Below are 65479 nucleotides of genomic sequence, written 5' to 3'. Positions count from 1 at the left end.
GGGTTATTGACTGTTATGGTTCGTTAAAAAAGCCAATTTGATGGAAATTGATGCGTTTTAGGGTTCTGGATAGAGTGATTGTATTGGGCTCTTAGGGTTGGTGAGATAAGTATCACGCAAAGGAGTCATAAAACGGAAATCACTCTTTTCCATGGATTCCATTAGTAATATATGTTTAATATTTATAATCCTATAGAACTAATTATATTTATTAGATTTATAGTTAACAAATGACATATAAATAGAAAGAAAAAAAAAGTGTATATATTGAAGACAGTGAAGAGTTCATTTGCATAATTCTTTTTTGAAAATGGTTGAAATCCCTACATTTTATTTCAAGATAGCAAACGTTAAAACCTAACGTCACAAAAGAAATTTAGAAATTTCAAAACACCAAAAAATACCGGATTACCAAGCGCGGAGGGAGTGGTGGGCTGCACTGGGCTAGATTTTTGTAAAAAAAATTAATATACTTAAGCATAAATAAAATAATACAATACAAAGTTCAATATATTGTTGATATCCGTTGACTGTTGTGCACTTGTGCTTCATCTTTTGGGCTAGTTTGTATTGGGCCCTTCTTCCTCTTATGAGACATTGGACCTGTATCTTAAGTTAGGATGGGCTTGTCTATTATTTTGCTCACACTTAAGCCCATTCTATTTCCTAATTCTTTATTAGTAAACACTACCGTTGAGTACGAGTAGCAAATTCAATTTTGTATATACATGTAATGGCTCCAATGCCAACATAACTTCTTAATGAAGACTTCATCTCCTTCTTCTTCCCTTTCTCAGTCTCCCATTCTCTACTTCATTTGAAAGCTTGAATCTTCGGCTGATATTAGATATACAACCTTAAGCCCCTGACTCTGCATAACCTTCGGTTTTATATCAGTTTATTTGTATGCGTGGTATGTGTCCCATTCGTTGCTAATATGCTTTCTAGATTAAAATAAGAAGTATAATGTTGTAAATAACCCTAAACAAAATTTACGGGGCGTTGCCCCAGGACCCTCGCCAAATTTTCTAGCCCGGATCAAAAGGTATATGTGTTTAGTATCAGTTCCCCCAACATCAAATCCTGGCTCCGCCCCTTCGGATTACACTATGAAATTACAAACACCGAACAACAAATTACACCGGGATATACCCAAGTAGACTAAACAAACAAACACAAAAAAAAAAAAACAACTTGAGCAAGGCAGATCTATCAATTTGAGCGATCCTCCAAAAAGATTTGAAAGTAGGTTTATATCTAGATCTAGATCCCGATACATCGAAATCATGCATATATTTGTTTGAACTTGTTGCTTGAAACAAAAAACTAACTAATGACATATGCCCATATAATTGAAACAAAAAACTAAGAAAAGCATTAAATAGGTGATTGGGGGAGAGTATATGCCCAAGTCATTTGTAACTATTTTTATAAGTAAAATCAATATTTGATATGGTTATAGTCCCACAAAACTAGTTACATTTACTAAATTTATCGTTAACAAATGACATATAAATAGCAAAAATAAATAAATCAAGGATGATACTCCCAAATCCCAGCATTGCCCTTCATTCTGAATCCTCTCTACGTTTTTGATTGGTGGTGTTAATTAAAATTTAATTTGGTGTTAGTCAATCCCTATAGTTCAAACTCAAAGAAAAAATAAGCAGTATCTTGGTATCATGAAAATGATACTTTTCTACCACAATCACAAATAAGACATTTCAAATATTTTTTTAAGAAAGTTTTTATTGCAGTCAATAATAATCTGTAATTTTTTAAAAAAAAAGTTTTTCCAAACTAAATCAGTTTACAAACATGCCTGACCACATCACAATCATAAAACCTTAAACTTTCTACAGTAAATTTATGAGAAATGTTTGGAAAATTAATTAAATTATCATATGAGAAACTGTGAAGATCATATCCCACATCGGATTGGCATAACAAAATCAGATGGTATATAAGTAAAGTCCAAGCACATGTCACACAAGTGATGCATTTTCTAGACTTAAGAACCAATAACAACAGACTATAAAGAACAAATCCGTGCGAACTCTTAGTTTGAGGTTGGATTTCCAACTTAAACATAGGCATACTAATATTGTTTTGTTCGTAATTTGAAAGGTCAATTGAAAACAAAGTCTTGCAACGACTTGGACCAAAACCAAATACTAATATTGATCCGTTCGTAATTTGTAGGTGAATTGAAAACAAAGTCTTGCAACGACTTGGACTAAAACCAATTATCCTTCACCCTTATTCTCATTCCACTTATTTTCCTCAGAAACTCTAAGACTTTGCATGTTGCAGGAGCGCGCGTCTTAAAACTGTACCTCTTATAATTATAGTATTCTTCTGAAACTATATATATACATATATATAATAAAAGGCATTGACTACGACATTTTTGGTGTTTTTCATATTTTCAATTTTTTCATAATTTTTAAAATATATATATTTTTGCATGAAAACTATGTCAAGTTTCACAAATATATATATATTTGTTACATTTTCGTTGAAAATTTCCAAACATTGTGTGGCCTCCCTAGCCTCTGCTAATATTTCAATACAAATTAAAATAAATTTAATCCGACATAACCTTTTTGGCTAAATAATATATTATTAATTAAATTCAGTAAAACTAATCTTTTAGTCAATGCCTTGTATATTGTTCTACTTTTTCATGGGACAGTGGGTTTGAAAAAGTAGTGAGAATAAAAATTAAAATAGTATTGAGCGAAGTAAACTGTAAAAAAACATTTACCAAAAGCACTGTCCAATTATAGGAAGAAGATAATCAAAGGCATTGACAAAAGGATCAGTTTAAAAAAGACTGCAGTCTATGGATAATATTGGATACACACACATAAATTCAACACCAAACGCCGTATAAACACAAAAAAAATCAACATCAAGCGCGCTCACATGCGTCACTTATATATGTATATGTATATGTATATGTATATGTGTATATATATTTAGTGTAAGAAAAAATAGCACATAAAAAACATCTATCTATAAAATTAAGGGAGAATTACCCAAAGGTTCCCCATGAAAATTTTGTATTCCATTAATGCTCCGTTTGTTTCGAAGAAAATCAACTTCTCATAGAAAAAGAAAAATTTATCATGAAAAACAACTAATTTCTAGTGTTTGAATAAAAAAGTTGCTAATATTTTTTGGTCTTTGTTTGGTGAAAAACATAAATTTAAAAGAAACAAGCAAATCTCTACAACGCCATGGATACAGAGTTACATACCCTAAAGGTATGTATTAGAACTCTAGAATCAATGGGCAAAAAATATTATATCATGTATATTAATTATAAACACTTAAGATTGCAGTCATGTCGAGCGATGGATAGAGAGCTAAGAAGGATGATTGTAAAATGATATACCCTCTTCAAAATGGGATGTTGTTTTCCTTAGGTTAGAGTGATTTTTTCTTGATGATTGTTAGTTGTTTTTCCCTGATCTTATTAATTTCCATCAAACAAACGCTGAAAAATATAAGAATCATTTTCCAAGATTCTATTTTCCGTTAAACAAACGGAGCATAAGTCGACTTCCATTTTGAACATTTCAATAATTCTATGCAAGTAATTTGGACAAAAATGTCCTTGTATGTGACATAACCCTAAGTCTTGTTCACATCTCCTACCTCACACATCTCTATGCTCTCTTTTTTCTCTACAAGATAAACGTCGTCTCTCTCTTCCTCTCTGATGTCCTCTCTCGCTTCAATCTCTATTTTAGTTCGAATCACGTCTCTCTCTTCATTGTTCTATTTTTTTTTTAATCATTTTTTGGTTCATTTTTTCAGATATGTACTTTTGGATATATTCCAGAAGATATGATTGTGTTATTGATCTATTATAGATATTGTGGACGAAAAATCACTTTTCTTGTGTGATTTTATGCTGGAAACAATAAAATATATGTCACTGAAATTGGCAACAAACAGTGAAATTTTTATTAAAGCTCAAATTTCATTAATTTCCAAAACAGTAAAATTTGTATCTATTCACAATTTTCAAAGATTTGTAATTTGTCTTACATATAGATGTGTCTGTGAATTTCAATATTTTTCTTTTTACCGAACATGTGAAATTTCACAATTTTATACAGAACAATGAAATTTTACGGTCCTAAATTATTATTAAAGGAAAAGACATGATGAATGTTTTCTTTCACTATCCTGAATTATTATTGATGTTATTTTGATGATTTGGGGTCAGATGTTAACTTCAAATACATATTTTAACTTCAGCAATAAATTGCTTGATGTGCATCCCCATCAGAAAATTTGAAGGCATTTTCTTTGTTGAGAGATTTTTTTATGACTATTTGGGATTTCTTTTAAATATCACTGAGAAATATGTTTTACATTGGAATCGAACTTTGGACACAGATATGTCTAATTTAGCCGATTGTCAACCGAGTCACCTCTTGTTGGTGACTATTTAGGATTGTTATGAAGACTTTTTCGCCATAAAAGACTTAAGAGAGCAAGATATTATTTTATCTGTAGATAATTGCTCCATGTCCATCTTTATAGAGAGAAATAAATACAGAGAGAGGGGAAGGATAACTTTGAAGTTTAGAGTTCTTAGTAGAATAAACATTATGGTCAAAGGATTAGTGCTTTTAGTAAGTGATGTGTTTTTTTCATCTTTAATCATCATGAATTATTTAGAGTTCTATTATTGATAACTAATTTGAACCGCAATTTTCTTTTATTTTTTATTGGCATTTTAATTTAATTTCTCAATTTTTTTTTTACTAATTTTTCTTATTAAGGTTTTAGTATAAAAAATGATACGGATCCCAAATTTTTTGTGTCAATCAATGAATGGATTTGTGTAGGTCCTTGCATTCAACTTCACTCGGCGACATATCATATTTGATACACTTGGATATTAATTTTTACGATCTCTACCTGTATTGATGTTGAAGTGTTGATAAAACTGTAAAGATTGTTTTTTTCTCAATGTATCACAAAATTTCTTTGTAGAATACAAAATTTTTTGACTCCGTCTCACTCCTTGTAGTATATAAAGCAGCTTACAAATCCCATGTTATACACATCTCCTCTCCTAACTAGCTATCCAAATGGAGTTTCTTCTTTCACTCCCAACAAACACCATAGCCCCCAAAATCGTTGCAGTTATATTACTCTTCATAGGTTTAAGGATATTCACAAATGTCCTAAAACCAAAGAAATCCAAGACATCCCCACCACTAGCTGGCGGCGCGTGGCCTTTGTTGGGCCACCTCCACCTCCTCCGTGGCCCACAGCCACCACATATAATATTAGGCAAGATGGCCGACAAATATGGTCCAATCTTCAAAATCAAGCTAGGCGTGCATCCAACTCTTATTATAAGTAACTCCGAGATTGCCAAAGAGTGTTTGACCACACAGGACAAAGTCTTGGCTGGTCGTCCAGCGACTGTGGCCATGGAAATCATGGGCTACAAAAGGGCCTTGTTCGGTTTCAGCCCATACGGCCCATATTGGCGTCTAACCCGGAAACTAACAACTTCTGAGCTTCTCTCGACCCAACGGCTCGAGGCACTTAAACACATAAGAGAATCCGAGGTGATGATTGCCATGAAAGACTTGTACCAATCATGGGCCGACAGAAAAACAGAGTCTGATAAGGTTCTGGTGGACATGATTAGAGTGTTCGGGGACATATCCTCAAACGTGATGTTTAGGATTGTGGTTGGAAAAGTGTATTCGCGTAAGGGTCAGAGGGATCTGAAATGGAAGCAAGTCTTGATCGATTTTTTTAAGTTGATGGGTCACTTTGGTGTGGGTGATGCGTTGCCGTTTTTGAGGTGGTTGGATTTGGGAGGTGTTGAGAAGTCCATGAAAAAGATAAGCAAAGAATTGGACAATTATGTTGAAGAATGGATGGAAGAGCACAAGAGGAAGAGACTGAGTCGTGGTGATGGGATTGCAGATGAAGACTTCATGGACGTGATGCTTTCAGTTCTTGATGATCAAATGGAGGAGAGCACTGGCTATACTGCTCATATAACGAACAAGGCCACGTGCTTGGTAAATCATATCAATAACTGATCTTAGCTTAATTGTTTTTTAGCTACAGAGCTGCACGGATTTGTTCTTCATAGACAGTCGTTATTGGTACCTAGACCCATGAAAACGCATTTTCAAGATGAGAATAGCTAAGTTTTGCCTATAAACTACTTGGTTGGGTTTTATCTGTCCGATGTGGGATTTTTAATCTTGACACCACACCCCAAACCACCTAGGATCTCATAAGGTCTTATGCAGACTCCTTCCACTAGACCAAACCATGATTGCTAAACAAAAAACACAAAATCCATCTTTTTGCATGAGAACTACAAAATGATTGAAACGATCACGTAAGGCTATTTATTCTAATGCTTCAATTTTGCAGTCTATTATATTGGCAGGATCCGACACAACAAGGACTACTCTAACTTGGGCTCTATCACTGCTACTCAACAACCCTGACGTCCTAAAAAGAACTCAACAAGAGTTAGAACTCCATGTCGGCAAAGAAAGACTAGTGAACATATCAGACATGAAATCCTTGGTCTACTTCCAAGCAGTTATGAAGGAGACATTGCGATTATACCCTGCCGGACCACTCTCAATACCACACGAATCCATGGAGGATTGCGTCGTAGCCGGTTACCATGTCCCAGCAGGGACTCGAATTCTCTTCAATCTCTGGAAGATTCAACAGGATCCAAACACTTGGAAGAATCCTTCGGAGTTCAAGCCAGAAAGGTTTCTGACAACACACAAGGACGTTGATGTTAGGGGACGTCAATTTGAGTTATTACCATTTGGGAGTGGTAGAAGAATGTGTCCTGGAATGCCTCTTGCTCTTCAAGTCATGGAACTTGCGCTTGCTAATATGCTTCATGGGTTCGATTTTTCAACTCCGAATGGTGAACCAATCGATATGACTGAGGATAATGGTTTGGTCACATTTCGTGCAACGCCACTTGAAGCTCTCATTAGTCCACGCCTCCCCGGTCATCTCTATATGGAGTGTATTTGAACATGCGATATAATTAAGGTGTCATTGTGTCTATCTAAATAATATGTTAATGCATTTGGGAAGGACGATGAGATCCTTTGTTTAAATTGTCCCGGTTTAGCTCCTGATGTGTCGTTGTACGTGTCTACTTTGCTAGTTTGCATGATATAATTCAGAAATAAAATAAATAATATATGTATTTGTATCTAGTGTATCTATTTGTTAGTGCTCGCTTTCACAACCAAAGATTTATATTGGTAATTTACGAATAGTCCTGCAAAACTCAAAGTGGAAGTCTGTAACACCTGGCTCAAGTGGGCGGGGTCACAAGATTTTAGTTAGAGATCAATTAATTCATCAACATTTGAACTTAAGATTGTCATCTATGGACTAGGCGTGTGATTGCATCAAGTGCTTGATTTGGTTTCCAAAATAAGATTTTTGATTTGAAGAGATCTTGGAGATTAAAGAAGGAAGTTCACTTGCCTTATATGCAACCAAGATTGAAGGAAATAAAAGTCTTTTAGTCATTTGAATTTCGAATGGAGAAGAGAAGAAGACTTTATCATTTCAAGTTTATTATCTTACCATATGAAGAGAGAGCTAATTTCCAAGAGTGAAGAAGGATATCAAGAGGAGTTTCGAACAAAAGCGGATTTTCTCATTGATCATGCAAGCTCTCCATATCAATCAAGGAAGACTTTTTACAAGGGAAAATTAAGGTGTTTTCAATGATAAAAAAAAAAAAAGAATATGATTTTCTACCCTTGATGATGCCTCAAACACCAACTTTGAATTTCAAATTTGAATAGAACTACGCAATCGTAGTCCGAAAACAATATGTATCCCAGTAATAAAGTGGCCCAGCACTTTCCCAGTCTAGGTGTCAGGATGAGTCAGCATGCCAACATGACATGATTTTTTAAAAGAATTTTCTGTCTCCTTTTTATGACTAACTTGCCCTTTATCTCTCTATATACCTATTCCCTATTGATCTGATTTTAGGGCAGAATCAGATCCACACCTTCTCCAAATCAAAGAGCCTCTTCGCAGTCAACTACAACGTTGTTTTCTTCGACGGCGTCCAAATGCGATACTCCGTCTCCACTCGGGACCTTCTACACCTTTTTTGCTCCAGGTACACAACTCCTACTTTTTCTTATTTTTCAATCCCTAACACATTGTTTGGAGGATGAGGAAATCTAAATACTTTTTTCTTCTTAAAATTAATTTGGTGAAATTGAAGGTGATATTAGGAAGCTCTGTGAAGTATTTGTATGACAGAAAGTGTGTAAGGAGAGAAACTATGAGAAGGAATCCAATACAAAGTAGATGGAGGCAATGAAGATGTCTTCCGAATACAGAGTGGGTTGGGTCACGACTTTTTTTTTCCTTTTTAATTTTTTTATAGATAATCAGATATACATAAAATCCAAATCATTGTTACATTGTTTTTTTAGTACTGCATGTCGTATTACATTGTTTTTCTATGTTCAAGATAATTATTACATTATCTTTTAGAAAACAATGTAATTACAATATGACACAATGTATTATGTAATAAAATTGGTTAATTTTAGTTGTTTGTCAATATATTATATGTTAAACTATTAAATTTTAATATTAAAAAAAACAATATGATTTCTCGTCTTTCATTTCATTACATTGTTTTTAAAAACAATGTAATTTCAATAAGAATATAGAAACAATTATTTATGATTCTTTGGAATGTCAATTTAGTCTAAAATTTTCATTTTAAGACTAATTTCAATGTTTTAATAATTTTCATTATTTTTGAATAACATTATATTTCCAATTTTTTAGTATTACATTGTTTTTAATTTTTGAAATTTTTACATTTTTTTTTAGTCTTGCAAATTGTTATTACATTCTTGTCAAAAATAATGTAATTAAGAACAGCTCGATAAAACATATCGACAATAGATCTCATTTTAAAGAGGCTTACATGCTGATTCTGAATTTATAATTTTTTTTGAAATCAAACATGTATGTTGTGAGGTAAATAGTTTTGAATTTTCGTTTAAAAAAAGAAAAAAGAAAAATCAATGATGTCAGTGATGATGTCAGTATCTTTGTAGGAAAAGAAATTATACCAATAAAGAAGGGTATTTTTGTCCCAAAGAAATAAACTTACCATGTCACATGGTGATGCATCATTGCCACATAGACTGGGATACTTTTGAGACATTTTTTGCTGAATATGTAGTGCTACCGAGTTTAGTATTTTCTTATACTTCAAATCAGATTGTGGCATTTATTATTTGTCCGAGTACTCATTTTGCTAGAATCTAAATTTGTTTACTTATTATTGTCTGTTTTAGTTTCAAATCTTTGCAAGCTTGATATAATTGATCTTTGTGTATTTGTTTTAAACACTCGGTTCAAAACCTGCTTGAATATGATTAGGTAGTTTATTTATTTAGAGACGGAATATTCTTTGTATTTTGTTATGTGAGACAATTTTGTTAAAGATGATTCTTAATAGAAAGTTGGGGACACAATTCACCTGCCTTCTGTGTGACCTAGGTCCTTCAAGCAAAACACAAAACGAAAACACAGCCATGATACAAGGATTTTCAGGGGATCTACATTCTCCTCAACCCATGGAGATAACTCCTTCAAAATGATTGATTAGAAAAGCACATGTCCCTTTTTACATCTGCGAAGAAGACTTGTGACTTTAAACTTGGAAAACGTGGCTTTGAATATTACTTGTATTCAGAGAAGTAAAAGTCGTCATATAAGAAACGCATGTCAAAGTAAAATTGTTAACGGATGGGACGACCCTCCGTTCGATTGCCATATGACTAAGCATAATTGTTTAAGATCATGAGTTCCTAATTTTTACGAATCACTTTTAAGTTATAAAATATTTTTAAAATGAGATCCTAAAATGAGGTTTTAAAATGAATTCTTAACATGTCAGGTGACACTGCGTAGAGAAAGCTACATACTGCAGCTCCCTAGAAGGTGTGCTAGAAATAAATGCCCTGTTTGGTGAATTTTTTTTAAACATAGTGGGACCCACCTGCTTTTAATAATAATTATTTCTTATAAGTATACATAATTAATAATTGTACTTCTAAATTAATTATTATCTTTATTCATTCATAATAATTAATACAAATAAGTTTTTTTATACAACTTAACCGTTAACAACAGTAAAAGTTTCACTAAATACCTCACAGCTTTAAGTTCAAATTTTTTTCTCACTGCTTAACAGTTAGCGTTGAAAATCAATAAAATCGCTCTACCGAACACACACAAAGAGCTGAGAGAAGATAACTCGCAGCTCCCAGTGTATATTTCAACCACGCTCAGTTAATGTTCAAGGATATCAGGAGATTGGAATCAATACATTTGATCTTATGACAACACCCCAGGAAAGATAATATCAACAGTTAAGGAAATACTTTATCTCATCACCTGTCGACCCTTAAATAAAGGTTAAGGTCGACCCAAGATAGGAAACACATTTTCTTTGGACACTTAAAATACCCATGGAATGATCAATTATATTTTTACCCCCTATCATTCTCTCTTATGAATCTCTTTCTTCTTCTTCACACCAATGAGGAGTTACTAATGACTGACATATACCTGTGTTTTTTAACGAACGATTGACAGAAGGGGTAACTTGATCCATTTTGTAAGTGGAAGGGCTTTATTGATCCAAAAAAAAGATTAGGGGCTTTTTTTATCCAAAGAGCAAAGTACAATGATTAATTCCATACTTATCTCTATTATTGTTTAAAAACATTAATAATGTTACTGTTTCAAAAGAGTAACATGAATGTGTCATTGCATCCAAGTATACTACTACTAATATTTATTAGTTAGGATATTGTGTGATAAATGTAAACTACGATAAACAAATATTGCAAGGTTCATCATATATAAGCATTTAATCATCATAAATATTGCATGATTAAAAAAGTAAGTATCTACTCTAATAGATAGGCATGGTGCTTCATTTATCACCGCAGCACATGAGAAAGTCAAGAGTGGAATTGTCAATGAAGTGAGAGTGAGAGTGAGAGTGAGAGATGGATCAATATCTCCACCTAACAAAGGAAATTTGTGAGTTTTTTGCTCAAAAACTGTGGATTTGGACAAGGTGTTCGGCCAGTCAAGGGTTGTATCCGGATACCTCAGCTAGAAATCAAGTCAGGAATAGTTTGGGCAGATTTTATGACTAGGTGTTGGACAGCTCAGGAGCCGTTCAGACGGGGTGTTGGGGTTGCACTATTTTAGTATAAATAAGGAACTTGTTTGTAGGTTTTCAACCCTAATTCAAATTGTATGTTTCTATGGGTTTTGAGAGGCGACTAGGAGTGAAAGAGAGGGCAAGGTTGGGAGAAACTTTGTGATTTATCTCTTAGGTTTATTTGGGTTCAGGGTGAGAGAAAATTGAGTGTATGGTTGTAACAATTTTCTACATAGTGAATTTTTTCTTGGTTGTCTTTTGACAATGGTCGTGGTTTATCCTCCAGGGTTGGAGGTTTTCCACGTAAATCTCGTGTTGATTGTGTTGCTTTTCTCAATTTCAATTTCTCTATTGTCATTTTGATTAATCTGTCAAAGAGGAGAGTGAATCCAATTTCCCAATAAAAGCAAACCATAAAACTAACAGAAGTGATAGAAATCCCAGTAAAAAGCATCTCAATTATCCCAGTAGTGGATGTGTCACTCTCTGGTTCAATCACAAGGTTTTGTGGGCCTAGGGCTAGGCATCCGGCCTGCCGGCCCGACCCTACTTTTTTGGGCCCAGGCCCGGTTTAGTTCTTCGAGCCTTGGGCAGGGCTCGGGCCGGGCCAAGCTAAGAATATGAGGCCCAGGCCCAGGCCAGGCCCGGGCCCATAAAGCTCGGGCTTCAGGCTAAGGCCTCGGGTCGGGCTCTCACAGCCCGTCACTATTCATCCTATTTGAAAATTATAAAATTAAATTGTTCATCATAGGATTCGAACTCGGGACTTTTAGATAGGAGAGTAATGAACTGACCAACAAGCCAAAGCTACTTTCATTTCATACTTGTCAACTAATTAAATTATTATCTTTACATACCACCTGTTATATTTTTAACACAATTAAATAATTTTAGTTTTACTTAATGAGTATTGATTTTAAATTTTATATTATACACATCTATAGTTTTAAATAGTTTAATTTTATACTTATTTTATAAAATCTTAGTGTCTTAAGATTTTATCAACATTTATGAGTAGATGGTCATATTATGGCTTTAGGGTTAGTGCTTAGGTTTAGGGTTTAGGATTTAAGATATTTAGGGTTTAGGGCATCTAGGGTTTAGGGTCTTTAGGGTTAAGGGTTTAGGGCCTTTAGGGTTTTGGGGTTTAGGGTTTTGAGGTTTAGAGTTTAGGGCCTTTAGGGTTTTGGAGATTAAGGGCCTTTAGTATTTATTATAATTTTTCAACTCATACTCATCAATAATATTGTCCGCTTTGAGTTGTTTAGTTCCCGAAAGATACATCAGACCCGCATGACTTTGTTTTCCCAAGAGGTCACCCACGGCTAGTATGTTATGCTCATCTTAGAAGAATTACTTAATACCTAAAATCTCTAAGGAAAAGGGAAGTTGTATGAGAGGATAGTGTAGAGTACCAGTTTAACACGTAATTCCTTGTATTTTCGGATACATAGGTAGTTGGTATAAAAGGGTATATACCCTAGCCGAATGTACTACTTGAATTCCTATATTGAAAACAATCGCAGACTCTATGGACATAGACATCTTGTCGAACCACGTAATTCCTTGTGTTATTCTTCTTTCTCTTTACTGTTTTGATTGTTCTGTGTGTTGCTCTATTATCTGATTGTTTGTGAAGACATATTTTTCAACAATCAAAAGCCAATTAGTCAATTTTTTTTCATCTCGTAGGAATTTTTGTGGTATCATATCCGCTTCCACGTCTAGGATGGTTGGATTTGCAAGGACATGAAAAGGCACTGAAGAAAACAGCCAAAGAATTAGATTCCATACTTGATGTTTGGTTGGAGTAGCATCGACAATGTAGACTTTATGGTGGGTTACAAGACCAGGACTTTAATAGCCTGCATCCCCTTGGGCCTAGTAAATATTGTATATTTTGGACTTGACCAGGGCTTTAATTGCCCGCATCCCCTTCGGCCTAGTAAATATTGTATATTTTGGATCTGATAGACTCTTTGGCCTAGAAAACACCTTCACTTTTTTTTGTTGATAAAAATAGCTTCTAATTATTTCATAGTCTATTTGAATGACTGCCTTCCTGCGTACATATTATCAATGAAGACATATGATCTTTCTTAAATAATCACACCAACGAAATTGTTTGTGCCATTCTTGTCAAGTAATATCACTTAGTACTAATAACGTCTATTCTCACGGAGCAGGGCCAAACAGTAAGTGAGATGTCCTGTCCAACAATGTTACAAAATTCAAATGTGTGCTGTAAGACATTTCTTGTAAGAGTTTGCTCCTCCCAAAGTGGACAATATTCACTGGCGTTGAGAAATGGATATTCGCTAGGTTCAAGGAGGGGTCACTTAAGATATTTTTGTATATATACTTGCTTTCTCCAACATAAGGAAGGAGAATTATTGGAAAATTGGGGAGGGACCACTTAAGATATTTTTGTATACTTGCTTTCTCCAATATGGGGAAGGAGAACTGTTGGAAAATTGGTGAAAATTGAAGTTGGTGACAGATCAAATTGCCCTTTCTCGAGGGCCTCATGGATTTTTTTAGGTTTTTTTTAGGGTTTCAGTCAACTGAAACTCTTTGTATAGTATAAATAGATTATATGTTGCAAATCCTAAAAAAGTACATAAGTTAGATATATTTTTCTTCTTTGCAGCAACCCTTTGACATCTTTAGGGTTTTATTGATCCGTTTTGGCTGGGAAGAGTGTGAGAGAGTTGTTTGTTGTTTTAAGTGAGATTTTGGATAGTTCTTTACATAGAGAGCTTTTCTCATTGGGATTCTTTGTAACCTTCATTCATATTAGTGAAATTTTCATTTTCTTGGCATGAGGAGTAGGCAGTTTGCCGAACCTTATTAAACTTGTGTCATCTATGTGATTGTCATTATTCTCTATTTTTTTTCCACATTATTTGATATGTCGAATTGATCCGATATTAATCACAACAAGAACTGTGCAGAATTCAGACGTGTGGGCAAATTAGCAAGAAAAAACAGAATATGTAAGGTGAGACCAAGGAGAAGATGGCAACAAAGCAGATGTCAACCTTCAAACGTGTCTTGCAACAAACTCGAAAGATAATGGGATTGTCATGGCTTCAAAAAGTAAGAGAATACATAAATAACGTAGGAGAAATTAGTTTTAAGTAACGTATGACAATTTTATTGCACAAGTACATTAATACAGAAACTATCTCACCATCCAACAGAGTAACAATGAGTCTCCTTCTGCCATACCTGAATGCTACAATAGTTGCTTCTTTGCCATATTTCTCTGTACTTTCTACGTCCTAAGGCGGTCCAAGTTGCCTAAACAAAACGTAGCACCTATAGCTGGGTGTGGATGGCCTATAATCGGTCACCTGCCCCTGTTAGCAGGATCTCAGCTTCCACATGTAGCCTTAGGAGCCTTGGCCGATAGGTACGGTCCTGTTTTAACCATCCAAGTTGGGTTGTTCCCAGCCTTGGTGATCAGTAGTTGGGAAGTGGCGAAGGAAATATTCACTACCAACGATGTAGCTGTATCGTCCCGTCCCCAGGTTCTAGCTGTAAAACTCTTATCCTATTACCATGCGGGTTTTGCGTTTGCCCCTTACGGTGCATTCTGGCGTGAAATCCGTAAAATAATATCAGTAGAGCTTCTTTCCAACTAGACTTCAGCTGCTAAAACATGTTCGAGCCTCTGAAGTGGAGAATTCGGTGAAGGAGTTACCAAGCAGTGGACAAAGAAGAAGAGTACTGACTCTGGTCATGGTTTAGTTGAAATGAAGCAGTGGTTTGGGAACATAAATTTGAATGTGATTCTTCAGATGGTTGCGTGAAAAAGGTTCTTTGGTGCCAGTGCTGATGAAAAAGAGGCAAGGCGATGTCAAAAGGCATTTAGGGAGTTTTTCAACTTGTCAGGGCTGTTTGTCTTAAGGATGCGGTTCCATTTCTTGGATGGCTAGATTTTGGTGGATTTGAGAAGGCCATGAAGAGAAATGGAAAAGAATTGGACAGTATAATTGGTGAATGGTTAGAGGAGCATCTGAAGAAGAGAAAATCTGTTGAGACTGCTGATACTGAGAAAGATTTCATGGATCTATTACTGTCAGCGCTGGAAGGCATCGACCTTGCAGGTTTTGATGCTGATACAGTTAACAAAGCCACATCCGCGGTACATGCTGCCTCTGCACTTTCTTTTGTGGATACTTGTTTACAGGCACAAAACAAAAATTTGTTGGTTCAGATGATTAAGTTACCTGTTTGAAACTTTTAGCGCATGTGCACGATTTGGCGTACTAGGCTTCGGCCAACGACTTAGTCGGCCTATGTGGTTTGCAGATGCAAACCCATGGGGTTTACCATTAGGGGTGGTGTCCGGTGGACTGTGCTTTCACTGGGTTCCCTTGTCACCAAAAATAAAAGTTTAAATGCATGTTTTTAGTTTTCATCTTAATGCAATAAGTTCATTTTGCAGGTTCTAATTTCAGGAGGAACTGAGACTAAACCGTGAGCATAACGTGGGCTCTCGCAGTGCTGCTGAACAATCCTCCTGTATTGAGAAGGGCACAAGAAGAATTGGATGCTCATGTTGGCAAGGAAAGATTGGTAAACGAATCAGACATCGATAAGCTTGTGTACCTTCAGGCCATAGTGAAAGAGGCACTCCGGTTATATCCAGCCGCACCGCTCTCAGGACCTCGGGAGTTCACTGAGTACTGCACAATAAATGGTTACCATGTTCCGGCAGGCACTCACCTAATTGTGAACCTTTGGAAGATCCAAAGAGACCCTGATCAAACCTTGCTTGTCTCCCAATGTCTATGAATAAGGATTGTAAAACGAATTTCCTCACACGAGTTGTCGCTAATAAGGCCTAGTTTGAGTTCAATTGATATGCGGCACCGGCTATCTAGCTAGTATTACTGTGTAATTATGCTTTGCTTGTTTTCCTCTTTGGCTTCTGTGGAATCATGCCTCTGAGTGATATATATTTGTTTTGTTAACTGATGCAGTTTAAGCTTGCTTTGAACACGATTTCATTCTTACAAAGTCGAAGAATCGTAGTGACGCGGGCGGAAACTACGATTAAGGCTAAATCAATGAAAAACCTAGATCACAAACACTTGAACTGAAAATCAGAAAAACGCGAAATTATGAAAATGTCCAAAAACCCTAAAACCATTGGAGACCCTCAACAGTAGAACTTAACGAAAAAAAATGGTGGGGGTAGTAGCATAACGACTAGTCTTGACAATCACGTCAAAATGAGTCTCCCAATTAAGTTTTACACAATTCTGACAACATGACTTTTGGATCCTACTAATCAATTTGTTTGTTATTAACTCTTCCCAGTGACGTACCACTAGTCCTACATCACGTAGTTTTCTCTTCAAATCCAACTGAGAAAACCACCTTCTTTCTCTCTGTCTATTTGTTTGTTTATGTGCCAAATTAAGTCTGCAAATGTAGGCAGAAATATTTTTTCTCTGGAAGGGCGAAAACACAAAATTTTCAGTTCCTGTGCTTGATTTTGACTTTAGATCTGCATCAGCATCAAGCCACTAGAAAACCTTGAAAGAATCCAAGAGAGGTAGCTTATATTGATGTTTACCTAAGGTGGCAAGGTCTCCATCAAGGCATTGTTGGAAACATGCAACTTGCGGGAGCGTATAAGGACCTCATAGATATAAACGATAGCTAGACAAGTTTCAAAAATTTCTTATCAAATACTAATCACCATAGCACAAACCATATATCAATTAATTGCAAGAAGATTATATATCTTGAGATCTCTCTGATTTGATCTCTAATAATCAGGAACGAAGGATGGAGTCAGCGAGTTTGATACTAAGCTCAAATTAAACCTGCGGATCTTCCACCGTATGCACCAATTCCCAAACTTGGATTGAGAGGGTGGTCTCTTTTCTCCAAGAACCTGAAGAACACAAACCAAAACTACTGGAAACGATTATAGAGTAGAGAGGTCAACCGGTGTCTCAAAAACTTGTCTTAACAAAACACACACTATGTGTGTATTTATAGGGTTCGGCCACACCTAGGGTTTTCTCCCTAGGTGGGCCGGCCCCTAAGCCTCTCCCTCTCCTAATTCCAGTCCATTTTGGTTTTCATGTATCTTCTAGTATTGGGTTTCTGGGGTACAGTGGGGACTAACTAGAAAAAATAAAACATGGGCTTCCGATGTATTTAATTATCAGCCCCCAAACCCATAGACATAATTATAATTCATAAATTATAATATATTCCACTAAAATATTATAATTGCACTCCCCGTTTTATCTCAAATTAAATCTGAGCCTTTCGTTATACTTGTTCATAAATTCCTCACGTTAAGTTACAGATTCCCATCAATTAAATATGCCACTGACATATAATATTTAATTGACATCTTTAAATATTTCATTAATCTTATCGCTTAACTTATTTGAATGTGTCGGATTAATTAAAATCCACCTGCAGGGTTTTGATACAATCTCAAATCCTATAAGCATTATCAAGGGGGTATCATCAATCCATAATTGGACGTGAATTTTATTAACAGATTATTTTCCATCGTACAATTAATGCGGTGACCCAACTCACTTGGTGTTTGTTGACCTGTACAAAAAGACCTCACCCTTTAGTAAATCAAAGTCTCGTACATTAAATGCACATGTACCAATAATCTTTAATAAATTAAGAATATGAACAATTCTATAACATTTGTGTGAGTGTACAATTTTTCATATAGTCAGACTGAGAAAATTGACTCACACGTAGTCCTGATCAGTACACTTGGAGTGTACTGGTATAGTAAGTTCAAGCTTTGCCGCTCTCCGTAACCAAGATAGGTATACTGAAATACTATACCACAGCCAAGCTGACGGTTTGTCCAATTCCGTCTTAGTTGTGATCGCTTACTTATATTCGATAGGAACTTATGAATTGATCTTCCGTGTGCAAACTTAGACTCTACACACCAATTCATATACATATAGAATAAAAGACACTGATGTCAATATGTCTTTTCTCATTTTAAATGCTAAATATATTTTATTCAAATAAATAAATCGAGTTTGAATATTATATAAAATAATGGCCTTTAGCATACTATTCCTATCAGGCACTAGCTTATCTTTATTATCTTGATTTAGGAAAATATTATTGGACGATCCAATTTCCCTATAAGGACTTTTAGGGGCCAAATACATCTACTCTGGGTATGCTACTTGAAAGAGTCCAAGAGAAGTTGCTTATCTTTACAACTTATGTGAAATTTTCTAATGTCAATGGTAGATTTTCGGCAATTGCGGAGCTCCAAATCCAATGACTTTTGACAGCTTTTTTTTTTTTTTTTTTAAGAAAAGGGCTCAGCCCGGAATTTTACTAATCAATGAAGAGAAAAAAGCCTCTCTTCGATGGTTTACAAGAAATAAGGGGGGCATGAACCAGATCTCGACAACAAGAAGAAAAACACACAATAAAAACACAACCTACCACACAACAACAATGAAGGTTTAGGTTTAACGTTTTATTGGCTTAGCCACATCAACAAACTACCTAGGCACATCAACAAAACACATTCACCAATATATTTTGTTAGCCCCAATAAAATTACACCATTACAATTGCTCTAAATATAACTCGTCCAAGAATGCTTGATTGGGACAACTAATTGAAATGTTCATAAAAAATTCAAAATTTGACTGAATTGGAAAAGATTTGTGGTGTATGCTTGATTGGGACAACTAATTGAAATGTTTATAAAAAAATTCAAAGTTTGACTGAATTGGAATAGATTTGTGGTGTATGCTTAAAAAAAAGTTGTGGTTGATATTAACAGTTTGGACATGACGGTTGTCTATAAAGACTATCTGGTAACAAGTTTCATATGCAGAGTAGTTGTATTTAGCCCTCAAAAGTCCTTGACTCCTTGTAGTGAAATTGGATAGTCCAATGATATTTCCTAAATCAACATCATAAAGATAATATCATACCCATAATAGATATAGATGTATGTAGCCCTTTTTCTTATTAAAATTTTAGTATAAAAAATGACAAGAATCTCAGATATATGTCAATCAATGAGTGGATTTGTGTAGGTCTTTACATTTAAGTTGAAAATAAAATAAATCAGTCATTGGGTGACACATCATACTTGATAGACTTGGATATTAATTTTTGCGATCTCTACCACTATTGATGTTTTAGTGTTGATAAAGCTACAATGATATAATAATTGTTTTTTTCTAAATGTCTCACAAAATTTTTTGGAGAATGCAAGTTTTATTGACTCTGTCTCCCTCCTTGTAGTATATAAAGCAGCTTACAAATGCCATGTTATACACATCTCATCTCCTAACTAGCTCTCGAAATGGAGTTTCTTCTCTCACTCCCAACAAACACCATAGCCCCCAAAATCTTCGCAGTTCTATTACTCTTCATAGGTTTAAGGATATTCACAAATGTCCTAAAACCAAAGAAATCCAAGACATCCCCACCACTAGCTGGCGGCGCGTGGCCTTTGTTGGGCCACCTCCACCTCCTCCGCGGCCCACAGCAACCATATATAATATTAGGCAAGATGGCCGACAAATATGGTCCAATCTTCAAAATCAAGCTAGGCGTGCATCGAACTCTTATTGTAAGTAACTCCGAGATTGCCAAAGAGTGCTTGACCACACAGGACAAAGTCTTGGCTGGTCGTCCAACGACTGTGGCCATGGAAATCATGGGCTACAAACGGGCCTTGTTCGGTTTCTGCCCATACGGCCCATATTGGCGTCTAACCCGGAAACTAACAACTTCTGAGCTTCTCTCGACCCAACGGCTCGAGGCACTTAAACACATAAAAGAATCCGAGGTGATGACTGCCATGAAAGACGTGTACCAATCATGGGCCGACAGAAAAACAGAGTCTGATAAGGTTCTGGTGGACATGAGTAGAGTGTTCGGGGACATATCCTCAAACGTGATGTTTAGGATTGTTGTTGGAAAAGTGTATTCGCGTAAGGGTCAGAGGGATCTGAAATGGAAGCAAGTGTTGATCGATTTTTTTAAGTTGATGGGTCACTTTGGTGTGGGTGATGCGTTGCCGTTTTTGAGGTGGTTGGATTTGGGAGGTGTTGAGAAGTCCATGAAAAGGATAAGCAAAGAATTGGACAATTATGTTGAAGAATGGATGGAAGAGCACAAGAGGAAGAGACTGAGTCGTGGTGACGGGATTGTAGATGAAGACTTCATGGACGTGATGCTTTCAGTTCTTGATGATCAAATGGAGGAAAGCACTGGCTATACTGCTCATATAACGAACAAGGCCACGTGCTTGGTAAATCATATCAATACCTGATCTTAGCTTAATTGGTTTTTTAGTCAAAATATAAATACATGCATTCTGCGAAACCCACTTGGCCTCATCATGGCACAAGGTTAAATTCTTAGCCCAAACACATTAAAAATACTCTCCGCTCTGGGTTATAGAGATGCACGGATTTGTTCTTCATAAACCGTCGTTATTGATATTCAGACCCATGAAAATGCATCTTCAAAGTGAGAATAGCTAAGTTTTGCCTATAAACTACTTGGTTGGGTTTTACCTGTCCGATGTGGGATTTTTAATCTTGACACCACACCCCAAACCACCTAGGATCTCATAAGGTCTTATGCAGGCTCCTTCCACTAGACCAAACCATGATTGCTAAACAAAAAACACAAAATCCATCTTTTTGCATGAGAACTACAAAATGATTGAAACGATCACGTAAGGCTATTTATTCTAATGCTTCAATTTTGCAGTCTATTATATTGGCAGGATCCGACACAACAAGGACTACTCTAACTTGGGCTCTATCACTGCTACTCAACAACCCTGACGTCCTGAAAAGAACTCAACAAGAGTTACAACTCCATGTCGGCAAAGAAAGACTAGTGAACATATCAGACATGAAATCCTTGGTCTACTTTCAAGCAGTTTTGAAGGAAACCTTGCGATTATACCCTCCTGGACCACTCTCAATACCACACGAATCCATGGAGGATTGCGTCGTAGCCGGTTATCATGTCCCAGCAGGGACTCGAATTCTCTTCAATCTCTGGAAGATTCAACAGGATCCAGACATTTGGAAGAATCCTTCGGAGTTCAAGCCAGAGAGGTTTTTGACAACACACAAGGACGTTGATGTTAAGGGACGGCACTTTGAGTTATTACCATTTGGGAGTGGTAGAAGAATGTGTCCTGGAATACCTTTTGCATTTCAAGTCATGGAGCTTGCGCTTGCTAATATGCTTCATGGTTTCGATTTTTCAACTCCGAATGGTGAACCAATCGATATGACTGAGGAAAATGGATTGGTCACACTTCGTGCAACGCCACTTGAAGCCCTCATTAGTCCACGCCTCCCCGGTCATCTCTATATGGAGTGTATTTGAACATGCGATATAATTAAGGTGTCATTGTGTCTATCTAAATAATTTGTTAATGCATTTGGGAAGGACGATGAGATCTTTTGTTTAAATTGTCTCGGTTTAGCTCCTAATGTGTCGTTGTACGTGTCTACTTTGCTAGTTTGCATGATATAATTCAGAAATAAAATAAATAATATATGTATTTGTATCTAGTGTAGAAGGATATCAAGAGGAGTTTCGGACAAGAGCCGATTTTCTCATTTTGATCATGCAAGCTTTCCATATCAATCAAGGAATACTTTTTACAAGGGAAAATTAAGGAGTTTTCAATGATAAAAAAAATAATAATATGATTTTCTGCCCTTGATGATGCCTCAAACACCAACTTTGAATTTCAAGTTTGTATAGAACCACGCAATCTTAGTTGGTCGTCTTTCTACATTCAAGGGAATAATTTGTTTCCTATTTTATCAAAGGAGATTGCCTACTTCAAAGTGGATTAAAAGCCTAAACAGGATGTTTAGGGAGTGGATATAGCAGAGTGCTCCGAACCACTGTAAAACCGTTTGTGTGCTTACCTTTTCTGCACGTTTTTTAATTTGCTTTCATACTTGCATTAATACTTCATCAAATTTCATACAAAATCAGGTTTCATTGTGTTCAAAAGATCAAAATCAATTTTCTGTTTTTTAATCAAGATCAAAATCTATTCTCGGTCATAATATATATATATATATATATATATATATATATATATTTATATCTTATATAACCTGCACTGCAAGTTGAGTATTTTCTTATACTTCAAATCAGATTGTGGCATTTATTATTTGTCCGACTATTCATTTTGCTAGAATCTAAATTTGTTTACTTATTATTATTGTCTGTTTGAGTTTCAAATCTTTGCAAGCTTAATATAATTGATCTTTGTGTAGTTGTTTTAAACACTCAGTTCAAAACCTGCTTGAATATGATTAGGTAGCTTATTTAGAGACGGAATATTGTTTGTATTTTGTTGTGTGTGACAATTTTGTTAAAGAGGATTCCTAATAGAAAGTTGGGGACACAATTCACCCGCCTCTTGTATGACAAAGGTCTTTCAAGCAAAACAAAAAACTACAAAACGCAGCCATGATACAAAGATTTTCAGGGGATCTACATTCTCCTCAACCCATGCAGATAACTCCTTCAAAATGACTTATTAGAAAAGCACCTATCCCTTTTCAATTACATCAGCGAAGAAGACTTATTCCTTTAGACTTGGAAAACGTGGCCTTGTTTATTCAACCCATGGAGATAACTCCTTCAACATGATTGATAAGAAACGCACCCGTCCCTTTTACATCAGCGAAGAAGACTTAGACTTGTTACTTTAAACTTGGAAAACGTGGCTTTGAATGTTACTTGTATTCAGATAAGTAAAAGTCGTCATATAAGAAACGCATGTCAAAGTAAAATTGCTAACGGATGGGACGACCCTCCGTTCGTTCGATTGCCATATGATTAAGTATGGGTTAAGTAAACTTTTGGTCATTGAAAGATAGTCAAAATTTCATTTTGGTCATCCAAAGATCAAACGTTCCAAATTGATCACTGAAAGATTTTTTTTGCTATCCTTTGGTCACTCGGGCAGGTTTTAACTCTTTTCGGGCAGTCAAAGAGCCATGTGGCATCTAAAATTCAAAAAATTAATTTCTTATAAAAAAAATGTGATTATGTGTAATTCTTTTAAAAAAATTAAATTTAATAAATAATTCAAAATTCCACCTCATCTTCTCCTCCATGTAAAAAAACCCTAAATTCACCACATCACTCGCCACCTACCTCTGCAGGCTGCAGCCATCGCCTCTGCAATCAGAGTTTATCTTTCTTCCCATTAGTCCTAACTCCTAAGCAACAATCAGAGCTCACCATCACCTTCTTTTATTCATTCTCCTCCTGCCCCTCTCCCTCCTCAATCTCCCACCAACGCCACCGCTCCCTCTCCGTAACCACCACCACGGTGCCATGTCCGATCTTGCAGCCAAACACCCCCCAAATCTCCAAGGACACCACCAAGATCTCCAACGAAGCTCCAGATTTAACAATACCCAGATTTGGATTTCTTGATATAACAAGAGTAGATAAAGGTGTTGGCATCTCCTCTTGCATAGTCGGGTCAGTTTTGATCTGTAGATGTGGTGAACCTATCCACCAAAGCTGCAAAACGAAAATCCCTATTTCGCATTAACTGCATTGTCCAAGCTTGCAATGGATCAAAGACAAAGACCCAATTTCATGGACAAATTATTATATTTGTTAAAAAATATATTTATGAACAAAAAAATGAGGTATTATTATTATTTTAAAAAAATATATTTCCATTTGGATAATATATATTTATTTTTCATTTTCATTTCCACCTTGGCAAGCCACATAAGCAAAAAGAGTTGGATTTAATGGTCAATGTGACACCTTAGCAAGTGTGATTGCCCAGAACCCCCATTATCTGCCCGAGTGGCTAAATTGTAGCAAAAAAAATTTTTGGGTGACCGACTTGAAACGTTTTATATTTGGATAACCAAAATGAAATCTTGAGTATCTTTCGGTGATCAAAAGTTTACTTGACCCGACTAAGTATAATTCTTCCAGGTCATGAGTTCCTAATATTTAAGAATCACTTTTATGGTAACAAAACATTTTTAAAATGAGGTTCTAAAATGAGGTTTTAAAATGAGTTCTTTTAAGTTTTAACATGTTAGGTGACATTGGGTGGAGAAAGCTACATACTGCAACTCCCTAGAAGCTGTGCTAGAAATAAATGCCCCGTTTGGTGAATTTTTTTTAAACATAGTGGGACCCACATGTTTTAATAATAATAATTTCTTATAAGTATACACATAATTAATATTTATACTTCTAAATTAATAATAAATTAATTATTATGTTTATTCATTCATAATAATTAATACACATAGCTTTTAAGTTTAACTTTTTCTCACACAGCTTAACAGTTAGGGTTGAAAATCAATACAACCGCTTTACCAAACACACATAATGAGCTGGGAGAAGATAACTCTCAGCTCCCAGTGTATATTTCAACCAAGCTCAGTTAATGTCCAAGAATGCTAGGAGATTGGAATCAATACATTTGATCTTATCACAACATCCAGGAGGCAGGAATGACAACATCCAGGAATGATAATATCAACAGTTAAGAAAAGACTTTATCTCATTACCTGTCGACCCTTATATAAAGTTTAAGGTCGACTCAAGGTAGGCGACACATTTTCTTTGGACACTTAAATACCCATGGAATGATCAATTATATTTTTTCTCCCTATCATTCTTTCTCTTAAGAATCTCTTTCTTCTTCTTCACACCAATGACGAGTTACTAATGACTGACAATTGATTTGCAAGCTGGCTATTGATGGGAAGAAAGGGATTCAGGACCTAGATAGGGTTTGTCATCCCATACACTTCTAACTTGGGTGTCGGTGTTGGTGGGTTAGGTGGGCCGTATGCCGGGTACTGCAGGATTGGGTCGGATCAAACACATAAAGAAAAATACAATGTCATCGTGTGTGCACAGGTATAATGTAAACTACCATAAACAAATATTACAAGGTTCATCATATATAAGCATTTAATCATCATAAATATTGCATGATTAAAAAAATAAGTATATACTCTAATAGAAAGGCATGGTGCTTCATTTATCACCGCAGCACATAAGAAAGTCAAGAGTGGAATTTTCGATGAAGTGAGAGTGAGAAAGATGGATCAATATCTCCACCTAACAAAGGAAAACTGTGAGTTTTTTGATCAAAACTGTGGATTTGGACAAGGTGTTAGGCCAGTCAAGGGTGGTGTCCGGATACCTCAGCTAGAAATCAAGTCAAGAATAGTTTGGGCAGAGTTTTATGACTAGGGAGCCGTCCAGACGGGGTGTTGGGGTTACACCATTTTAGTATAAATAAAGGACTTGTTTGTAGGTTTTCAACCCTAATTCAAATTGTTTGTTTCTATGGGTTTAGAGAGGCGACTAGGAGTGAGAGAGAGCAAGGTTGGGAAAAACTTTGTGATTTATCTCTTAGGTTTAATTGGGTTCAATGTGAGAGAAAATTGAGTGTATGGTTGTAACAATTTTCTACATAGTGAATTTTCTCTTGGTTCTCTTTTGACAACGGTCGTGATTTTTCCTCCAGGCTTAGAGGTTTTCCACGTAAATCTTGTGTTTATTATGTTGCTTTTCTCAGTTTCAATTTTTGTATTGTCGTTTTGATTAATCTGGAGTGAATCTAATTTCTCAACAAAAGCAAACCATAAAACTAATAGAAGTGATAGAGATCCCAGTAAAAAGCATCTCAGTCATCCTCGTAGTGGATGTATCACTTTCTGGTTCAATCACAAGGTTTTGTGGGCCCCTACACTTACATCAATCAAAGAACAAGATCCACTATTGGGGTAACTGAGATGTTTTTTACTGGGATCCCTAACATTTTTGTAAAACTAAACAACAGGTCATTATTTTCATCAACATCTCATGATGCTTTCATTTATTCAATATTTTAACAAGGAAAAAATGAATTTTAGGCTTGAATAAACCAGTTGAGCGACATTGTTTATCCCAAACTAGTCAATTTCACTGGTATGCAATCCCTAAAATTGTGGGATAAGATTCTAATCGGTGCATTCTAGTAATCTTGAGCTTGCGAGACATCATGTTGTTTACACATCGAGATTCCACAACTAGCTAATCCTTTTGTATCATATTTACGCATGCATCAATCGCACACATGCATCTTCTCTCCTAACTAGCACGATCTCCAAATGGAGTTTCTTCTTTCAATCCCAACAAACGCCATAGCCCCAAAAATATTTGCAGTTATATTACTCTACGTATGTTTCAGGATATTCACAGATGTCTTAATTAAACCCAAGACATCCCCACCGCAAGCCGGAGGCGCGTGGCCTTTCATAGGCCACCTCCACCTCCTCCGCGGCCCACAGGGACAACACATAACATTAGGCAAGATGGCCGACAAATATGGCCCAATCTTCAAAATCAAGCTGGGTGTGCATCCAACTCTTGTCGTAAGTAACTCCGAGATTGCCAAAGAGTGTTTGACCACACATGACAAAGTCTTAGCTGGCCGTCCTGCGACTGTGGCCATGGAAATCATGGGCTACAAACGGGCCTTCTTCGGTTTCAGCCCATACGGCCCATATTGGCATCAAACCCGGAAACTAACAACTTCTGAGCTTCTCTCGAGCCAACGGCTCGAGGCACTTAAGCACATAAGAGAATCCGAGGTGATGACTGCCATGAAAGACGTGTACCGATCATGGGCCGACAGAAAAACAGAGTGGAATAAGGTTCTGGTGGACATGATTAGAGTGTTTGGAGACATATCCTCAAATGTGATATTTAGGATTGTGGTTGGAAAAGTGTATTCGCGTAAGGGTCAGAGGGATCTGAAATGGAAGCAAATCTTGATGGATTTTTATAAGTTTATCGGTCACTTTGGCGTGGGTGATGCGCTGCCGTTTTTGAGGTGGTTGGATTTAGGAGGTGTTGAGAAGTCCATGAAAAAGATAAGCAAAGAATTGGACAATTATGTTGAAGAATGGATGGAAGAGCACAAGAGGAAGAGACTGAGTCATGGTGATGGGAATGTAGATGAAGACTTCATGGACGTGATGCTTTCAGTTCTTGATGATCAAATGGAGGAGCTTACTGGCTATACTGCTCATACAACAAACAAGGCCACGTGCTTGGTAAATCATATCATTAACTCATCTTAATTATGAAAATTATAAAAATGATAAATATCCTAATAGTTGGTATACCAATTGATATCTTGGCCCATTTATCTCATTGCACGCACAATATCCAAGTTAATTTGTGGGCTTCACATATCCCATAAGATGCACATAAAATCCTATGCGTATGACTCAACAACTGAATAACAGATATAGGAGCAGCTCATAACTTGTGATATTATCTTTTCTTAATTTTTTGTAGTCATAAATATAAATACATGCATGCTGAGAAGCCCACTTGGCCTTGATTGCACATGGGCAATCTTCATCATTAGATTATCAGAGTTCCCTTATGCCTAGGCGTGTTGTCCTATCACTAAACCAACCCATGGCCATGACTCCTAAACAAAATCCATCTTTACGCATGAAAACTACAAATTGATTGAAATGATCACGTCAGGCTATTTATTCTGTTGCTTCAATTTAATTTGTAGACTATTATTTTGGCGGGATCCGACACAACAAGGACTACCCTAACTTGGGCTCTATCACTGCTACTCAACAACCCTGACGTCCTGAAAAGGATTCAACAAGAGTTAGAACTCCACGTCGGCAAAGAAAGACTAGTGAAGGAATCAGACATGAAATCCTTGGTCTACTTTCAGTCAGTTATGAAGGAAACACTACGATTATACCCTACAGGACCACTCTCAATACCACACCAGTCCATGGAGGATTGCATCATAGCCGGTTACCATGTCCCAGCAGGGACTCGGATTCTCTTCAATCTCTAGAAGATTCAACAGGATCCACACATTTGGGAGAATCCTTCAGAGTTCAAGCCTGAAAGGTTTCTGACAACACACAAGGAGGTTGATGTGAGGGGACGTCACTATGAGTTATTACCATTTGGGAGTGGTAGAAGAATGTGTCCTGGAATTTCTTTTGCTCTTCAAGTCATGGAGCTTGCCCTTGCTAATATGCTTCATGGGTTCGACTTTTCCACTCCAAATGGTGAACCAGTCGATATGACTGAGGATAATGGAATGGTCACGTTCCGTGCAACGCCACTTGAAGCCCTCATCTGTCCACGCCTTCCAGGTCATCTCTAGCTATATGGAGTAAATTTGACGAAGCAATATAATTAAATAAAGTTGTTTGATGTAGGACAACTTGAATAGATTTCTTTGGTATTGACGTTGAACGGTCCACGGAAGAGTTACTTGAGAAGTTGGAACATATTCGAAGGAATCCAAATCGAAATCGGAATTGAAGTTGCTGTTTTTGGAAATTAAAGTTTCAGTTTCCAACTTTAACCGTCCATAACTTTTGATTCCTTACTACAGTATGTTTCCGATAACTGATTTTGAATACCTAAAGTTGAGATTTAGAAGGAGATCAAAAAGTGTCTTTTTGTAGTCCAACGGGTTAATTAAGTTTCCCGCACGTTTTATGTTTCCAATTTTCCAATTCTAGTTTAATTAGGAGTTCAATTAGGATTTGATTGTTTTATCAGTCTATAAATAGTCTCATAAACGTTTGTAATTGATACATTCAATTTTATTAATAAAATTCCTTGAGGTTTTCTTAATTGTTCTTGGTGGATTCCAAGCTTCCTTGGTGGATTGCAAGTTATGTTGGCTTAGTAGTGAACTAGCCAATCGATCCGTACTTCCGTCCCGCGTCAAGTGGTATCGGAGGGAGGATTTCGCCTCTCAAGATGTCCAACAACAAAGGAGGAAGAAGCCCTATAGTCGCTGGACGAGGGGTGAATGATTTTCGGGAGGTGACGAATGAGATTAAAGCAATGTTGATTCAACTCAAAGTCTACCAAAATCAAGCAATCAACGGGTATGGCGTTCGTGATGTTGCACGAAACCAATCTGTTGATCCATATGTTTTGAAGCAAAAAAGGTACAATGATATTTCCTACTTGAAAAGACTCAAAATGAAAGATTACTCGAATTGGTTGTTTGAATTGGAAAAATATTTTTATTATATGGAAATCTTGGAAGAGAAGAAAGTCAAACTTGCATCACATAAACTTAGTGGATATGCAGCAAGTTGGTGGGATGACATACAATTTAAGAGAAAGCGACAACGCAAGGATAAAATTCGGTCTTGGCCTAGAATGAAAAAGATGCTTACGATTGAATTTTTTCCTTATGATTGGCAAGATATTTTATGGGAACTAAATCGACGAATAGATTTATATGTTCAAAGTTCTTGCTTTGATTCTTATAATGAGTTGCCAATATTTTGAGCAAAGTTTGCTGAAGGTGGGATTTTGTGTGAAGAAAATTCAGAAAATTCTCAACTAGCCAAAGGAATGGAAATTGATCAAATCTCACAAGAGGCTGAGGAGCATACATGTTCTAGTGATTTTACGGAGAAAGAGTTTGAGAATTGTTCAAAGAATGTATTGCAGGTTGAGGTTATGGAGAGTAAAGAAGAATTCACAAGTCAAGTTCTGATCGAAGAAGAAGTTAGAGAAGACCTTATGCACCATAATGACAAAATTGTTGTGATTGAAGATACAGATTCAATTGAAGATCATATTATTCACCAGTCTCAAAATTCTATAAATTTGGCAACAAAGTGTGAGATGCAACTTGTTGATTTTATTGGGGTTGAGGATTCTAATTCCAATATTAACTCCTCAATATTGAAGATTATGAAAGTGTTCGAGGGAAAAATTGGGACTTTGCAATCCATTAAGCTCTATCTTGCAAGTATGTAACGTGTCATCTACTTTATTCGAAATATCTATTTCTTTGGGGTGGAAGACTACAGTTTCAATCCATAGGCTCGAAGACTTTGGAGGATTGGTTCTGCATGAGTTTCTCTTTTGAGAAGATTATTTTCGTCCAAATCATAACTCGAGGACGAGTTATTTTTCAAGTGGAGGAGACTGATGTAGGACAAGTTTAATATATTTCTTTGGTATTGACGTAGAACGGCCCACGGAAGAGTTCCTTGAGAAGTTGGAACATGTTCGAAGGAATCCAAATCGAAATCGGAATTGAAATTGATGTTTTTGGAAATTAAAGTTTCAGTTTCCAACTTTGACTATCTATAACTTTTGATTCCCTCGTGTGTTTCCTTTTATAGTATGTTTCCGAGGACTGATTTTGAATACCTAAAGTTGAGATTCGGAAGGAGATAAAAAAGGTGTCTTTTTGTAGTCTAACAGCGTTAATTAAATTTCCTGCACTTTTTATGTTTCTAATTTTCCAATTCTAGTTTAATTAGAAGTTCAATTAGGGTTTGATTGTTTTATCAGTCTATAAATAGTCTCATAAACGTTTGTAATTGATACATTCAGTTTTATTAATAAAATTCCTTGAGGTTTTCTCAATTGTTTTTGGTGGATTCCAAGTTATGTTGGCTTAGTAGTGAACTAGCCAATCAATCCGTACTTCCATCCCGTGTCACTGTTAATGCATTTGTGAAGGACGATGAGATCCTTTGTTTAATTGATTGTCACTGTTTAATGAAGGAATTGGTATTCAATATTTCCATTACATTGTCAACATACAAAGGTTCACTAATATATGTATAGGGCTAATGTTTGAATATTACAACGGTAACATACAGATCAATCAGAGACTTGACATACACAGAGACTCGCCGTTAAAGTGAAATAAGAGAGAGAGCTTCAAGTGATGGGCTGGACTTCATCAGATGGGCTGGTCTTTACAAGATGGGTTAGATATATGGGCTGAAGAGGGCTTTTCATTCTTGTTCTGTATATTTAGCTCCTAACGTGTTGTACGTGTCTACTTTGCATAATATAATTCAAAAATAAGATAAATAATACATGTACTTGTATCTAGTGTATGTGTTGTTAGTGCTTGTTTTCACAATCAAAGATTTATATTGTTTAGTCACGAGCAGTCTTGCAAAATTCAAGGGTTTAAGTCTCTTATCTCACATCGTCTATGGTTAAGTCAAGTTTCTCGTTTTATATCGCTTAGGGGAATATGTGAACTATATTAAATAGATCAAACTTTCTAACTAGTAACAAGCATTTTTACTAGGCTCAAACTAGTATGGGCTGGTGATGGGCCCGGGTAAACAAAGTTGCTTGTGCCAATATGTATTGACTGAAAGCGGACAAAATGTTACTAATACGAAGGGGCCGACTGTTACAAGCTCCCTATAATTTCAATTTGGAAGTCACTGCGATCCAAACACGTTCTTACCAAAAAAAATAGTTACCTTATGTACACTTGCAATATTGTTACATGGAAGGAGTAGGGTTGACAAACCTGAAAGCCCGCCCGCCCACTTGAAGTACATTTTACTCCGCGCCTCCCCGGAGTCTCCATGCGCCTCTATCATTAATCATGTGTTAGTTTAGTTTAATTTTGATTTTCTCCCCATCAATTCAGTATGCTTTTGTTAAGGTATGCAATTTCGAAATCAGAAGCGATAGGAATCTCAGTAAATGAGATCTTAGTCATTTCAATAATGAATATATCATTCTTTGATTTAATCATCAAGTTTTGTGAATCTCTATTGGAATGATTGAGATCCCTAACATTTTTGTTTCGTAATTGCCAAAGAGTATCTAACGAACAGCCCACGCTATCCCCGCCACTATTTGAGGCTAATTGACTTTCGTGCCACATTTTCAACTAGATGCAAAGCAAGACACATGCACGGTTATATAATTTTACGTAAAATAATAATGTTTTTTGGGCACTAAAGAAGCATTGAAAGATGTGCATTAGAAAATTTATCTGCCATGTTGTTTGCAGATCGAAATAAATAGAAAATTAAGCCCATAGAGATTCCCAAAATCACTTTGAAATTGCTTCTCTCTTCTTCTTCTTTTTTTGTATTATTATACATTTATATTTACGCATTCATCGATGGCATACACATGCATCTTCTCTCCTAACTAGCTCGATCGCCAAATGGAGTTTCTTCTTTCAATCCCAGCAAACACCATAGCCACACAAATCTTTGCACTTCTATTACTCTACCTATGTTTCAGGAAATTCACAGATGTCCTAAAACCAAAGCAATCCAAGACATCCCCACCACAAGTCGGCGGCGCGTGGCCTTTGATAGGCCACCTCCACCGCCTCCGCGGCCCACCTGCACCACACATAACACTAGGCAAGATGGCCGACAAATACGGTCCAATCTTCAAAATCAAGCTAGGCGTGCATCCAACTCTTGTCATAAGTAACTCCGAGATTGCCAAAGAGTGTTTGACCACACATGACAAAGTCTTGGCTGGCCGTCCAGCGACTGTGGCCACGGAAATCATGAGCTACAACCATGCCATGTTTGCTTTCAGCTCATACGGCCCATATTGGAGTCATACGCGCAAGCTAGTCACTGTTGAGCTTCTTTCCAATAAACGGCTCGAAACGTTTAAGCACATAAGAGAATCAGAGGTTAAGAATTCCGTGAAAGAGATGTACCAATCTTGGGTTCATAACAAAACCGGCGATTCGAATCAAGTTTTGGTGGACATGACCAGAATTTTTGGAGATATAATCGCAAACGTGATATACAGGATTGTGGTAGGTAAAGTGTATGCGAGTAAGGGTGAGGGACATGTGAGATGGAAACAAGTAGTGTCGGAGTATGTAAACTTGTTGAGCCACTTTGGTGTGGGTGATGCGTTGCCGTTTTTGAGGTGGTTGGATCTGGGAGGTAAGGAGAAAGCCATGAAAAAGACAGCCAAAGAATTGGACAATTATGTTGAAGAATGGTTGCAAGAGCATAAGAAGAAGAGATCCAGTGCTGGCGATCATGGAATTGTAGAGGAAGATTTCATGGACGTGATGCTCTCAATTTTTTATGATGATGATCAAGAGGAGAGTTTTGCTGATCATAGTGCTCACACAATTAACAAGGCCTTGTGCTTGGTATGTTCATCTTCATTGATCTAGATTTAATTTTTTCAGTCAAGAATTGTAATTATTAAATGATGTAGGACTAAGGGGCCTTTTAATATTTTAGGGCCTCAAAAGAGGCTTTTTAATATTTTGGGGACATTTTTGTATTTTTGTATTTTTCATTACATTAGGGTTGTAGCTAGCCCTATAACTCATTTTATTTCGTCTTTGAAGAAATATATCAAAACTTGACAATTTTTTCTCTATTCCAATTTTTTTTCTTTCAGTCTCTTATATTGGCGGCCTCTGACACCACTAAGACCACTCTGACTTGGGTTCTATCACTACTACTCAACCACCGTGACATCCTAAACAAGGTCCAACAAGAGTTGATAGCTCACATTGGTCCAGAAACACCAGTGAATGAATCAGATATCAAATCTTTTGTCTACCTTGAAGCAGTTATAAAGGAGACATTACGATTATATCCTCCAGGTCCGCTCGGGTTACCACACGAGTCAATGGAGGACTGCACCATAGCCGGTTATCATGTCGCAGCAGGGACTCGGGTTCTTTTCAATCAGTGGAAGATTCATCATGATCCGCAGGTGTGGGAGAATCCTTCCGAGTTCAAGCCAGAAAGATTTCTAAGAACACACAAGGAAGTTGATGTTAGAGGATGTCACTTTGAGTTGTTACCATTTGGGAGTGGTAGAAGAATGTGTCCTGGAATATCTTTTGCCCTTCAAGTCATGGAGCTTGCACTTGCTAATATGCTTCATGGGTTCGATTTTGCAACTCTTAATGGTGAACCAGTCGATATGACTGAGGATAATGGATTTGTCACTCTCCGAGCAACGCCACTTGAAGCCCTCATCAGTCCACGCCTCCCAGGTCATGTCTATATGGGCTGAATTGAAACAGCAATTATAGCTAGCACTTGGTGAATTATATATGTCTATTTTGCTTGCTGGTTTGCATGTCACATAAACAATGATAATACTTTTCTTCTTCGGAACTTTCTTAACCTAACATACACTTAACACGATAAAGTCAAAAGGGCAAACGAATAGTCAGTTCTGAGATTAATGTGGTCACAGAGAAGAGAATTGCTCAATAATTAAGTATTAGTATGAGAGTCCAAAGCAGACATCCCTTGGAACATATAGAAACAACAACTTGCAAACATGGACCTTAGTTCACCCACCAAAATGAATATAGGCCCATTGGGTCTGTAGGATTTTAAATCCTAATAAATGTATGAATGACAAATGTGTGATCTATGTGCTATATTATTCTCGATCTGATTGCAGCAAAGTAACCATGATGCAGGTTACTCAAAACAATATTTATGTTGTATTTGTACAATGTGCGGCAAGGTAACCATGACGCAGGTTATCTGACATCCTAAAAAGGACTTAACAAGAGTTAGAACTCCACGTCGGGAAAGAAAAACTAGTGATTGAATCAGACATAAAATCCTTGATCTTTCTTTCAATCAGTTATAAAGGAAACATTACGGTTATACCCTCCCAGCAGGGACTCTGATTATCTTCAACCTCTGGAATTTGTAAAGTGACACGTGGAAATAGGGGTGTTTTATTGTTGAACAATTTATTATTATTAGCATGAGAGGCCAAAGACACCCCTTCGAACATATAGAAAGTAGAAACAACAACTTGCAAAATTCAATTCATTACCAAAGCTGCCAGGATTGATATATATTTATTTAACGCTGTAAAGAAATAACAAAATTTGTCTTCAAATGATGTCCAGCTATAACCAATGGATTAAGGGTCTCTGTAGTCTGTAATGCCAGGGTATTACCACAGGCACACAAACACACACACTCACACACATACAAACAAACACGCCCATATATATATACATGAATTCTCACATAAAATTCTAAAATAAGTGTGTGAAATCAGGGTCATTTTTAATTGGTGTGGATGAGCGCTTTTTATATGTATATATTAGACCGTTTTTCATAATACAGGATTTTAACAACCATTGAATTAATCCAACAGCTAATATTAAAAATGCTTAAGGAAAAATTAAATCCAAACATTTATATTTGATATGAAGAAAATAAAAGTAAAAAAAAGAATAAAATCTTTGAATTTGTTTCAATAAAATAAAACAAGGGCACTCTTACATATGACAATTGATTCTTGTATTTTATATTTTAAATGTAATTTGAACTTTACTTCTCTTTAGAGATAGAATCAGAGAAGTAATGTAATTTGAACTTTACTTTTCTTAGAGGTAGATAACATACTTTTAATTTATTTCTTGCTTTTAATTCATTTAAACTCATGCTTTGTCTCTAATTTTCTTTAAATTCATATCTTTCTTTCAAGTGTTTTTAGTGCTTCTTTACCTGCTTTCTTTAGGAGTTGAATAACATAATTTGTTCTTCATTTTTCCTTGGAGTAGTTAAATTAAACACCAAATTAATCTAATAAATATTTTTTTTATTAAAATTAATTTTAGGTATAAATTATTAAATATTTTTATTTCAAAATTAAAATGATTATTTTAAATATTAGTAATCATATAAATTATTTTTTCATTAAAAAACGTTAAGTAGAATAGTAATATACATTAAATAAATAAAAATATTAGGCAAATGATTGTTAAGTAAAATAATAAAATAATAAAAAATATTAAAACAAACTTATGGGACAAAGTCAAAACGTGTGTCCCATCATATTATACACTTTATCAGCTTTAAGTTGGACTCACGTGAAACTTTTTTTTTAAAAAATGAAACGGGAAACGTCATCCCAAAAGCTCCTATCTAGAGTTTTTGGGATGTCAGTGGATCTGCTAGCTTCGTGTCAATGGATCCGCTAGCATGAGCATCTTGTTTGCTGTAGTGGAAGTTGGAAGCGGATCGGGTTTCGCTAGATCAAACAGGCACCATATCGGATGCCGTCTACCCATAAATGTTCCTTTGATCATCTCGAACATAAAACAGTCACTATAGTGATCACTGTAGCGGCAGGCCAGTTTCATGGTCAAAGAAGGAAAAAGTACGTAGGGTCCACAAGAAGTAAAGATTGTTCAATTTGGCGTCTCTTTTGTGGACTATACACGACATATGTGTCGTATACATATATAACGGGGGTGGCGTGTTGTTTTCAAAAAGGTAAGATTCAACACAAAAGTCTTTTTCTTACTTTTCTTTATAAGGGGAACCGTGAGTGATGTTGGGTAGCCGAGAGTGAGGTTAAGAACAAATATTCTAAAAGAGAGAACAAGGTGGATAAAACTTTATGGGAAATCTTTTGGATGTAATTGGATTCTTGGGTGAGAGAAAATTGAGTGTGGTTATATAAATTTTCTCTTAGTTGTCTTTCAATAACGCTGTAGTTTTTCTTTTGATCTTGGAGATTTTTCACGTATATTATTGTGTTGATTGTTATACTTTTTATTTCAATTTGTTCGTGTGATATCTCTATCAAAAATGATCATGGGTCTAATTTCCCAACATGTATAAATGGGGAAAGCACCTGAGATTGGATTAGAGTAATTTGGAGAAGTAAAAATGAGATGGTAGTGTGGTTGAATGATATATGGTATTCGGAAATTTCCTAGATTGTTTGGGTTATCTAATCCTCCTTTTCCTAATCTTTCACTTTCTAGTCAAAAAATTGAAAAATCAAAGTGCCACTTTTTTTAAAAACCCCTCCAATCCTCTCTTTCCTAATCATTTCAGTTTCTAGTCAAATAAATGGAAAAAAAAAACTCCACTGTATCGAAAAAACTAATTCTAATGTCAATATCAGTCGCTAAAGTTCTAAACAACAATTATCAATCCACATTGAATAATAAAAAAAATACACACTTTTTAAAAAACTTGTGTTTAAAATGATTTCAAATATATGTGCAAATAATGACTCTCAAGCAAATAAATCTTTGATTGAACGACAATAATTTTATATGTAAATGATCACTCATTCTCATCCATTAGAGCTCTCATCCATTAGAGCGTGGATTCTAATTCTACCCCTCCTAAACCTTTATTTTAAAAAAAGAAAATGTCTCTCAAACTCTTGTCATGATGGTTGTATGGCCCATATGGTCTAAAATGTCGCAGCTGACACCGGTCACCACTATAAAACAAATTTCTGAGACCCCATGTAATCCCCACCACTATGAATAAAAAAATTTAGGCTAATTGACGTTCTGATAAGATAATGATATTTGTGTTGAAAAATATCCTCCTTGTCTCCAATACAAAGTTAGCAGACACGATGTAAGAAACGCAAATGATTTTTCTAAATAAAATAAAAAGGCAGAGGAGGTTCAAGGGCGTTTCTGGGGTGGGGTGATATGAGACGTCACTCCGGCCCCTAAATCTCTAAAGTCTCATATTTAAGTATTATATTAGTCTCAAATTCATTTAAAACACATTTAGAAAAAATTAACCCAATAACTACCTTCTCATTTCAATTTACAATTATATTTTCGATCCATCATGTCCTAATAGAGGTTAGTTAAATAAGTTATATTGTCTTTTGTAAATATTAGAAGAGTCATATTTAAATAATATATATTTAATTTTTTTAACAGTACCCTCTTTTAGCCCAAGAATCCCTGAAATATCATACATGTGACGCATACCCACGACTTCCTAGCACTTTTATGTCACTTTTTCAACTAGATGTTATAGCAAGACACGTGCGGCCATATAACCTGCTCCACTATCACTTGTTAAGAAATAACAATGGACTTCCTATCCCAAATTGAATGGCGTACCTGAGTTTATGGAGACCTTGAACAAACTCGAGTAAAGGAGCCCTTTTTTTTAAAAAGAAAAACTAAATATGATGTAGAACAAGATTTAGTATTTTGTTTAGTAATTAGGAGTTAGTATAATTATTGTCGTTTTCATATTAGAAGTGTGTTTCTAATAGAATTATTAATAGTTTTAGTAGTGAATATTCCTTTATATAGTGAAGTTGCTAGAAAATGACGAAAAAACCAGTATAAATCCAGATGAAAAGGGGGGTAGTTCAGACATTTAACTGAGATTACATGCATTTGTCTCCATTTCACTCTCTTTAAATTCTTTTATGGCAGCGGACAGTGAATTCATGGACTTACGTGTCATTCTCAGATTCTTCAACACAGCAAAGCGAAACATCATTACCTTTTTATTCCAGTTTTTACATCAGTCAACTATATTTCGTCAATCTATACCTAATATTCAAAAATTTGCGGCCGTAGGCGACGGCTGCCCTTGCCACATATTATAACAAGCAAGAGACGTACAGCCATAAACAACAATGGATTTCTTAGTATAAACTTGACTATACTATCCCCTTTTCCCAAACCCAAATACAAGTCCAACACATCATAAATATAGTTTTTAAGCACGTCTTATTAAGTCAAGAAAATTATTAACTTATAACATTGTCTATTAGATATAAATTTAGTGATGTGAGACTTTTCTCGACAATCTCTCTTCATTTGTGGGTCATGGTCAAACCCATCAAGTAAACCCAAAGATCACACATGTATAATTCACATTTAAGCTACACAACCTCGTCCTGAACAATGATCTCGATACCTAACTTAAACTTGATTATTATTATTATAAGATATTGTTTGCTTTCATGAACCCAAGTCCAAGCCAAACTCATCACAGGACTTCAAGAGCTTTTCAAGTTTCAGAGTTTTAAAACATGTCTTACTAAGTCAAGAAAACTATTGGCTTATATATAACTTGTCCACTAAATTTTTATTTTAAGGGCAAATGCAATGGGAATTAATTTGCTGGGCCAACATTTTTGTTGACCCGGTCCCACCTCTATTACACAAAAAGTCAAGTCAGACACGAATTCTAATACAGCCACATCAGCAAAACACAAATTTCTATAAACTTTTTCTTCCCACACACTTTCTCTTTCCACCCAACCCAATAACATTTCATTCCTCCATATTATCCACAACAAAACTACATCAAAACATCAAATATCAATACATCCACATCAGCAAAACACTTATCACAATACAGCCACATAAACAAAATACATTTTACAATACAGCCACATCAGTAAAAGACAATATCTTTGTTGGCCCAATACCACTTCACCATTGCATTTGCCCTTAACGATATGAGACTTGTATCAACACTACGGAGATCAAAATGAGTCAAAGAAATCGGGCGCGTACAGATTCCTAAAAATATAACCTTTAAAATTTCTTTTTTTGTCAACTAGCTAGTCCTTTTATATTATATATATACGCAATCATCGATCGCATACAGGCATCTTGTCTCCTAACTAGCTTTCTAATGGAGTTTCTTCTTTCACTCCCAACAAACACCATAGCCCCAAAAATCTTTGCAGTTTTATTACTCTTCATATGTTTACGGATACTCACAAATGTCCTCAAACCCAAGAAATCCAAGACATCCCCACCACAAGCCAGCGGCGCCTGGCCTTTGATTGGCCACCTCCTCCACCTCCGCGGCCCACAGGCACCACACATAACATTAGGCAAGATGGCTGATAAATACGGTCCAATCTTCAAAATAAAGCTAGGCGTGCATCCAACTCTTGTCATAAGTGACTCCGAGGTGGCCAAAGAGTGTTTGACCACACACGACATAGCCTTGGCTGGCCGTCCAGCGACTGTGGCCATGGAAATCATGGGATACAATCATGCCATGTTCGCTTTCAGCCCATACGGCCCATATTGGCGTCACATGCGCAAGCTAGCCACCGTTGAGCTTCTATCCGCTCAACGGCTCGAAACGTTTAAGCACATAAGAGAATCTGAGCTTAAGCGTTCCATGAAAGAGATGTACCAATCATGGGTTCATAACAAAAGCGGTAGCGGCGATTCGAATCATGTTACCGTGGACATGACTAGAATTTTGGGAGACATAATCGCAAACGTAATATACAGGATGGTGGTAGGAAAAGTGTATGCGAGTAAGGGTGAGGAGGATGCGAGATGGAAACAAGTAGTGTGGGAGTATATTAAGTTGCTGAGCCACTTTGGTGTGGGTGATGCGTTGCCATTTTTGAGGTGGTTGGATTTGGGAGGTGTTGAGAAGTCCATGAAAAAGGCAGCCAAAGAATTGGACATTTATGTTGAAGAGTGGTTGGAAGAACATAAAAAGAAGAGATCCGAGCGTAAGAGTGATAATGGAATTGTAGAAGAAGACTTCATGGACGTTATGCTCTCCGTTTTTGATGATGATGATCAACTGGAGAATTTTGCTCATCATAGTGCTCATACAATTAACAAGGCCATGTGCTTGGTATGTTCATCTTCATCGATCTAGATTTCTTTTTTTTTTTGCAGTTAAAAAATTGCAATTTATTAAAAAGAAATCGGTATCTTGTACATATATATAAAATTTACTTATAATAGGAATCTCAACAACTCATATCCCAATTATCCCAACTGCTGAGTACGCCCAGGATTTCATATGAGACATATGAAACCCATGAATTTACTTGCATGTGCGTCAAACTCAATAGTTGCGATAACTGTGATACCAAATGTTACTCGTGAGATCTCTATCATTCTCGTAAACTTATTTGGATGTATTTCTAATTCTTCAATATTTCAGGCTATTATATTGGCGGCCTCTGACACCACTAAGACTACTTTGACTTGGGCTCTATCACTATTACTCAATCACCCTGACGTCATGAAGAAGGTCCAACAAGAGTTGGCTGCTCACATTGGTCCAGATAAACCAGTGAAGGAATCAGATGTCAAATCTTTGGTCTACCTTGAAGCAGTTGTTAAGGAAACATTACGATTATACCCTCCAGGTCCACTCGGGTTACCACACGAGTCTATGGAGGACTGCACCGTAGCCGGTTACCATGTTCCATCAGGGACTAGGATTCTCTACAACCTCTGGAAGATTCAACAGGATCCGCAGGTGTGGGAGAATCCTTCAGAGTTCAAGCCAGACAGGTTTCTGACAACACATAAGGACGTCGATGTTAGGGGACGTAACTTTGAGTATTTACCATTTGGGAGTGGTAGAAGAATGTGTCCTGGAATGTCTTTCGCTCTTCAAGTCATGGAGGTTTCACTTGCTAATATGCTTCATGGGTTCGATTTTGCCACTCCAAATGGTAAACCAGTGGATATGACTGAAGTTAATGGATTGGTCACTGACCGTGCAACGCCACTTGAAGCCCTCATCACTCCACGCCTCCCAGCTCATCTCTATATGGGCTGAATGAATTGGAATGTCAATAATAGTGCTTTGGTCAATTATATGTCTACTTTGCTTGCTGGTTTGTATGTTACATAAAGAATAATAATACATGCAGTTTCGTTTTTGTATCATATCTTCCACTAAAGACAAAAAAAAAAATCATTATGCCGCCAACGACTCGAAGCACTAATACAAGAACTGAGGTTATGACTACCATAAAAGACGTGTACCAATTATACGTCGACAGAAAAACATAGTCGAATAAGGTTTTGGTGGCATGTTTAGAGTCCTCAGATAGGGGGTGGTGACGTATGTGTTCGACCAGATGGATGGTCGAGCCGTCTGGATAGACATGAAGACTAGGTCGAGCTAAGCAACTGATGATGGGTTTGAAATTTTAGGATTCAGAGGGATGTGAGATGGAAACAATCGAACAAGTGTTGATCGAATTTTTTAAGTTGATGGGCGCGACTTTGGTGTTGGTGATGCATTGTCTTTTTTGAGGTGGATGGATTTGGGAGTAGTGGCTACATGAGTCTTCAAGGGCCTCAGCGAACTCTAACAAAATGGTCGTCTTAAAAGATTAAATATTTTATATTACTTAAAGATGATTCTTCTAACCCCGGGGACGCCTCTGCCCCATCTCGTCTCATCATTATGTCGCCCCTTCCATAACCTTTGATTTTAACATAGATAGTTGCCTTCGATTTTACCATAGATAATTGTGGTTCTTTCGAAAAAAAAATATTATTGGACTCATTAAGACCAAATACTATACATCTATGTTTTTTTAAAAAAAAATAAAATAAAATATTTTCGATCCCAATTGGTATTACAACGAGGCGTGGTGTAATAATTTTACAGCTGACCCCCGGACTCAATGAAATAGGGGGCGAGATCCCATCTCATCTTTTTTAGGGTGAGATTTGGAAAATTCCGGGGTAAAGATTCAAGCCAAACTCAGGAATCACGGATTGGTTACCATGAGGTTCTAGGTTATATTCCTATAGGAGAGGCGAAGGTAGAGAATTATTTGGGTTGTGAATTTGCACTTTGTATACTTTGTGGACATAAAAAATAAAAAATAAAAGAAGTTGAAGCCAAACTTGTCGCTATTACAGAGATTGAGAAGATCACAAAATGGCCCCGCAAATTAATCTAGTAATAATAAAAATAAAAATAGTCGGTCCGTCTAAGGAAGTAATCGACTGTCATTTCTTATTAGGTATACGACAATCTGATCTCATATGATTGGTAATCTATGGTCATTGTTATATATATATATATATACACGACAATCGCATCTCATATTATTGATCATATATATATGGTCATTGTTATATATATATATACACGACAATCGGATCTCATAAATATTATTGATCATATATATATGGTCATTAGTATATATAAAAACTTTGTGATAAGTTAGTTGGTTATCTCCCCGGAGCTAGGACATATGGTGACGTATGTGTTCGACAAGCCGTTAGGATAGACCTTAAGACTAGGTCAAGCTAAGCAACTGATAATGTGATAGAAATTTGAGACATTGTCAGATCATACAAAAATATCTCAGTAGTGTGTGACATTCATTAATTGGGTGTGATTTTCAATAGGTTCCTACTATGATGTCATCATACTGAATGAATGACTGTCACATACTGCTGAAATGTTTTTGGAATCCCTAACATTGTTGCATACCATATATGCTGACTCACTATGCCACATCAAGTTGGGAAGACTTGGGAAGCTTCAAGTTGGGATACCTAATAGAACTGTTGCCATAAAAGACGTGTGCCGACCAAAATGTTGGTTTTTTTATTAAAAAAAAAGGTATTAAACGATAAGAAATCTGGGCAGAGGGGTGCATCCGTCCAGAATTGGCGGGTAAGCAGTCCGGACGACTGACGTGAACTGCAGCAAATTGGCAGACAAAAGTGTAATTGCCTGGATGAGTTTTTGTGCTACAAAGAGTCCCTATTTTGATGAATTTCGTTTTTCAAGTTGGTCTCTAGTTAGAAACTTGATTGTTATCATATTTGTAATCAGAAACACCTTGGGGAGGGACTCGGAGGTATAACAAATTCTAAGTCTTTGTTTTTCCTATAAATAGGATACTTGTTTTCCAGGGTTGTAGTCTAATTCCTATTATTTGTTTTTTAAGTTTAGAGAGGCGGCTGAGAGCAAATGGGAAAAACTTTATGGTATATCTTGTGAGGGTTCAATTAGGTTCAAGGTTGTAGAGAAACAAAGGGTTGTGTGCGGTGATCATCGAGAGAGAATAAGAGGCTTTATTCTCGGGTTTACCTGAGTTTCTTGATAAGAGAAAATTGTCAGTATGTGGTTGTACAAAATTTCTACATTGTGAGAGTTTCTCTTGATTGTTTTTCTTCGGTTTTTGAGTTTTTCACGTATATTCTTGTATTGAGATTGTTGCACTTTTCTATTTTAACTTTCTCTACTCTCGTGTGATATTTATATTAAGGCGGATCTTTAGAAAATTTCCCAACAATTGATGGTTACTTGGAACAGATATGTCAGGTGTTAAAATTAACATGGTATTAACTTCCTTCACACCTAACTCAGTAATGGCAGAATCAAGAACCAGAAGAACTGTAACAGAGAGATCGAACAAAGAAAAACAACAGGAAGAAAAACAACAAAGTCTCATATATTTCATAACTGCCTTCCAAATGGGTTTACAAACACTAATATAGTGGTTAACCGACTAAAGATGCCAAATAAACGGTATGGAACAACCAATTGACTGAAACACTAAAGCATCCTACTTACCCAACCAATACAACTCAAATCCAAAACATATGTTATTTAATAATTATCATTCAATTTAATGGTGAAATACCCTAACATATCCAACGCACTCTCTCGAGTAGAATTAAAATTACTCAACACACAATAATCCATGATATCTTTACGTGAAATTAAAAGCGTGAGAGCACATTAAGTTCTATGGTATTTCCTAACAAAATTGCACAAATCACGTTAGCACATCTCTATCTTTTGTTCAATTAATGACATGTATCATAAGCAACAAACTACATGCATCATCTCTCGATCTCAACATGTATAACAATTCATTCGAATGGTGATTAGTAGGGGCAGAGCCAAGAAATGATGATGGGGTGGGCTAAAATTTAAAAATAGAATTTTCATCTGCGCGAAAAATTGTCCCCGATAAATTTTTTCAAGCTATTTTACAACAACACAACTCATTTAGATGATATTATCAAGGAGTATTCATATATATTAATGTTTAGTCTCATAAAGCAACCCAAAAGATTAACATAAATATTAAAATTGATGAAAACTAATTAAAAATATGTACAAGATGACATAATATACATATATATATATATATAATTAAAAATCATGTACAAGATGACATAGTGTATATATATATAACTAGAAACCATATTTCAAATGAAATCCAATTTTTTTAAACAAAGAATAAGTATTGTTATGTTTTTTTTAATATTAACAATAATGGAATCGATAACCTTACCATTACGTTAAGTATATTTTTTTGTGCCATAAAAAAATGCTAAGTATATTTTTTTAAAAAAATTTGGTGGCTACAGCCTAGTGTAGTTCCCCAATCTACGTCCTTAGTGATTAGGCATTCAAAAGTATTAAACACAATGATTATACGCTCAAAAAAGATTGATAAAAATTTCAATAACATAAATCAAGAATTTGAATCTTCATGGAGAGACTATATTGTAGCCTTAGCAAATGAAATTAGCTCATGTTAAATCTATTACAATCCAAAAGCTCAAATGAATTCATCGTGAATCAACAAGGAAACATGATACAAAATTTTTTTAAAAAAAAAAAACTAATTTTGGTTGGATTTCTTCAATCGATGACAAGCTACTTTACTAGCAAGTTTACAAAAAAATAATACCTATCGGCTATCGCCTATCGCCTTCAAATCTTTCTCAATAACATCAAACCTGCCCAACACGCTAAAGTCAAGAGGCCGAAAGAATAGTCAGTTTTGTGCTCAATGTGGGGTCATAACTGACGTAAGTCCGGATCCACATTATTTAACTAATTATTAAGATTTATTATTTTTTGTGTTATTAAGAGTCTGTTTGGTATCACTTTTGTTTCTTGTTTCTTGTTTTAGTTTTCAAAAAATAGAAAATAAAAACAAAAAATATTATTTTTTTGTATTTTCTGTTTTGTTTTTTATGAAAACCAAAAATAGGTTTTCAAAATTTATTTTTGAAAATAAGAAAAAAAGGTTTTTAAAAGTTTTGGAAACAGAACTAGTTACACTTATTATAGATTGCACTTTCTTTAAGATTTCAGATTTCAAATTACATAGAGATATTAAGACAATGATCAAATATATTTTGGGTTATTGTTTTATTTCTTATCTTTTTTTCTTTTTGTTGATGTTTTCAATGGTGAAACATGGCAAAGGCTGCAGTTATAAAAAATATAGTGGTGTGGATATATTCCATTATTATGAAAATAAAAGCATAAACACACTTCTTCTTTCTTTTTTTTTCAGTTTTATGCTTTCAGTTTTTGTTTTCAAGTTTTGTTTTCAGTTATAAGTGTTCGACCAAACAAGTTTCAATTTTATATTTTCATTTTATGTTTTATGTTTTATGTTTTTGTTTTTTATTTTTGTTTTTAAAATTTTTAGAAGTGATACCAAACACAACCTAAGAATTTTATCTTTTAGTTAATAGGAATTCTAGTCAGTATTTTTAATTTTATTATTAGTACTTTTTGATAATTTCATGTCGATTAGGATTTTATAGTTTCAGTATTTATACGTTGTAGATGTATTCAGCAAAAAAATCAAGAATGAACTAATATAAGTTTTGAGGTTTCTCACCATTCTCTTGGTGGATTTCAAGTTATTTTGACTTCATCATGAACTAATAAATGGATCTTTACTTCCCCATTGCAACAAGTCACGAAGAATTGACAAAGTGACTCACGGAACGATCTATATTTTATTAATTATGAAAAATGATAATGAGTGTCCTTAGATCATTAGATATATATGAATGAAAAATGTGCGGTGAAATATGAAAAGGACATGTATTTTAAGTTTTAAAAAAATAGGTGAAAGAGTGTTCATCACACATGACATAATATGATATGTTGTACATCAATTCTTGACAAGTGTCTTTAGAACACCTATTATCGATACCCTTTTATTATTGCTATTTAAGCAAGAGGCCAAAGTCACACCTTGGAAGTTGGAACATATAGAAACAATAACTTGCAAAAAATCATTATCATAGAGAGAAGCAACAAACACAACAAACCAAAGCTGCCACATGTGATAAGAATAGTTAGTACTTGATAAAGTCTGTATCCCAACAACTCATGTATTGTCTATATCATTGTTAACTGACAGCAAACTTGTATTTGTATAAAAGGCACAACATACTGTACGAAAGAAATATAGCAATACACATTTATTCTCTGAAGTTCATATACAATTCTCTATCTTTGTCTATCTTCTCTTTTATGGTATCGGAGCTTTTCTAGCTCAAACGAGTCCAAAACGATCCAACCCAAATTTTCACATGGTAGTAGAAAGTTCAACCACAAACATAGCCACAACCACGGTTGTCACAGGAAGCACAAGCAGTCTGACAAACCTTGTTGCTTTCAATTCCACCCAGCTGCCAGTAAAACTTTCTCCCTTAAACTATCCTTCATGGAAAACACAATTTGATGCACTATTGTTTGGTTATGACCTACTGGGCTTTGTGGATGGTAAAAAACCCACACCCTCTACCACAACAATTGTTAATGGAGCAGAAGTATCAAATCCAGACTTCACTCTTTGGCATCGGCAAGACAAGGTTATTCCTCTTGTTAGTTCGTCAACAACCTCAGCCGAGGCATGGAAGAAGCTTGCAAAAAGCTTCGCCAATGCTTCTTCGTCTCGAATCATGGGACTCACAAGTCAGCTCTCCACCATGGTAAGAGGTACACAGCCCATGTCTGACTATTTAAGTAACATTCAAAGTGTTGCAGATGAACTGACTTGTATCGGATCTCCGGTGCCTAATCATCACCTGATACTTCATGTATTAAATGGAGTGGGCACTGAATATAAAGAATTAGCGGCTGCGATTCGAGCACGTGACACTGTCATCACGTTTGAAGAGCTGCATGATAAACTCATTGAGTTTGAATCTTTTCTCAAACTTGAAGATGCTCGTAGCAACACTAGTGCAATATCTATGAATGTTGCCCGCAATGGTTATCAGAAACATGGTAACAACTACCAACAGAGAAAGAAAAGGACCCAGCCGCATGATTCCTTCAGATCTCCTGAAGGCAATCACAACATCACTCCAAGAAGACACTCAGGTATTATCTGTCAATTCTGTGGAAAAATAGGTCATAATGCCCGTGAATGTTACACTGCAAAAAGGTTGATGGGTTTACCAATACCTTCAAAGACCACTCACAATGTTGCAAATGTTGCTCACTACAACTCCAATGACAATCCCTATTGGCTGCTCGACTCAGGAGCATCACACCATGTAACGTCCAACTTGAAAAATTTGTCACTTCGAGAGCCATATGAAGGTCCGGATGATGTTGTCATTGGTGATGGTACTGGATTACATATTTCGCATAAGGGTTCAACTAAGCTTTCCTCCTTTCATTTGTCTGATGTTCTTTGTGTCCCTAATATGCATCAAAATTTAATTTCTGTTTCTCAATTTTGCAAGACAAATCATACATCTATTGAGTTCTTTCCCCATTTTTTTTGTGTGAAGAATCTCTCCACGGGGGCACCTCTCCTTCGGGGACAGAACAAGAATAATGTCTATGAGTGGCCAAGTAAGCATGCCAAGTCGCTGGTACCAAAGCAAGTTCTCTCCTCATCTCTTCAAAACACCCTTCAACTATGGCATGATCGTCTCGGACACCCATCATCTCGCATTCTTAATTATGTCATTTCTTCCAACAAATTGTCTGTTCAAGGCCAATCCTCTATTTCTTTTTGTGATTCTTGTCAATGTAATAAAAGTCATAGACTTCCGTTTGGACATTCTAGTCTTGTCAGTAAAAATCCACTTGAATTAATTTACACTGACGTCTGGGGTCCTGCTCCAATTCGTTCTATTAATGGTTTTTCTTACTACATCATTTTTGTTGATCATTTCACAAAATTTATCTGGCTATTTCCAATGTCTCACAAATCTGATGTATTCTCCATATTTTCAAAATTCAAAACTATAGCTGAAAATCAATTTCAAAAAACAATCAAAACCATCTACTCTGATGGTAGTACCGAGTATCGTGGTCTAAAATCTGTCTTTGAAAAGCATGGCATCCAACACCTCATATCTCCACCATACACACCCCAACATGTTTCTACAGCTGAACGTCGTCACCGTCATATTGTAGAAACTGGCCTAACATTACTTCATCGTGCTACTCTTCCTCTATCATTTTGGCCTTATGCTTTTAGCACCGCGGTTTATCTTATAAACCGCTTACCCACTCCCATTCTTCATCACAAGTCTCCCTTTGAGTGTCTCTTTCATTCAACTCCCAACTACTCTACTTTGAGAGCTTTCGGATGTCTTTGCTACCCTTGGCTTCGTCCTTATACCCACCACAAACTTGAACTGCGATCAAAGCCATGTTTATTTCTTGGATACTCCAATATTCATCATTCATATATTTGTTTTGATCCCTCCAGCAATAAAACCTATTTCTCTCGTCATGTCACCTTCGTCGAACATCACTTTCCTTCTCTTGCCACCTTTGATCCATCCTCTCAATACAACAAACATACTTTGTCAAAATGGGCAGGTCTCTTTCCTAGCTTTCCAGATGAATCACATGCACCTATTTTGCAAACCACTCCAACACCACCTCCTGATATTCCCGTACCAGCCCTTTCTCCTCCCCAATTCAGTTCAACTCCACATCCAGCCCATGCAAATGTACCAGCGACTGCAGACTCTAATTCGGTTACTACATCAGACGTTGCTCCTGATCCATCCCCGAATGGGACTGCCTCCAATCCAGCACATAACACCACACCTCCCCTCTTGCCAACAACTTCAAATAACCATCCCATGATTACTCGGTCCAAAAACCATATACGAAAACCAAACCCCCATTTTGCCAACACTATCACTAAACATCCTCTCCCCAACTCTTTGGAACCAACATCCATAACTCAAGCCCTCAATGAACCACGATGGAAGGAAGCTATGGTTACTGAGCTTTCAGCCCTAATGCGAAATAACACTTGGGAACTTGTTCCTCGTGATCCTACCTTAAATGTGATTGGTTGCAAGTGGATATTCAGAATCAAACGACATTCAGATGGCAGTGTAGATCGATTCAAAGCTTGTCTGGTCGCAAAAGGTTTTCATCAAAGACCCGGTGTTGATTACCATGAGACATTCAGTCCTGTTATTAAGCCAACTACCATCCGGGTTGTGCTCACACTTGCCGTCCATCATGGCTGGCCTGTCCATCAACTTGACGTAAATAACGCCTTCTTGCATGGTCATCTTACCGAAGAGGTTTACATGAGCCAGCCACCGGGGTTTATTGATCCATCCAGACCCAAACATGTTTGTCGCCTTCGTCGATCACTATATGGGCTTAAACAAGCCCCTCGTGCATGGTTCCTTGAGCTCAAGAAATTTATCCTCACTCTTGGTTTTACAAATTCCAAGTCTGATCATTCTCTGTTCATGCTCACAACTGGTTCTTTTATAGTTTACCTACTTGTATATGTCGATGACATTCTTATCACAGGAAACTCTACCTTCGTGGTTCGGCAGATTATAGATGCTATCTCAGGGAAATTCTCCATCAAAGATCTTGGTCTTTTGCATTACTTTCTGGGTGTTGAAGCATTGCCCACAAGCAGTGGTCTATTTTTGTCTCAACAAAGGTATATTCGTGACTTATTACATAAATATGGTATGACTGGTGCCAAAGAAGCTGCCACACCAGCAAGTGCAACATCTCGCTTGCAACTTGAAGATGGTTCCCCTCCAACTGATGCCACCACATTCCGTAGTCTAATTGGAGCCTTACAGTATCTATCAATGACAAGACCGGACATAGCTTTCTCTGTTAACAAACTTGCACAATTTATGCATGCTCCAACTACTTTTCACTGGACTGCTGCAAAGAGAGTGCTACGGTACTTAAAGGGAACCATATCTCATGGTCTTCATTTGCAACACTCGAAGTCATTACATCTTACTGCTTATTCCGATGCGGGTTGGGCTGGTAATCGAGATAACTACTCTTCCATCTCTGCCTATGTCATATTCTTAGGCACCAATCCCATCTCTTGGTGTTCTAAGAAGCAAAGAACTATCGCTCGATCCTCCACAGAAGCCGAATATCGAGCCATTGCTTCCACTGCTGCTGAATTATCTTGGTTGTCCAATCTCCTTAGTGAGCTATGCTCTTCAACCGATAGACCGCCTCATCTGTTTTGCGATAATCTTGGAGCTACTTATGTGTGTGTAAATCCTATATTTCACTCCAGGATGAAACACATCGCACTGGACTATCACTTTGTTCGTGATAAGGTTGTTGCTGGCGCCTTAACTATTTCTCATGTTTCAACAATGAATCAGTTTGCAGATCTGCTTACCAAACCCTTACACAAGCAACGGTTTATTCATCTCAAGTCCAAGATTGGTGTTACTCTTAGTCCCACCATCTTGCGGGGGCATAACAGAACAAGAGATAGAGAGAAGCAACAAACACAACAAACCAAAGCTGCCACATGTGATAAGAATAGTTAGTACTTGATAAAGTCTGTATCCCAACAACTCATGTATTGTCTATATCCTTGTTAACTGACAGCAAACTTGTATTTGTATAAAAGGCACAACATACTGTACGAAAGAAATATAGCAATACACATTTATTCTCTGAAGTTCATATACAATTCTCTATCTCTGTCTATCTTCTCTTTTAGCTGCCTTAAACAATGTTATATATTTATTTAACGCTATAAAGAAATAACAAAATTTGATTTGGGAGGAATAGAGAAGGCTATGAAGAAGAGTTTTAAAGAGCTCGATCAGATTGTTGATGGATGGTTAGAGGTTCATAGGAAGAAGAAGGAAAACCAGGACTTCATGGATGCTCTCATATCAATGCTTGATGATGCATCTGATCTTCCCAGCTATGATGTTGACACCATCATCAAGTCTACGTGCGTGGTATTGCTCACACACAAATCCTCTCTTAGTTTATTTATTTTTTCAATTATTAGCACCATATGCATATTATATTATGATTACTTTTTAGTTTTTCCTTTTTATGGGTGCCCTTAGGGCTTTAGAGCATCTCCAGGATATGCAAATGAAAAGTAAAATAGCTTTGACCTAACTGGTTATTTTGCTCCCCAAACCATATAATCAGGCTTCCAAACGCAGTAGCAAATACTGCAACAGAAAATAATGATCCCCTTTCTTTGATGCAAAATCTAGTCCCAATGAGAGAGAAAGTGAAGATGCAACATGGCAGTTAGGCCTTGAAAGAGAGTTTGATTGAAGACATTTGATAGGTTTTGGGATTTTTCATATTTGATGATTACTCATTTGGATACTTAGGTTAGTGTATGTGACTTTATTGAAAAATCAAATGAGGTATCAGAGAATTTAATTTGACTACTTAATTTTGTCCCTAGCAGTCTATAGTGTTGTAAGTTGTGTGCCTAATTATTACATGGTTATTGTTTTTTTTTATATGATAAACATCTCAACAGTCGGGATTTTAATTGTCCTAGCTACTGAGTTTGATGTACATGATACAAGTGAATTCGTGAACTTCACATTTCTCACAAGATACACATGAAATTCTCTACATACAACTGAACAAGTAGGATAATTGAGATACTAATTGTTGAGATCCTTATCATAACTTTTTTATTTTTGTTCAGGCAATTATGCTAGGAGCAACGGATACGACAACAGTAACATTGACTTGGGCTTTGTCTTTACTAATCAACAATCCAGACGTGTTAAACAAAGCCCAACAAGAATTAAATACTCAGGTAGGAAGGGAAAGGCCAGTGGAAGAGTCAGATGTGAAGGATTTGGTTTACCTCCAAGCTATAACTAAAGAAGTAATGCGATTGTACCCTGCATCCCCTCTATCTGTACCACACGAGTCCTCTGAAGATTGCACTCTAAGTGGTTACCATATCCCCGCTGGAACGCGACTCTTGGTCAATCTTTCGAAGCTTCTTCGAGATCCAGATGTATGGCCGGAGCCTAACGAGTTTCGACCAGAAAGATTTCTAACTACACACAAGAATTTTAACGTTAGGGGTGCCAATTTTGAGTACATACCATTTGGGACTGGGAGGAGAGTTTGCCCGGGAATTTCTTTTTCACTTCAAGTTATGCATCTTGCACTGGCGAAATTGTTACATGGGTTTGAAATTTCAAGCCCAACTGGTGGCCCAGTTGACATGGTTGAAGGAGTGGGCTTGACCAACCTTAAAGCCAACCCACTTGAACTCCATTTTACCCCACGCCTCCCATCCCACCTATATGATTAAGTGGGAAATTGAAACCTGGATAGTGAATATGCTTATGCGAAGGTTTTTTTTTTTTTTCCCTTCTTTGTTTCTTCCTGTTCAAGATGCTTGTCTTAAGTTTTATTCTTGAAATATTGTGCTTGATTATGTTGGACCGTAGGTTCTATATGAATTAATCTTATTGTGGACTTATATTTTGATTTTGATGTATTAATCATATTGTACTATTTGATTACAATGTGAAATATGATGAATTTGTTTCCACATTTTTTTCTATATTTGAATTTTGTCATTAATTCACAACACGAATAACCAACTAGCTTAGCATGTCGTTCGAACAGTTGAGTGGACGTAAAGCTCGAACCGTCAGAACAACACGCACTATGCTGGCGACAAGTAAGACTAAGTCAAATCCTATACGTGAGGAATGAACAATGCTCTAGACCCCCAAAAGTCCCCCAAATCTATGTGGTATTAAAATAGTCATTGATTAAAAACACACACGTAGGGCCCACTTCACATCCAACACTCCACATTAAATGAGATTTTTTGAGGGTCACTTTTTAGGGGTCTCAAGCATTATTCTGTGAGGAATAGGGCTCCTAACCCCTCCATTAGAGTTGACAAGTATAGAGAATCAGCAAAATTTCAAAGAAATATTCTCAGTTGGTTCGAACTTTCGATCTTAACATCAACCAATCGCGACGCTATTATCCAGCATCACACGTTGTGGGGGCATATTTGGACGGTGTTGCAATCGTGCCTCGGTGTTGATCAACATCAATGTGGTCCTTAATTGTTACCCATGATTTATAACAATCACATGGTGGGTCTGACTTGTCGTCCCAAAATAATCTAATCTCGCACTACTCCTTCACGGAAAGGGCAGTCATGGGAAAAGTCAACCATCCCAATCACATCCCCTAAATCATTGCATATAAAATGGCACAAGTCCCGATCAGCTATTCCTATTTTGGTTAATTTATTATATCTGAAAATATGTGATAAGGAACAATGCTATGTAGGGCTTATCAAAGAAACAATATGTTATGTGGGGGGTCACATATAGTTTTCCAATTTTCAATGAGAACTTGTGATCATTCGTTTCATGCACAATTAGCTGGTACTACTATCTTATGGTTGATATAATTTAATTATGATTACATCCAATTATTACAAGTGAAATGGGCCCCTAATCTGAACCACGCATACTTTTAGCCAATATGTTCCCTCACGAATTAGTGAAATGGACCTCGCTTGTCCAATGGATTGGGAATAAAAATCTTGCCTTAAAATAAACAAAAATGATAAAGATCTTGTATCTAAATTATCCCAGTTACAATTGCTCAAGTTTTTGAATAAATTGGGTAAGTGAGACGTTGGTTAAACGACAATCATATTATATGTAAAGGATCACTCACTCATTAGGTCATGAGTTCGAATTTCACCCCTTCTCAAATCCTTGTTTCAAAAAGAAATTTTTTTTTTGAGTAAAATGAGCTTTCCTCTATTATTAAGTAAATCCAAGTTTTAGGCCCATATAACGTGGGTTCACCACTGTTTAAATTTGGAGAATCTTACCGATTGCACATTAATTTAGTCTCTAAATTTAAACAGTATACACATTAAATCGTGGGTTCACCCCTGTCTAAATTTATAATATCTTACAGGGTGCACATTAAATTATGGGTTCACCCCCTATTTAAATTTACAACATCTTATAGGATGCACATTAATTTAGACAATATTTTATAGGAGATATCAACGGTTGAAATTCCTATTATAAATCTAAAATAAACAATATTTTTATATAAGACTCTTGTAGTGGACGTGATTGGGTACAAATATTATGTAATATATCTACGCATATTTAAGTGCCTTAAATATGATAAAAAAAAAAAAAAAAACTATGGAAATTGATTTTGCCCTTCAAGAATCAAGCCTCGAGGTGAAGCTCTCTCATAAGTTCCAACTCCTGAACCGCCTTACGAAAGCGAGCGAAAACTAGTCCCACGTTATTCATGTTCTCTGAGTCCTAATTTCCGGGCAACCCCGAATCGTATTCCTACAACTGTAATGTTCCTAGAAGTTTCTGAAGATAGTCAGCGGCAGCGCTCCGCCGGAAGGGCGGTGGAGAGGGTGGTGGTCGCCGTCAAAGCAGAGAAAGTGATCGCCAGGACTGCGTTAGCTTGGGCTCTTACTCACGTTGTCGATCCTGGCGACTGCATTACGTTGCTCGCGGTCTTTTCCAGCAGTAAATCAAGTAATTATTTGATTTCATATGCAATTGGATTCCGACACCTTTGAATTCAAGTTGAATTTCATTTAGTTTTTGGTTTTTTTTTTCTTGTAGTTCTAATTTTGAGAAAATTGAGGTATGTTTGTGTCATTGTGCGAGTGTGATCTAGGTAAGAGATTCTGGAATATTCCGTGGTTAACCGGCGATTGCAGTAGCAGCCATCGGCAGAGGTTTCCGGATCGGATTTGCGAGATCTCAGAATCGTGTTCCCAAATGGTGCTTCAGTTTCATAACCAACCAGAGGTCAGCTCAATTTAACTTTGTGACACCGAATAGGTCATTTTGTCTGTGTCTACTTTCTGTCCATAAAGTTGTTTCCATCAGTTTATTTCCAATCGTTTTTGAATGTGAAATTCACCACTGAATATACTGCACAATTAGGAGCCAGAAGAACGAAAAAGCAATTATGCTGAACTTGTTTCCGGTTGAATGATTGTGGTGTCAGAGTTAAGACTAAATTGCGGTGGCCAAACAAAGCCTTTGGCTCCATTTTTAGATAGAAACAAATTCATGCTAATGATTGGCTAGCTGTTGTGAAGATCACCAGAGAGCCCACTAATCCTGTATTCTTTTGAACCTTGAGTGCATTATTGCTTATTAATATATTAATTAATCAATTATCTGTCACCATTTAATTATCATCCGCCCCACCTCCCATGTGCACGTTCTAGATCCAGACAAAAGGTGGGGATTATGAGAAGTAAATTAGTAACATATGGAGAAGTACATTGTATTCCCTCAAAACAAGAAAGAGGAAAAAAATATTTTCTACTGTTTTTGAGGCTCCCTGTAACTTCCTTGGGCATACAGTAACATAGTTTATCTAGTACAATTTGCTAAGCTTAATTTTCTTACCAATCACTCAATCAGCTCTAGTAGTGGTACGTTTTTCTCATTATATATAATCAAGTTAACTGTATATTAGAAGTAGCTAATGATATTTTGTTGATATAGGTTCGAGTGAGGATTAAGGTGGTTTCAGGTATGCCTGGTGATGCTGTGGCGGCTGAAGCGAGGAGATGTGATGCCAACTGGGTTGTATTGGACAAGTAATTATACATAAAAAAGTATTGTTTCTTATTTCGGAGCTATTAATATAGTGTGGTTAACTAATCATTTTCTTCTCACATTTTTTATGACTTCCATGCGGAAACGGCTGGCTGAAAAGTTCCATAACAATGTGTGCACTTAATTATTAGTTGCATTTGCTATGCAGTCTTTGTTTTATTTGCCAACATCAGTAAGCAGAAATAAACATAAATGCACCCAGGAATCTTTGGGACATATTCACATAATTTACGTCTGCTTTTGCTGGTTGATTTTATAGATTGCGTAATTTTCATTAGGCTATTTGTAGAATGGATCAAGTGCCTGGGTTGGGTTAAAGATTTTCAACCCCATATACAGAACTGAAACATTTCAAAGTTTACAATTGTAGACCATTTAGTTTTTATCTACCCTAGTATCTACCCTAGTAAGTAAGTTTAGTTCTGGTTAAGGTTCCCAGAAGACTTGTCAACGAGAAAGGATTGCAACAAAATCATGGATCCCATTATCTGGTTCATTGTCAAAGCAAATTTCTGATTGATTTTTGGACTGTTTTGTCCTGAAAAGGATTCTTGAATCTTGACATGACGTAAACAATATATTTTAAGTTTTTGTTTTTGTTTTCACAGTGCGAGCGTCACAACTCACAAGAACGTCACGTGCCAAGGTTAACTTGAAATTAATGTTTGTGCATTTGATACGTTTATTTGCACTCCGATTTTGTGCATCAATGATCCTTTGAAACCTTGGTTGTTTCCTTCCGATTTTTTATTGTTGCATGCTCCAAATTGTTACTAAACTTCATGGTTTCATAAATCTTTCCATGATTGAACTTTGAAAGAGTATTTAACTGCCTTTGGTTTTTCTGCTTTGACAGAACACTGAAATAAGAAGTGATGAATGGTGTGCTAAAATTCATGGTTTCGTAAATCTTTCCATGATTGAACTTTGAAAGAGTATTTGACTGCCTTTGGTTTATTCTGCCTTGACAGAACACTGAAACAAGAAGTGATACATTGCGTAGAGGAACTTTGCTGCAATGTTGTTGTGATGAAAGGTTCTCAAGCAAAAGTCCTGAAGCTTAACTTGGGATGCTCAGATGATAATCGACCTCCGTACCTTTCTGCTTGTTCTTCTCCTGACATGGACATGGGGATGTTTTATGGGCATGGGATGAAGCATTCTACTCCAGTGAGCAGTCCTGAAGAACCAATTAGTTTGTACACGAGAACCACACGTGAAGGTTCATTATCAAGTATTGACACAATTTCATCTCCTTTTTTAGTTTGTGAACAAAATCCTCTGTTTGAAGGACCAAGAAAGGTTGATCACACACCACCATATGATCAAAAAGATTTCAATGGCCTTCTAGCAGCTGTTAACTCGGATGGGAAAAAGATTCTCACTCAATCAATGAACCAAACATCAACTAATGGGTGCAAGAGTGTACTCTGCGTTCCACGTGACCAAAAAGTTGATGACAAGCCACCCAGACCCAATAGTTACAGAAATGCCCGGAAAGTTAGATCCCAAACCTCCAGAACTTTGCTTGATAATTTCCTGCAGTATGACAAAGATACAAGAGCTGGTAGAACGACTATTAATCAAAGCCCTCGAAGAGACTACATTGCAAACTCAAGCATTAGGGATGCAGTTTCTTTAGGTAGAACTTCTTCAGTGCCTCCTCCTTTGTGTTCACTATGCCAAAACATGGCACCAGCTTTTGGAAAACCTCCGAGACAGTTCTCTTATGAGGACTTAGAGGAAGCTACAGATGGCTTCTCAGACTCGAATTGCTTGGCAGAAGGTGGATTTGGCAAAGTGTATCAAGGAACATTAAGGGATGGACTGTTTGTTGCAGTGAAACTGCTAAAGACTAGAGGCTCTCAAGCAGATACTGATTTCTGCAGTGAAGTGAGGGTGCTGAGTTGCGCTCAACATCGAAACCTCGTGTTGCTAATTGGGTTTTGCATTGATGGAAATAAGAGAATCTTGGTTTATGAGTACATATGTAACAGATCCCTAGACTACCAGTTACATGGTATTCTTTTTTTGTTTCCCCTTATATTAAGATGTAGTCCTCTGTCAAGTATTTATGCAACGGCTTCTTGGAAAGAGCCCAATATTTTGCTCATAATATTTTCTTGGTTTAATTATGTTTCTCACTTTCACCCTGCTTGTGTAATTGGCAGGAAACAAGAGGAACCCCCTAGATTGTCATTCACGGTTAAAAATAGCAATTGGGACCGCACGTGGTTTAAGATATCTTCATGAAGATTGTAGAGTTGGTTGCATAGTACACAGAGACATGCGTCCTAATAATATCCTTCTGACCCACGATTTTGAACCACTGGTAATTAATCATCCTGTAACTCCTGGATCCTGTCTTTCCTTTCCTGCCATGCAGTTAATGGAGAAGTCAATTCAAATTCTCTGTATTTGCTACTGATGTGTTGTTTAGATAAAATTTCTGACTTTTAGAATAGCTGAATGTAAAACAAATGGCATGGTGACATAATACTTCTAGAAGAGTAGAAACCCAAGTATTTTGCCCAAGTCATTTAGTCAGTGAAAAAAAAAACTTTGTAGATTGGAAAAGAATACAGTGTGTTACTGACAGCCACGTTTATCTGTTTTGCATTTTTTTTGTTCAATATTGAGAATGAGTGCTTCATTTTGTGATATTATCGTTGGAGTTGATCAACAAGATGGCATAGACTATAATGAACAATGCAAAATCTTCTGAATTTTTTGTCATTTTATAGGTTGCTGATTTTGGGCTTGCTAGGTGGTACTCTGACAGGAATTGTAATATTGAGGAGTCGGTTATTGGAACTTCAGGGTACCTTTATCTTTCCTCTGCCTGACACTCCATGTTCCATATGTTACATCTATTTTTACATATCTGATCTTATAGGGTTTAGGTTTCCATTGTTTTTTACATGATATTTCTGAAACCCAGGTATCTTGCACCAGAATATGTATATGGTGGAAAAATTACAGAAAAAGTCGATGTGTACGCATTTGGGGTGGTTTTATTGGAGCTAATGACTGGCCAGAGAATCAGTGAGCTGCAGTTATATAAAGAACGGCAATTTATATCTGAGAGGTGGCACACTCATGATGCCTTTGAACCAAGCCACATCATAGCAAATATCCATCATTTACTGGATCCTTGCTTGGTCCATCAGGAACACGACCATTTCATACAGAATATGGGGCATGCTGCTTCCTTGTGCCTACAGAGAGATCCAGAATCCAGACCCCCGATGTCAAAGGTTTGTAACTTTCTCTACATAATTATGCTGTATAGTATTCACAAATTTCTTTTCCCCATCCCATGTTTTTATCTATCATGTGTTTTCTACCTTTTCATTGGCAAGAAGCATGACTTAAAGAGCTACTTTACGTTATTTCTATGCGTACAGGTACTTAAACTACTTGAAGGAGGAGATTTGGTTGTACCTATAGTTCTGGACTTGAACTCAGTTGGCAGTAGAAGTGGTCATCTACATGGTCTGAGCTCGTACACACCACCTGAAGCAAGGGGAGGCCACTCTCGTCGACTTTCACACTAAAAGTAATTTAGATTCTTTTGTGTGAATTATTTCTGCAACTATTATTTAATTTCACAGGTACGAGTGTTTTACATTTACAATTTTCTTTAAATGTTGCATGTTCTTCCTTTTTTTGTTTCTTTTTAAAATGCAGTCATTCATGTCCATGTTTTCTATTGCCTTTTCCCATCGTGTAAATCCTTTTCAAAATCAACAGATAGAACATTAATGTCAGTTCCATTATTTTTTATTTTTTTTGCAATTTGTCCCGGCTATTGTATTCGAAAGGTATCTCAAAATCACTGAGTTGTAGAATGATTGAGGCTTTTGTGTTATTGTTGCTCTTTCTTATTAGTTTTTTTTTTTTAGATTAGACCCTACAGGGAGAAAAAGATGTCCATATTATCCATAGCCTACTCTCCCTTTATGACAATTGAACCTCCCGCATTCCTAAAGCCTACCACCAACGAAGCTTCTCTCTTTCTTATTAGTTATATGGTCTTTCCTTCTTCTGTTTAGGTCAAAGTAGTTTGTCCGGCCCTTATGCGAATAAGTTTTTGTGTTAACATAGTTCCACGTGCACTTAATATTAAATTTAACCCCCTGTCGCTGTTGTCAACATTTGATGCTATGACCATTTTCTGGACTAGTTTGGTCCTCCAAAAGAGCGAATAGGGCCACAAAATACCCGCTCTCCCTAAACCTAGGCCCTTATATTCAGGGAAACAAATTATTATCATATTTGGTGCAAATCGTTGATATATGACTCTTAGAGTGTGTTTGGATTGAGAGATTTGGGGGGAAAGGAAGAGAAGAGAGGGGAGGGGGAGAGAAGGGAAGGGAGGGGAAGGGGGACTATTTTTCTCTCTTCCATGTTTGAATAGATAAAAAAAAGAAGGAAAAAAAATTTGTTTAATTTATTAATTTATCCTTATTTTTATGTTAAAATATTATGTACAAGGGTAAAATAGATATTTAACTTATAAATGACTTAATTAGTAATCTCTTCCTTCCAAATGACTTCATTTTGGAGAGAAAGAATTTTGACAAAAATTTAATGAAATCTTCCTCCTAAATCCCCTTAAATCCTTCCCCTTAATTTTTAATAAACTATCCAAACAAGGGAATTGAAAGGAAACTCTATTTCTCTTCCTTTCCCTTTCCTCCAAATCCCTCAATCTAAACACACTCTTAAGAATCACTTGAGTTATAACTTAATGAATTTCTCTAGGGCCAAAATGTATGAATTTGGGAGATTTCTAAGTTCAATTCTCATTGGGATCAATACTCTTGTGGTCATGCATCAAGTTTTAACTCAACTTATCATGTTAGCAAGTGGAAAATTTTTGTATGTCCGAGACTGTCGGTCCGAGTTTAGACTCTTATCGAATGCCCCAAACGCGAGCTAGTAGATTGTCATTCTCGGTTTTTCAAAAAAAGTATTTTACACTTGAGGGATAGAGTAAGCACAGATAATAATCACATTATTAGTGTCATAATATGGTTTCTCATATTGAATTACGATAAAGCAACATAATTGTCTAGTGCATTTATATTAATCCACTCCCATGCGACATTCTTATATGCAGAATTCGATATTGAGATATACCAATCAAAGTACGAGAAGTTTAGGGTTCACCCCAACCCCCTCAATCCCCCAAATACATCAAAAGCCTACATATTTGTCCATGTGTCAATATTTATTAGTTCTAGCGTTTCCACTGTACATAAGACACGTGTTCTCATTAGACAATCTGGTTTGATCACAGGTCCTTGTGATCAGAGCCGTCTGTCCCTGGCTGCAGAGGAGAAGCTTCCATCGGACGGCTCTGAGTCCAAATCCGACCCCATCTGTTGTTGCATGATAGCCACCTGATTACGATCAGGCGCCATCTCCGACACGCTCCAAACCTTCACCGACTTATCAAGGCTGCCACTGTACACAACCCACCGTCTATCACCTTTACTGGATGCCTCACTATCCTCCTCCACTGCCAAGCACTTGACTGGGCCCGTGTGCCCCGTCAGCACAGAGAGACACGTGTGGATGGTTCCATCCCTCCTCCACACACATATCGTCTTATCCGCTGATCCGCTGAACACCATACTCCCTGCAGCTGCAAGACAAAGAACAGCCAGCGTGTGCCCCTTGAGAACCCCACCGTGTGATAATTGCTTCTCCCGCTCCCAAAAATTGACAAGCCCATCGGACGATCCACAGTACACGATCGAACCGGAGGTGTTGACGGCCAAAGCTGTGACCGCACATTCATGTTTCAACAGAGTCTGCATGTGCGGGTGCTTTGTGACTTTCCCATGCTGCTCTTTTCTCCACACTTTGACAGTCCCGTCAGCGGAGCCGGTGAATACCTGTCCTTCAAAGCTCGCAACGACCGAATTAACGGCGTCGTCATGAGCGTTAATTGATTCAAGGCATTTGGAATCGGAGATTCTCCACACTTTAACGGTTCTGTCCCAGGAAGCAGAGTACAACAGCGTTTTGTCCTCACTCAAACTCAAGCAGGAAACGGCGTCGGAGTGCTTGATCCACAGAGCAGTACGGTGTCGTCTAACTTCAACATAATTGCTGGGCTTGATTGAGCTTTTGAATATGTCCTTCAAAGTGGGTAGTGACCCGGCCCGTTTGTGTACGGCTGGGTTTTTTGGCGATATCTTCCATACTCGGATCTTACCGTCTTGGTGACCGGTGAAGATTTTTTCGCCGGAGATTACTATAGCTTTAACCAAACCACTGCTGGATTTGAAACCAGAGAATTCCTTCAAATTTTTCCAGACCCGGATGTTCTTGCTATCGGATCCGGTGTAAAGAAGGTCCTTTGCTGCGGCCAAGGAATAAATATGACCTTCTTCGCGAACGAGCGACCCGATGAGTGCGTTTTGTGGGATATTTTCGGGTAATTCAGACCATTGTGATTTGAATGGTGAGGAGGTTTGGTTCCAAGGGGACATCATCATGGGTGACCCTTCGCAGCTCATGCGGCTCGAGTCATAGAACCCGGACCCAACAGCAGAAGCACTGCTATTACGGGTCGAAATCTGATCGTCATCGTTGTCGTTCATTGCAAGATTTGGATCCGAATGCACTGCGTTTTTACCGAATTTGGATCTCGATTGGCTATTGCTGTCCACAAACATTGTGTCTCCTCCTCTCATTCAAATCCCATACAAATTGAAAACAAAATACAAAATCTACCCAAAAAAATAGTCAAAATGTGAAATTAGGCAGAGAACTAAACAAAAGAAAGGGAATAAAAATGGTGGTTGAGAGGAATGGAGGATTGTGGACAGCAAATGAGGTAAAGAGACAAAGGCGGGAGATGTTAGAGGGAGTATATATAAATTGAACGGTACAGAACGTAGGGTATATGGGATCTTGACACGTGTGCGGTCGAAAGTGTACAATACGGTGGATGTTAGTTTAATTGGTTGGGATCGGTTATTATTCCTCCAGTGGTCGTTGGCGCTATTCTATTTTGGGTTAACATTCCTGCCTCATTTAAATATATATTTTTTTTCTGAATTTTGTAAATTATTTTGTAACAAAATCAAAACATTATATTTATAAATAATAGTTCATGCCACATAAACAACAAGACAAGTCAAAGAAAAATATTTAAAAAAAAATTGGTGTCGAATTTAGTTTAATTAACTATCAATTGAGAAATTCTTGAGGTTGACTAGTTAGGTTTGTTCCTTAATTGGCCGGGTAGAGTGACTAGATGGGAATGAGGATGCACAAGAGATGTGAGGCTTTAATCAAAATTGGGTCTTAAATAGCCTAGCTTCTATAGGCTATGGCGAAGATCATATTTTTTTATATCATATTTTATATGTCAAGCTTTCTCTCACGTTATTAATAACAATAAAATAAATATGACTAATAATACAAAAAATACTCCTCCAATGAGACGTTGACACGTATCACCACTTAGTCTGAGGAAGAGGAGATCGAGCTAGAAAACATCTCAGCTGACCCAAATGTCACCTTGGCTTGTACACCTCGGTAGGGCCTAATAGGCATGATCTCAAGAATCCCAAGTAATTAAAACATCTTGGGTATCGAGGAGCATTCATCACCGATTATGAATGAGATCTATAAGAGAACGTTGGGGGATTCACCCTCCATAAATCTCACCCACAATTAAAGGTAATCAATGATTCAAAATTCATACTAAGGGTCACCAAATGACTTGCAGGCCTAGGCTGTCATTTTTGTCCCAGGCCCAACCCAAAGCTCGATTGGTCAATCTGGGCTTGGGGCCTAAATTTTCGGGCTGGTCCTGCCTAATGCCGAGGCCTAAATGGGATCTCCACTTAGGTAAATTTCTCTCATATTCTCACTATTCGCTATTAGCTAAAGAAAGAGATTTAAACACCGAGCAAACTCAATATCCTTACTGCCTACCGATCTAACTTGAGTGTTGAAGCATCCCCTTGAGGTATACCTCGAGGACTTCAAAATTCACGTTTTCTAGTTATCCATATATAGGACAAATAAACTCATGATCCCTAGTCTGATCAACTAAGACCCTTGCAGAATCAAACCGTTGAGGAATGGATCGGATTTTGAACGTCATCAACGATTAATAAAAAAAATAGTGTAACCTTAAAATTTTAAGTGGTAAACGAGTACCTGGTAGTAAATGATTTTGGAACGGTTATAGTTTTTGAAATTTAAATGATTTTCTCATGGAAAAGACAACTTTTGATCAATGAAATATCTGACCAAGTTCAACTCAGTCACCCATTTTACATACATTTCAATTTAGGTATCCAAATTACTAAACTGTTCATACAAGTCACACGGACAGTTTTCACCCAATTCGGACAATCAATCATCCTATGTGACACAATATAGTCAAAATCAATTAATTTAGGTTGATATGAGCGGTCTCTGTTATTATTATAGTTGGTGGTATTGATTTGAGGAGAAATTTGAGTTTTGTGGTTCTTGCAGTGGTTGAAGACGTTGAAATCTGTGGTTCTTTCTAGAATAAGTATTTGGTATTTCAATTTTTTTGGGGTTCATTTTTTCCATGTGTAATTAAAATTTTTTTTGAAAAATATGACAAATATCCAAGTCATCATGCCACATCAATTAAAATTTCAATTATTCTATTTTTTTATGCCACCTCAGCTAATTGCTGCCCGAACTTTCTAAAATTTGTTCGTGTGACTAATTTGAAACAGTTTAGAAATTTGGATACTCAAATTGAAATGTTTGTAAAATGAGTGACTGAGTTGAACCTGGTCAAATAATTCAATGACCAAAAATTGTCTTTTCTCAATTTTCTCATTGGTTTTGTAACGAATTTGGCAGTGGCGGAGTTGGGATGCATTGTCACTGGGGTCACACTTTCTATAATGATAAACAATTACATACCAAAATAACCTACTAAGCAGATAAAATGATATTAGTTAAAATAACCCAAATAATCATAGTCATAAAAACAAACATATTACAATTTGACAAATAATAAATAAACTATTACATATATTTATTTTTTTTAAAAAAAATTGAGTGGGGTCACTTGACCCCAC

The 65479-nt window shown here is 36.6% G+C and overlaps 7 protein-coding genes and 2 pseudogenes across 8 annotated transcripts; 8 read left to right on the top strand and 1 right to left on the bottom strand.

The window, feature by feature from the left end:
- Positions 1–5085: 5085 nt before the first annotated feature.
- Positions 5086–7253, top strand: LOC120010094 (cytochrome P450 CYP82D47-like). The gene is made up of 2 exons (XM_038860792.1): positions 5086–6068; positions 6433–7253. The coding sequence occupies exons 1-2, from the start codon at positions 5115–5117 to the stop codon at positions 7063–7065; spliced, it is 1587 nt and encodes a 528-aa protein (XP_038716720.1). The 5' UTR covers positions 5086–5114; the 3' UTR covers positions 7066–7253.
- A 7229-nt stretch (positions 7254–14482) lies between these two features.
- Positions 14483–16075, top strand: LOC120010480 (annotated as a pseudogene).
- Positions 16076–19579: 3504 nt separating this feature from the next.
- Positions 19580–21897, top strand: LOC120010095 (cytochrome P450 CYP82D47-like). Its single transcript, XM_038860794.1, has 2 exons — positions 19580–20576; positions 21044–21897. Exons 1-2 carry the CDS (start codon positions 19623–19625, stop codon positions 21674–21676), a joined length of 1587 nt encoding a protein of 528 aa, XP_038716722.1. The 5' UTR covers positions 19580–19622; the 3' UTR covers positions 21677–21897.
- Positions 21898–26350: 4453 nt separating this feature from the next.
- On the top strand, positions 26351–28749 carry LOC120010096 (annotated as a pseudogene).
- Positions 28750–32180: 3431 nt separating this feature from the next.
- Positions 32181–34268, top strand: LOC120011476 (cytochrome P450 CYP82D47-like). The gene is made up of 2 exons (XM_038862601.1): positions 32181–33287; positions 33545–34268. Exons 1-2 carry the CDS (start codon positions 32322–32324, stop codon positions 34169–34171), a joined length of 1593 nt encoding a protein of 530 aa, XP_038718529.1. The 5' UTR covers positions 32181–32321; the 3' UTR covers positions 34172–34268.
- A 5272-nt stretch (positions 34269–39540) lies between these two features.
- Positions 39541–41591, top strand: LOC120011041 (cytochrome P450 CYP82D47-like). Its single transcript, XM_038862057.1, has 2 exons — positions 39541–40539; positions 40855–41591. The coding sequence occupies exons 1-2, from the start codon at positions 39565–39567 to the stop codon at positions 41479–41481; spliced, it is 1602 nt and encodes a 533-aa protein (XP_038717985.1). The 5' UTR covers positions 39541–39564; the 3' UTR covers positions 41482–41591.
- A 9930-nt stretch (positions 41592–51521) lies between these two features.
- On the top strand, positions 51522–53035 carry LOC120010479 (cytochrome P450 82A3-like). Its single transcript, XM_038861274.1, has 5 exons — positions 51522–51689; positions 51804–51838; positions 51892–51976; positions 52083–52118; positions 52412–53035. The coding sequence occupies exons 1-5, from the start codon at positions 51522–51524 to the stop codon at positions 53033–53035; spliced, it is 948 nt and encodes a 315-aa protein (XP_038717202.1).
- A 1894-nt stretch (positions 53036–54929) lies between these two features.
- Positions 54930–60166, top strand: LOC120011447 (inactive protein kinase SELMODRAFT_444075-like). Of its 2 annotated transcripts, XM_038862562.1 has the most exons (9): positions 54930–55277; positions 55423–55556; positions 56268–56362; positions 57353–57849; positions 57898–58401; positions 58553–58713; positions 59126–59202; positions 59323–59638; positions 59789–60166. In XM_038862562.1, exons 1-9 carry the CDS (start codon positions 55091–55093, stop codon positions 59936–59938), a joined length of 2121 nt encoding a protein of 706 aa, XP_038718490.1. In that variant the 5' UTR covers positions 54930–55090; the 3' UTR covers positions 59939–60166. The 2 variants fall into 2 exon arrangements, with proteins under 2 accessions (XP_038718490.1, XP_038718489.1); XM_038862561.1 differs by having other exon boundaries at positions 54931–55277; positions 57353–58401.
- An 874-nt stretch (positions 60167–61040) lies between these two features.
- Positions 61041–63509, bottom strand: LOC120010657 (protein JINGUBANG-like). The gene has a single exon (XM_038861450.1). The coding sequence runs from the start codon at positions 63089–63091 to the stop codon at positions 61697–61699; it is 1395 nt and encodes a 464-aa protein (XP_038717378.1). The 5' UTR covers positions 63092–63509; the 3' UTR covers positions 61041–61696.
- Positions 63510–65479: the final 1970 nt, after the last annotated feature.

Source organism: Tripterygium wilfordii, chromosome 12 (genome assembly GCF_013401445.1).
Source record: "Tripterygium wilfordii isolate XIE 37 chromosome 12, ASM1340144v1, whole genome shotgun sequence".
NCBI lineage: Eukaryota > Viridiplantae > Streptophyta > Magnoliopsida > Celastrales > Celastraceae > Tripterygium > Tripterygium wilfordii.
This window is presented reverse-complemented; position numbering and strand designations above follow the sequence as displayed.

Bases quoted from the DNA above. Each gene is read 5' to 3' on its own strand.
- LOC120010094 (XM_038860792.1), top strand. From the start codon at position 5,115: ATGGAGTTTCTTCTTTCACTCCCAACAAACACCATAGCCCCCAAAATC. The intron at 6,069-6,432 runs GTAAATCATATC...TCAATTTTGCAG, and splicing joins CGAACAAGGCCACGTGCTTG to TCTATTATATTGGCAGGATC.
- LOC120010095 (XM_038860794.1), top strand. From the start codon at position 19,623: ATGGAGTTTCTTCTCTCACTCCCAACAAACACCATAGCCCCCAAAATC. The intron at 20,577-21,043 runs GTAAATCATATC...TCAATTTTGCAG, and splicing joins CGAACAAGGCCACGTGCTTG to TCTATTATATTGGCAGGATC.
- LOC120011476 (XM_038862601.1), top strand. From the start codon at position 32,322: ATGGAGTTTCTTCTTTCAATCCCAGCAAACACCATAGCCACACAAATC. The intron at 33,288-33,544 runs GTATGTTCATCT...TTTTTCTTTCAG, and splicing joins TTAACAAGGCCTTGTGCTTG to TCTCTTATATTGGCGGCCTC.
- LOC120011041 (XM_038862057.1), top strand. From the start codon at position 39,565: ATGGAGTTTCTTCTTTCACTCCCAACAAACACCATAGCCCCAAAAATC. The intron at 40,540-40,854 runs GTATGTTCATCT...TCAATATTTCAG, and splicing joins TTAACAAGGCCATGTGCTTG to GCTATTATATTGGCGGCCTC.
- LOC120010479 (XM_038861274.1), top strand. From the start codon at position 51,522: ATGAAGAAGAGTTTTAAAGAGCTCGATCAGATTGTTGATGGATGGTTA. The intron at 51,977-52,082 runs GTGAAGATGCAA...TTGGATACTTAG, and splicing joins TAGTCCCAATGAGAGAGAAA to GTTAGTGTATGTGACTTTAT. The intron at 52,119-52,411 runs GTATCAGAGAAT...ATTTTTGTTCAG, and splicing joins TTATTGAAAAATCAAATGAG to GCAATTATGCTAGGAGCAAC.
- LOC120011447 (XM_038862561.1), top strand. From the start codon at position 55,091: ATGTTCCTAGAAGTTTCTGAAGATAGTCAGCGGCAGCGCTCCGCCGGA. The intron at 55,278-55,422 runs GTAATTATTTGA...AGTGTGATCTAG, and splicing joins CTTTTCCAGCAGTAAATCAA to GTAAGAGATTCTGGAATATT. The intron at 58,714-59,125 runs GTAATTAATCAT...GTCATTTTATAG, and splicing joins CCCACGATTTTGAACCACTG to GTTGCTGATTTTGGGCTTGC.
- LOC120010657 (XM_038861450.1), bottom strand. From the start codon at position 63,091: ATGAGAGGAGGAGACACAATGTTTGTGGACAGCAATAGCCAATCGAGA.